This window comes from Quercus lobata, chromosome 1 (assembly GCF_001633185.2).
Source record: "Quercus lobata isolate SW786 chromosome 1, ValleyOak3.0 Primary Assembly, whole genome shotgun sequence".
Classification (NCBI taxonomy): domain Eukaryota; kingdom Viridiplantae; phylum Streptophyta; class Magnoliopsida; order Fagales; family Fagaceae; genus Quercus; species Quercus lobata.
The window spans coordinates 30,714,323-30,786,411 of NC_044904.1; the positions used below are offsets into that span (position 1 = coordinate 30,714,323).

Consider the following 72,089-nt stretch of genomic DNA (forward strand, 5'->3'; position numbering starts at 1 on the left):
AGGATAGCCTTTTACACCCCTCTATGTGTTTGGTAAAAACAGGAAATTGGGTTAAACGGAAATCACTTTCCGCGTTGATTGTAAAATACCTATGTTGGCCCGTAAAACCATTTCAGGTTTTATTTTACCTTCAAATCATTTACACCTCTCACACACTCTCTCAAGCTTCTCACATGAACACTCCAAGCTCAGTGAAGACTGAGCTCCATAGAGCAAGACACACCAACGCAGGTCACCGTCCGACGACCTAGTTCGTGCTCCTCCTCCAGTCTGTGCTCCTCACGCCAGTTTGTGCTCCTCCGCCGACCCACAGTCCACCGATCCACCCTCTATTTCACTCCGACAACCTCACCTCACCTCCGATCCACCCTCTACTTAGTCCGATCTAGTCACCTCACCTTTGACCCATCCTCTACAAAAACTGATCCACCCACAGTCTTTCCCTCAATCTCTCAATCTTTCTTTGATCTCTGATTTTTTTGTTGTTGTTGTTGTTGTGGTGGTGTGGGTGGTGGTGTTTTGGTGATTTTTTTGTTGTGTGGTGGTGGGTTTTGTGTGGATAGTGGTGAATTTTTTGTGGGTGCTGGTGTGTGGTGGTGGTGGATTTTTTATGGGTGCTGATGTGTGGGTGGTGGTGGATTTTGTGATATAAAATTTGTTTGGAAGCTGAGAAAATGGTTGAGAAAATGTGAAAAATTTGTAGAAAAATAGCATTTTCAAAATGTTACCAAACACTGAAAATTGTTTTCTAATATAATTTTTAAATGCATCTAATAATTAGAAAATATTTTTCTTTTCCGAAAATATTTTCACCTAAAAATATTTTACATTCGGAAAATATTTTACACTGAAACAAACACAGCCTTAGTTCTACTTCAAATGGTAGTAGTAAGTTGGAGGGTTACATTACAAATTCAAAACCGACTGATTGCGTAATACCAATTGGCAATAACCATATGTATATACAAAGTCTTTTGGGCTTGTCTCAAGGAAACGGATTCTAAAAAATTTTATCAGAAATTTGACGTCTATTAAATGGCAATAACGACCCCTTGGATGCTTGAATAGACCATAGTTTGAAAAAGCCACTTAGAGCATCCACAGCAGTGGAGTTAAAAATTTAGCTTTTTAGCTCCACCAAAAGTTACTTTATCTATTTTACCTACATACATGCTGCAGCAGTGGATCTATTTTAGCTTTTAACACAATAAAATAATATAAACATCACAATAAAATAATATATCCATTACAATAAAATAATATATCCACTACAATAAAATAAAATATCTTATACAATAAACAACAACCACAACTACCTTCAACCGCCACCGCCACCATCGCCGCTGCAGCCATCGCCATCGCCGCCGACTTTTTTTCCACCGCCGTCGTCGCCGCCGCCACCGCCACCGACGACTCTTTTTCCGCCGTCGCCGCCGCGTGATAGCAAATAATCGTCTAGTGTTATATTTTTTTTTTACCCCAAATTATACTCATACATTTTTTTTTTTAGTAAAACAATTTTTCAATTATCATGATAACGTATTATCGTCTCAATTATCCGGAAGCAACCTTGAAATAATGTGAACTATGAAATGAAGGAACTTTATAATGTAGTCCGTAGATTTATAAGAAAACATAGAAAATAGAATACATATTATAGCAAGAACAATGTAGTCCATAGATTTGCTCACATACATAATTCAAACCAAATTACAATAAAACTCACACTCGCACAAGTTCTTATGACTCATACTAAACCCACATACAAAAAAGAAAGTTCCTACGACTCGCCTTGCAATTGCCATAAATGTTCAATAAGGTCCGACTGGAGTTGAAAATGGATTTCTCGGTCTCTAATGCGTCCATGCCTCTCAATGTATGACAAAAATTCATCACTTTGTTCACGTAACATTTGCGGAGGAGGATTATCCACTCCATCATTTTGTTCATAATCCAAATCTACCACTTCATTATCATCCCGCTCATCTTATCGCTCATCTTCAACAATCATATTATGGAGAATTATGCACGCTTTCATGATCTTTTTGAGTGTTTCAAGATGAAAAAACCGTGCAGGTCCATGGACAATTGCGAAACGTGCTTGAAGCACTCCAAATGCACGCTCAACATCCTTCCTATACGCCTCTTGGGCTGCTGCAAATAATTTATACTTATGTCCTTGTGGAGCTGGGATTGTTTTCACAAATGTTGCCCACTTTGGATATATACCATCAGCAAGGTAGTATCCCATAGTGTAGTCATGACCATTAATTGAGTACTGTATTGTAGGAGCACGTCCTTCAGCCAATTCATTAAATACATGAGATCGCTCTAACACATTAATATCATTATTTGACCCAGGTGATCCAAAAAATGCATGCCATATCCAAAGATCATATGATGCTACTGCCTCCAAAATAATAGTAGGCTCACGAATATGACCACAATATTGACCTTTCCATGCAGATGGACAATTTTTCCACTTCCAATGCATGCAATCAATTGAACCTAACATACCTGGAAAACCTCGACGTTCGCCGTGAGCTAACAGTCTAGCAATGTCTTCATTGTTTGGCTTTCTCAAGTATTCTTCAGAGAAAACATCAATTACCGCAGTAACAAATTTTTTCAAACTTTCTAATGCAGTAGTTTCTCCAATCCGCACATATTCATCTATCAAATCACCCGATACTCCATACGCAAGCATTCTAAGTGCAGCAGTTATCTTTTGCAATGAAGATAAACCAAGTTTGTTAGCACTATTTCTTTTTTGGACAAAATAAGAGTCATGAGCTTCAACTTGAGATTGAATACGAAGAAAAAGAGAACGCTTCATTCGAAATCTCCTATGAAATAAAGTAGGTGGATATATTGGTGTGGAAGCAAAATAATCAAGAAAAAGCCTCTCATGGCCTACCAAATGATTACGTTGGATAGAACGACGACGACGCTTAGGTTGTGATGCTTCCATAACAAGTTCTTCGATTATCTCATTTTCATCTGAGTCATCAAGAAGGAACTTGCGAATCACAAAGTGATTCATGGATGCAACCTTCAAGACAATTGAAAATCAATTATTACTATAGATGCAAGATTAAAATTAAGTGACATAAACCACATTAAAATAAATATAACTAATTCACGCACAAATCACAACACAAACACATACATCTAAAAATAAAAAACTTGGAAATACTATGGATGCTCATTGTTCATAGATTTATTCTAAGACCTGTCATCTCAAAACCAAGCATATGATACTAGGCACTCCATAGTGGCTGTAATACTCATAGTTGATCAAATAATAATTTCATTGAATTAAAGAATCATATCAATGCCTATCACAAGATCAAATAGAACTTAACAAAAGATAAAAAAGATTGCACTTCAAAGTCTTTACTAGATTGCACTTCAAGTCATAACACAAATACATACATATAGTTTAAGATAATTCATCAAGTGACATAAGCCACTATAAAATACATAAACCACTACAAAATACATAAAAGTCTAAATTACATCCAAAATACAATTAAACTCATTAATTACATGATCTTCGTTTTGCCATGATTTTTTCTTGGAGTTGTTCATAAAAAGCTTTTTGTGCTCCGGTTAAGCCACTTGTATCTATCATCATGATTCTCTCTTCCTCTAACCTTTCTTCTTGCTCACATTTTTTCTTCTCAATAATCATTCTTTCCCTCTCAATCTTAAGTTTTTCTTCCCTACTTGCCTTTTCAATTGCAAGTTTTTCCCTCTCAAAAGACATTTTTTCCTCTTCCAACCGAGTTACATCCTCAATCAATTTCAATTTTTTGTTCAAATATTCCCCTACATCTTTTCCGGCGGCTTTGTTCTTTCGGATGGCCTTTTCGACCTTCCTACCAATAGGTCTCTCCAAGTTTGAAGTGTCACCAAGTCCGGACCCACAATCCCCTTCACTAATAGATATTGCCTCTGAAGTTGGAGGCACATATGATCTCGATCTAGCATTATTAGGATCGGCAAACTTTGGTTGGTCCTTTAACATGAGCCAACAATGATCAAGAAGAAAGGGTTTCTTGTACTTCTCTAAATACAAAGCCTTCGCATTGATAATCTAAAAAAAAATTTAAAACAAATATAACATAATTAATATTTTCATACTATTGGTGAATGAACATTTTAACACTATTGTAATATAATTTATACCTTATCTTCTTCGGTTATACCACTTTGATGAAGTGCGTTAATTTGAGCCATACACCCAGCAAACTTATTTGTCTTTTCACTAATCGTACTCCAACTTAGTAAGGAGATAACAGTGCGTGTGGTACCGAATGTATTGTACTGCATAAAATATTCCCAAACTTTTTGACGAAAGGTATTTTGTGTTTGTTCATTACTGCTTATGGCATCAACACTAGTATTGAGCCATGCTGCCACTAAAAGTTTATCTTCCTCTACAGTAAAATTAGAGCCCCGTTTTCCTTTTGTAGAAGAGGTATTTTCAACTTGTGGTGGTGGTGGAGGTGGAGAATCAGAAACTGACGTAGGAGTATTTTGAGACGTTCCCAAAAATTGAGAGTCAATTTCTATATCCCCGTTCATGATACCCGTGATAAATGTTAGGTCTCTACGTAACTCTGTGTCCCTACGTGACTCCATAAAATTAGAAAAAATATATATAAACTCCCTGCACACAGAAAATTTCCAAACTAACATTTATATCGACACAACAAATTACATAGATAAATAACACAATATTACAGAGACATTTTTTTTTTTGATAGGTTATATTACAGAGACATTTATATGAGCCATGAGTCAATTTTGGTTTTATGCAACACAGGAACGTGGTTTTGTGCACACAATTTACACTAACAACAAAACATAGCTTTCCCGCACAAATTCACACAACCAATTCCAAGGGCACAGAGACCACAAATTCACACTAAGAGACCACATAATCCACACAATCAATTCCTGCAAACAGAAAATTCCCAATACAGAGTGCACAGAATCCACTCAACAAAATAACACAAAATTTCCAAACACAAAATTTCCAATACAGAGACACATAATCCACACAACCAATTCCTGCACACAGAAAAATCCCAATACAGAGAGCACAGAATCCACACAACAATTCATCTATCAAATTGCCAATACAGAGACCACAAAATCACACTAAACCCAGAACAGAAAAAACAGAAAAAATTCATGTGCACAGAGACCAAATAACAGAAAAAATTCACTACAAAATAAAAGAGAGAGCACTGACCTGAAGTGGATCGGCTGGGACGGCGACGGCGTGGGCTGGGCTGGGACGGCGACGGCGTGGAGAGCTTGATGAGTGAGATGAGAGCTTGCGACGGCGACGGTGATGAGTGAGGGAGATGAGCTGGAGTGCGATGAGCGAGGGAGATGAGTGAGGGAGATGCGGCGACGGACGGCGTGGGCAAGGCTGGTCTGGGACGGCAACGGCGTGGGCTGGACGGCAACGGATGGCGTTGGCGTGGGCTGGTTTGGGCTGGACGGCGACGGGTGAGAGAGATGACTGCAATGGGTGAGAGAGAGGAGTGAGGGAGATGCGGTTGGGACGGTGTGGGCTGGGCTGGGCTGGGACGGCGAGGGACGGCGTGGGCTGGGCTGGTCTGTGGCGGCGACGGTGATGAGTGAGGCAGGAGTGGCAGGAGTGATTTGGGAGATGAGAGTGAGGGAGAAGGAGAATGAGGAGTGACGGTGAAGGAGAATGAAAATAAAAGAATGAAAAAAAAAGGAGAAGGAGGGATTATTTTAATCGGGAAGGACAGATGAGTGCTGCTTAAAAAATTATTTTTTTTTTTAGATGAGTGCTACAGTGCACATCTATATATAGATGTGCACTGTAGCAAATCAGCCAAATATTTTGGCTTTGGCTCCACTGCTGTGAGCTTGTTTTGCAATATTGGTGGAGCTAAAATAGCATTATAGCTTTTTAGCTCCACTGCTGCAAATGCTCTTACATGCCTTTCAGCTCTTCACTGCATGAAAAGCCAGTCTCGTATTGGATATGTTAAAATAACAAAATTCAAAAGGAGCTATTTAGTAGTACTTTCTGCAATCCAAATGAGGTCTTTAAGATTTAAGACAATGGAATTTATAATTCATCCAAATTGAATCGTCTGGGGCCCTTCTCTGAGTTTCATTTTTCCACCTTGACTTCTTACCTGATCAAAATACCAAATCTAAAAAAATGTCAACCACGGGCGTGTGTGGCCACACTTTCCACTTTCCACGGGCTTGGATTTAAAAATTGTGTAATTGGTCTTACATTGAAGTAAATAGGCTAAACATCTGATCTGAAACAAATTGGCAATTCTAAAAACACTTATAATGTAAAGAAATTCACTCAAATTATCTTAAATGGAGATTCTTGAGCTACAACCTTGTAATGAAAAGAAATGCAAATATGTGACCTGTGAACCAATTTCGCCGACAGTAAACCTTAGTTTTCCCTACCTAGAAACTATTAGAACTCAAACCATATATTGTTTATTCAAAAAGGTAAAAATAAAGTCTGCCTCTTCTAAGGTTAATCATCTTCTTCTTTCTCAACCAGTATCCTCTTGCATGCCTCATAGCACATGAAAGATATCCCAGCAGCAGGGGCCAATTTCACACAACTTGGTCCCAAGCCTCTATACAGATGAGCACCCAATACTACTCATGAATAGTCTATAGATATTGTATGTGAACTCAACAAAAAGTGACACTGTATTGCATTAGAAACTAAATCAGGGGGGAACATTTTCCTGATGGAAAGATTACCATATTTTCAAAGCATTCTTCTGCAGATCGATGCTCAGTAAATACACACTTAAATATATCAGAAATATCACTTAAATGTAATCTATAAGCCTTTATCTCATAACATACACAGTAGGTGATTGCCAAAAGAAAATTGATGAAAAGCTATGAGATTTAGATATCCACACAACCCCATACAATGTTCATGACTAGCCTAGCTACTATGATGCCCAAAATGCAACTACAAAAAACCTCCTACAAGAAACCCCATATAATTCCATTCCAATAGAAGCCTGAACCAATATTCACAAACTCGCGAATTGAAAGACCACCCAAGCTTGAAATTCAATCAAAACTCCTAAGCAATTAATTCCCGACAGAAGAAAAAAATGCAAGCAAATTGTAGAGAAAATTTTATTTAAAAACCTCAAAATATCAAATGGAACATTTTATCATGAAAGAAAATTATTCATGAGACTTCAATTTTAGGTAAAAATTTCCACGGAAACAATCAGAAGACAACAATTAAATTTCATTAAATATTGATAAGAATCAAGCTGACTATAACTAAAAATTGATAAGCTAAAACCAAAAGATTAGGATTCTTATTTTCTTCTTCAGCAAAATCAGTAGCTGAATTTAGCTAAGAACCCAAATAGGATTCATGGGTTTGTCCCTAAACCAATAAAAACTGTGATTAGAGCAGTTAAGCTCCTTAGTTTACTGAGGGTTTTATTAAGAAGTTAAGCTCATAAAGCCCTATCGCACTAACAGCTTAAACTGCCCATAGGTCGAAGAAGCATAATTGCGTAAGTGACTATTGAGCCTTCAAGTGACTCTTTTGAGGTAGAAACTCAAGGGGGGCAGGTTAGTACAGGAATCTTAATCACAGTAAGTGGTTATCTCCTATGTACCGCACTTTGAAGACAAGACGGCAATAGTTGTTCCCAAGAAGCTAAAGGAATTCGGCGGTCCGACGTAGTGCGTGATAGGGGAGTGACAGCGATGGATGCTCTCTGTTTTCAAATGCTGACATGGGGCGTAATTGGAGCTTAAGACGAGGAGTGGTGACCTCTAGACAAGCTTAAGTGCCAGTTACAGCTGTTATACGCGACGATGGCTCCAAACGGTCTAGATTTAGGTTTCGGGGACTCAAAATTGTGCTTAACTCCTTAATAAAACCCCAGGTAAACTAAGGAGCTTAACTACTCTAAATCCCCCTGAGGGGGACTTTAGGGGGGTAACAGTCCATAAATGAGCTATGAGTTCTGAGCTATGAGTTAATAGAGTCCTAGTAGGAATACCAATGAGCTAACACCTTAAAACAGCTCTCTCTTAGCCCTTTCCTCTATCGATAATAGGGCTTTTCTTGAGCTCTTCTTAAGGAATACAACTCCTATGGAGCTAACTGTTTAACTATCTCCTTACGGGAGGGTAAACCATACCCTCCCCCTCCTAGAGCGAGGGCTGTTGCCGCTCTAGTTCACCACCGATCTAGGCAATAGGGAGCCTTGAAAGAGCCTGTGTTAAGCAAAGTGCTGTCTCACAAGTTCTTTCAAGGCAGTTAAACAAGCGAAGTGATAAGAGCCTGAGTATTCGTGTTTGTAGGGGGTTTGGGGGAGCATCCCCCATAGCACGAAGTGCAAAACTAAATGAGCTAATGAGCTAACTCATTAGAGCTGCTTCTTGTATGCGAGAGACCCCCAAAGAGTAATACGCACTTTCTAAGCTCTCAGCCCGCTATTCCTGACGAGAGGAAGGAATAGAATAAAGGGCTGCCCATATCAAAAGCGCGTTTTATCTTCCGTTTTCTCTTCTCTTGTTTTCCTACTTTTAATCCCTAAAACCTAAATCTAGACCGTTTGGAGCCACCGTCACGTATACCAGCGTGTGCATGGCGAAAGGCTTTGTAGGGGTCACCACTCCTCGTCCTAAGCGCCAAAACACGCTCGATGTCAGCAGTAAAGAAACAGACAGGTTCATCCTGTCCCCTCCCATCGATGGGGCCTTCGTGAATCTTTCCGCTTAGTCGAGCAACCATTGCCTTCTTGTCTTACAGCGTTATCGGATACCGCCAAGGAAGATCGATGAGCTATCCTCGGCACTGTTCCTGCGCTAGCAGGGGAATGAGGGCGCTGTAAGGTTCAATCCTTCGTTTTCTTAGCAACCAAACATAGGCCAACCTCTAATTATTAAACCCCCCCCCCCCCCCCGGGGCCCCTAAAAAAAAAGAAAAAAGAAAAAACTAATCAAAGCCAGAAATTTTGATCTCAACGAATCCCCCAAAAGTAATCAATCTCCAATTCAAACCAAAACAAAATTTTCAACAAAAAAACACACACACACACAAATCAATAATCCAAAATCAAAAAAGCTAAATTTAACAAATAAGAGAGAGAGAGAGAGGACGAACTAGAGGGTTGTTGATTAGAGGCCGAGAAAATGAGGGAAAATGAAATCCCTCGTGAAACCCTTAAACGTCTGAGGGCTGGGTATTTTTTTATTTTTTTTTGGAAGGCTGGGTTGAATTTGAGTATATTGTTTTTGGGTTAAATGAGTTTCAATGGGTTTTTAGTTAAAACCCAATAATTACTGGGTCTGATACCCATTTAACCCAACTAATAATTGGGTGAGTTTGAGTTTAATTAGAGTGGGTGGGTTTGGGTGGGCAAATGGGTTTGAGCTTATTTTGCCACCCTTACATGCTACCTATTGGCTGCAGTTGATACCTTTAGTTGTTTTTAGGTAAAAATTCAAAACTGACCCTCTAACTTTTAGCATTTTTTATTTCAGTCTTCTAACTTTTAGTTTTGTTTTTTCAGTTCTCTAACTTTCAATTTTTGTTAATGTAGTATTCCGTTAGACCTCAGTTAGTTGTTGACGTTAAAGGCGTTGAAATGACGCCGTTTTGACTATTTTTTTTAATTATAAATTTTGGAATTAAAAGAAAATAAGAAAAATAAAATATTTAAGGGCGTTCCCCTTCCCCTAAAATCCACTAGAAATCAGTCAAGAAATCCATCACCTTCTTGGTTACAAATCTCAATACCATTGAAGTAATTAAACAAAAGATTATTTTTTAAGAAAAAAAAAAAATAGAAATAAAAGCTACGTTATGTTATCCAGTTTGGCCATAAAAGGCTTGGGAAGACCATCTTTCTGTTTGTGTTTGTAGTTGAGAGAGAGAGAGAGAGAGATGGGTTCCATTCTAGATAGGGTAGTTGAGAGAGAGAGAGAGAGAGAGAGAGAGATGGTAATAGGGCGGGACAGGGCCAAATGATGGGGTCTTTGTTCTCGCCCCGCATGGTTTTGTCTTGCTCCATTCCCGTCACGCCCCGCCTCACATGACAGGGAAAAATTTCTCACCCCATCCCTGCCCCATGGGGCCCCACGAAGCCCCGCCTCACCTTGTTTCGTAAAACTTTACTTTTTGTTAATTTGCCATACAATTAGTACAATTTTTTTTTTAATGAAACCTATTTCATTGATAAAAATATACTTGAAATTACAACTAAATTTATCCCATCAAATCAAATCAATTTTTAGAAAAAATTGAATAATATATCCAAGTGTTTAACAAGACAATCATAAAAAAAAAGAAAAAGATATCTCATAGTATAACACATAACAAAATAAAGGCAGAGAACCACATTAGGTAGAATAAAAAAAACTAATATTGATATGTTTATTTGAATAGTAGGGTTTTAGGGTATAAAAAATTTACAATTATGACCCTTAGCAATGTAGGGCAGGAATGGGGAAGGGTAGGGCGGGGTGGGTCTAAAAAGTCTAAGCCCATCCCCGCCCTGCCCCATGGTGCGGGGCTAAAATCTTGCCCCATCCCCGTCCCACCACTTTTGTGGGGCGGAAAAAACCTGCACAGGGCGAAACGGGAGGGACGGGTTAAGCGGGACGGGGGAAAATTGCCATACCTAATTCTAGAAGCTATTAGACCTCATGTTGTTTGCATCCCATACCCACTTCAAGGTCACATAAACCCAATGCTTAAGTTAGCCAAACTCCTTCACCATTGGATGCAGATGTTAGCCAAGACATCCACTTAAATGTTTGAAATCAGTTTTTATTTCCATCGCGATCTTTGTTTTGATTTCAGGGGAAGGGGAACGACCCCTTAAATGTTTTTTTTTTTATTTTATTTTATTTATTTATTTACAAATTTTTCTTATGTTCTTTTAATTTTGAAATTTATAAATAGCCAAAATGGCATTGTTTCAGCATCCTTAACGGCAGCAACTAACTGAGTTCTAACGGAATACAACATTGACAAAAATTGAAAGTTAAAGGACTAAAATGACAAAACTGAAAATTAAAGGACTGAAATAAAAAAAAAGGCTGAAAGTTAGAGGATCAGTTTTGGATTTTTGCCTTGTTTTTATTTGTCTTTAATAATTTTTTAATATTAAATACTAATTATCTTTCAAAGAAATCAAACTTATTACTGTATGGACTGCAAAGAATCTTTATCCATCAAAAAGTGAAACAGAACGGACTATAAATAATCATCAATACCCAATAGCAAATCCGTTTGTCAAACTCATTAGTATCTATCTTGGAGAACATTTATCAGAAGCAACCTCCCAAGTTATCAATTATTTAGTTATCAAATATATATTCTCAGGAATTAAATAAAGGGTCTTGTTAACCGATACTTTTAGGGCATTTGTTAAAGAACTATTTTTAAAAAGTTTTAGAAAAGTTTTGATATTATTTTTATAAGAAATATAAAAAGCTACCAAAAAAATCAATTGATTTCTTTTTACTAGGCATCTAAAATTAAATATTCTTAGGGCGCCTATTAATATTTCCTTTAAATAAAATACACATTGAGGGGGCCTCATGTACGGCCTTCATATATCAACCACCCCCCCCCCCCCTCTCTTCAAGAGCTAGCTTACAGTTATACCTTAATAAAGAAGGTGATGATTTTTTTTAAAAAAACTCTATTTTAAAATGAAAATAAGTTGAACCAAAGAGGGGTTATGAGTTGTGGTCAGTAGCTATTTCCATCTAATTTCATCATTGTTGACATCATTAGTTTTCCTGATAAGGATAAATGACATCCTTACTATTAATTCTTATTCCATCATTTATATATTTTTATTCACTATGTCTTGCATCTATACTAGTCTCAATCTTTGTTTGGTCAGAATGTCTTTTACATGTTAATCACAATCACCCCAGTAAAAGATTCCATGTCTACATTTTTGGGCTGATATATACCCGAAAAAAGAAAAAAGAGTTTGTCAAGGAGGGTACCATGTGGTTGCATTCATCAATTTAGTACAAATAGTCTATATTTCCCTAAACATAATTAAATTAAAGCATGACTTATTTATTAATGTAACTATATTTTTAAATTTAATTGGAAACCCTAAGAATTTATAACTAAGTTTTATCCATTTAAGAATGAAGTCACGTAACTTTTTATTTTATTTTATATGCAATCATGTATACTTTATATTAAACAAGTAATATTTGGATTTTGAACCTTGGAGTCGAGCCTGGACACTTGGGTTGGCAAGTATCACAAGCATCTAAGCAAACTTAGCCCAAGACAAGCATTGCCACCGTTGATTATAATTTAAAATTTCCAAGTTTATTGGTTGGACAGTCGATTAACACTCAAAGAGTGTGTAGTACAATCCTACAATCTTTCACAAAGTCAAAAGTGTACTACAAAGAGAAAAAAACTAGGAGAGGCATATATCCAGGTAGTATTATTTTCATAGCCCTTGTTATATACAGTAGTAACTGACATTAACCTAACCCAAAAAATATTAAGAAAGTTTTTTGATCCATGGCTTCCATTTCTTCCTCGAAAACCCTGAAGACAACCACTCTGTTTTTCTGTCTCTTAGTCCTCCAATTATCCCTCATCAAAGGTCAAGGACCTCAAGGTGGAAATGATCAGAGCAGCAGCGATAAGGTAAATTTGCACTCAAAGCAGTTGATTCTTGTTAAAGTATGGTGCTTGATAATCCTACTAGTAAGCACTTTTGCATTTGGGATCTCTCCCTACTTTTTTCTATGGAATGAAAGCTTTCTTCTCTTGTGAACGCAATTTGCTGGTGGGGTTTTTCTGGCAACCTCTCTGATCCATTTCTTGAGTGATTCAGCTGGGACCTTTGCAGACCTCACAACCAAAACATACCCTTTTGCATTCATGTTAGCATCGGCAGGTTATGTTTTGACATTGCTTGCTGATTGCATAGTGGCTCATGTTACAAGTGTTGTCAAAAGAGATGCCAGAGTCCTGGTAGTGGAAGAAGGAAGGACACCTGAGGAGCAACCTAAAGAGGCGCATGTTGATGTCAACCCAGAGTTTTTGAGGACAACCTCTTTTGGAGACGCCTTACTACTCATCCTCGCCTTGTGCTTTCATTCTGTATTTGAGGGTATTGCTGTGGGAGTTTCAGGTAAATGATACATTCATACATATTGTGTATACATATATTCCTTGGTACGTTTCCTTTTTTTTTTCCTTGTCCATCGAATTTCATCATCTTGCTTTACTTTGTGTTGTTAAGTCATTGTGATGGTAGAGGGTGGTTGCCGATTAGGTTTGTGTATTGAATGCAATATAGTGTTTCTTCTTTATAAGTTTGACCGTTTGAGTGTCCCTTTCTTTGTGTAATTAATATAGAGACTGCTTCTTATATATCTAGCCATATCACACTTGAGTCTGTAAATAAGTTTGGAAGAACCTAGCTACTATCTTTGTAACAGATTGTAAGCAAGTACATTTGCAGTGTTTAATTTAGGCAAGCATATCCTGATCAAATCTTTCCTGTTTTACCAAGTCTTTTATATTCATGATTTGTTATTATTGTATGTTGTTTCATTTTTAGCTGTTGTAAAACCCATATATACCTTGATTTCCTTTAAAACCCATAACTCTCATATGCTAGTTTAATTTAATGAGTTGTGTTTACGTTTAACAAACTTAACTACAATCTCTCCCAATTAAATTTCAGCTACGGAGGGTGAAGCATGGAGGAATCTTTGGACAATATCCTTGCACAAAATGTTTGCAGCCATTTCAATGGGAATAGCATTGCCCAAGATGCTACCAAAGAGGCCATTTCTTTCAACTGCGGCTTATTCATTTGCTTTTGCTATATCTAGCCCTGTTGGAGTTGGAATTGGCATTGCTATTGATGCCACAACTCAAGGACAAACAGCTAATTGGATCTATGCTATCTCAATGGGCATTGCTTGTGGGGTTTTCGTCTATGTTGCCATCAACCATCTTATGGCAAAAGGCTACACACCCCAATCTGAATGTTATTTTGACACTCCATTCTACAAATTTCTGGCTGTCCTACTTGGAGTGACCGTTCTAGCGATTGTGATGATCTGGGATACATAAAACGTCTTTTATATTGGGTTTCCTTGTTTGACAGTGTGAATGTTTGATAATATATAATTTATGTAATTTCTTTGGCTTATTGGCTATACCAAATTACCTGTGTGTGCACTCAGTCTTAAATTCTGAGAAAGTATCATTTCCTTAATTTTGGTTACTCTCCTGTATTTTCTACATGTATGTCTTCTATTTTTTTGTTGCTAATATGTATGTCTTCTAATGCATTGTTAATAAGAAGTTAATTTTTTTGCTACTTCCTCAAATTACCTCCTTAAGTACCTTTAAATAGCTTAACAAATTAGCCGTGGCCATGTTTGAAGCCAGAATGGATTTGATTTCATGATTCACAAGCTGATTAAAAAGGGGAATTATTGAGTACTTTTGGAGTACTATAAATGTGTATTCTCCCCTCTCACATAATTTTGGGTCCCATAAATTAAATTCATAATAGGATCCATAATTCATATGAGAGGGGGGAGTACGCATTCATGGTATTCTCGGAGTATTTAATAATTTTTCGATTGACAAATATGAGTGCCATAAGCACAGCTACTAGAATGGAAAGACAACTAAGTAATTAATTCTGTATGTTTTTAGACCCTTTAAAACACAAACTCTCCTATTTGTGACTCCAAGACCACCCTTGAAGGTTTAGATCATCAGCACATTTGATGACTAGAGAAGACAGTAACTTCTACAAAACCGGATTTTGAGATTCTTCAAGTAATAACACCGGTAGAAGATATGAGAGTGCTTTTTAGGAATAAAACCCTAAATACAAAAGAGGCACTCTCTTCTCTCTCTGAAAAGCCTATAAAAAACGTGTTTAGAGTTTCCTTTATATACTAGGAGAAGTAGATTAGAAACCCTAATTCTTAATCGGCTTGAATTGCTGTTTAGGTTTAATTAAAATTCTGCAGATACGACTTTTGATCGATCAAACCTATCTTTCGAACGATCGAACTAGACAGATTATGAAATCTTCTTCTTGCAGTTTGTATGTTCTTGAATCTTGACTTGAATCACCTTGAGCATTGTCTAATAATACCTATAGACTCTAAGATCTATATCAAGACAAGTTTGTGTTCACAATTTGCCAATTGTTCTAAACTTTTAGAACCTAACAAATTCAAATTAAACTAAAGGGTATGTTTGGAATAGAAGAATGTGTGGAGGAGGAGAGGAATAGAGTGGCCAGAATTTACATATATCTCCCATTCAATTATAAGGTAAATATCATTAGGAAAAAAGAAAGAAAGTATAAGGTAAATATCAACCATTACCACCGTTGATTATGATTTTAAGGCAAAAATATAATTTACACTCTTTAACTTTGCCCAAAAGCCCATTAAGTTTGAAATTGGTCATTTTAGCCTGATAATTTTACCAAAAATCATTTGTCCTTTAAGAACTCATTTAGTTTGGTAACCTTGCCTAAAATTCACTAAAAATAATAAATTTAAAGCACTAAAATGATTTTTAGGTAAATTTACTGTACTAAAATAATTGACTAACATGATTTTTGAGTAAAGTTATTGGATTAAAATAACAGACTTCAAAATTAAAAGACTAAGTGAACGTTTGGATAGAGCTGAAATGATTTTTCAGCTGTATCCAACATTTTTTATGGGTCTCGTGCATTGTTTATAGGACTCGCAAGTACTTTTTTAAACAAAAACAACTTTAAAACTGCATTCTATGGTATTATTCATACATTTAAAAATTATTTTTATTACAGTGTGTTCAACTTTTAGCAATAAGCGATATTGAAACAGACCCTAAAATAATTTTTGGGCAAGAAAGTAAATTACATTTGCTTGGATCAAGTTAATATGGGGGAGCTAGTTCGTAGCTTGCCATGTTTGCATCAGTTTCTTCTACTGTCCATATTGAATCTGGTCCACTTTATTAGCTAATGAGTCGCACACATTTCCAAAATCTAAGAATAAAGGCAATATATATATATATATATATTTTTTTTTTGTGGGGTAAAAGAGGATATATACCTCATAAAGCTAAACAGAAAAAATAGGTTCAAGGCATAGCCTGTTAGGGTACAAATGACGGCAATTAGCTTCATAAACAGAGATTAAGTACTCAGGCGGACTGGAATACAACACAAAATCCACATCTAGAGAAAATCCTAATCTAGCTAGGCACTCAGCTCTCTTATTTGCTTCTCTGTATACATGGCTAAAATGCAACTGTGGAATCCGGATAATCAATTGCCTGCAATCATCCATAAGAGAGGAGACAACAGTGTTAGAGTTTGCATGGTTAGCAAAAGCATCAACGATACCTTTCTTACTTCTTAGATTTTCATTAATTATACACAAAGAATATACAAAGAGTCATTGAGATACTCATACCTCAAATTAATTATTAATTCATATTTTTACAATGATCTCCTGATTTAGGAATTATGCTCGCATATACTAAATATTGCAACCTGAATCTTGATGTTTAGCATTTCTAATTTCACCATACTTTTTCCCCTCATATTTCAAGATCTTGAATTATTATGCAGGGGCGGAGCCACATAGTGGCTTGGGGGGGCCGTGGCCCCAGCAAAAAAAAAAATTTTCCCATTAGACTATGAAGAAAAAATAATTAGGCCCCCCCAACCTTAGGCAGCCGGCCCCCCCTCCCAATTTCTCACCCATTCTCCCAAGCCTCAATCAAAAATTAGTAACATCCTCAGATTAAAAAAAAAAAAAAAATTATCTGTTCTACTTTCAAGCCAAAAAAAAAAAAAAAAAGCCCAAAAAAAAAATTGAACTAAAATCTGAAAAAAAAAAAAAAAAATTCACAGAGAAGCCCACGGCAAGCTAAGCCCACGGTGAGCCCAGTAGCTCGCTCACGGCAAGCCCACGCATTCTCAACCGAAAAAAAAAAAAAAAATTACAGAGAATCAGAAAATCCAACCATCACGTCGCTGGCAGAGAAATCAAATCGGTGGCAGATACCACAATGCCCGATACTGCCTATACAGAGCAAATCAAGCTCAACAGCAAACCAAACTCAACACTCAACAGCAAACCAAACACAGAGAGAAACACAAAGAACACAGAGAGACAGAGGTTTTTATCTAAAAAAAAAAAAAAATCCCCAATACACAAATAAAAACCAAACCCCAGCAAACCCACGGTCATGTCGCCGCGACGCCGCAGCTCGCTCGTCGTCGCTCGCCCCTCATGCAGATCGGAGATCGACCTCTGCTCCGGTGACCCCTCCAGCCCTCCCTCAAGGCATTTCTCTCTTTTTCTCTCACTGTCACTAAAATGAAAAATGGAACGAAATCTTTGCAGATCGTCGATGCCAGACGGTAGATCGGTCATCACTCATCGGAGATCTGCCATTGACTAGTTGCTTCCTCCGCTCCGGCTCTGGCTCCAACAGTCCCTCAAGGTTTTTCTCTCTGACTCTCTCTCTCTCTCTATCTCACCGAATGGTTTAGACTGTTTAGTAGAAATGAATTCTGTTCTGCCTGAGCCCTTTTATTCTTTTAACTTTAATATCATCTCACATTCTCACTCATTCTTTTTTTTTTTTTTTTGGCTGAATACATCTCAATCATTCATTGGTTGATTTTTACCTTCCTTTTTTTTTTTTTTTTTTATTTTTTTATTTTTTATCTATTTGTCTTTATCTTATCCGGTTATTCCTCATTGTTGGTCAATGTGTTGGTTTTTAGTGTAAACCAACATTATTAAATAATAATTAATATTTATTCAAAAGTTAATAATTAAATTATTAGCTATTATTTATTGCAATTTTTTAAGAATTGTTTAATTATTTATTGCTATATTTTAGGAATTGTAACAAAGGATATGTTATGCTAAAATTAATGACAAATAAATTAAAACTATATTGCGTAATTACCAACTAGGATTAAAGCATTATAATTAATGACAAATAAATTAAAACAATATAGTTTATTGTTATGCTAAACAACAATAATTAAAGTTATATAATTAAATTAACCAATGCATTATAAAAGATAAATTAATTAAATTATTTGAGGGGTTATTATTAATTAAAGTTGTATTAAAAATGGGCTGACTGTTTAAATTATAGTGAAAATTTTGTTTTTTCCTTGAGTATGAATAATATTCATATAACTAAGCAAAAATTTCTAATTAAAATTTTATTTTTTAAAATTCTTTTCAGGTTAATTGAGTCATATTCTTAAAGTTAAAAGAATTATGAGCAAACAAAAAACAATTGATGCATTCTTTAAGAAAAAAGATGTTAGCAATTCAGAAATTAGGACACCTGTGGCTGTAGAAACAAATGTTAATACTTCAATGTCTGATGAACACACCTCCAAATGTCCAAAACTTCAATCTAAAGAGATAGATTGTGATCCAGGAACACGTAAACAAATATGTGAATTTCCTATCAACAAATAAGATGAAATTCGACGAACTTATCTCATAAATGGTCCATACCAACTTGAAGATATAGTCTGTCCATACAATAATGATACTCATCGTCGTCGATTTCAACCTTCATGGTTTGTTTCACATAAGGATTGGTTGGAATACTCACCTACAACGGATGCATTATATTGTCTACCTTGCTACCTTTTTAGTAAGAAACCAATAGGTCGTCCCGGATCAGATGTATTTATTTCAACAGGTTTTAATAATTGGAAAAAGGTGAAAGATGGAATGAATTGTCCTTTAATTCGTCATGAAGGGAAAGGACCAAACTCTCTACATAAAAATGCTGTGAAATGTTGTGATGATTTACAGAATCATTCACGACATATTGACAAGCTAATTGAGAAACAAACGTCAAAAGAATTAGAGAATAATCAGTTGCGGCTCAAAACCTCAATAGAGTGTGCTCGATGGCTAGCATTCCAAGCTTGTGTTTTTAGAGGTCATGATGAAAGCCTTGATTCAAAAAATAGAGGCAATTTTATTGAATTGATAAAATTGACATCAACTTTCAATGACAAAGTAGCTAGTGTTGTCTTGGAAAATGCTCCTGGAAATGCCAAATATACATCACCCACAAATTGCCGAATCACGTAAATACTGTCTTGTGCGTGTGATTGTTTTACTTTTGGCGTTTTGTTTTCTCTATTTTTTTGTTTCTCACAGGTTTGAAATTTCGGTTGAATTCCCAACATTTTCAAGTATATAATAATATATGAAAGTTGATAATTTTGTATCCAATAGACTTAAAAATTATATTTGGTATATCTCTGTTACAACCCGGCCCCCCCAAGCATGTATTCCTAGCTACGCCCCTGTTATTATGGATGCTATGCTGCTGCATAAACAACAGATTCTGAAATCCACAAAACAGTTCTGATATAGCATATCTAGTTGATTTGTATGATATTCATTATTTTTCGATCGTGTTTCTTATTTGGCAGTTTCATGCCAATTGCATTGATCTATGGCTGCGGCAGCAAGGCACATGCCCAGTTTGTAAATTTAATGTGGGATCGGGATGGCCGGATAGAAGGGAGAGTGAATCAGATGGTTCAGAAATGGTTTAATGACTCAGTCAAGTGTATATATATATATATATATATATATATATATAGCTTACCATATTGCCTTTTCCATAAAAATAATATACTTTTAAATTAAATAAAGGGTATTATTAACAGATGCTCTTAGGGCACTTAGTAAAGAACAATTTTAAAAAAGTTTTAATACTACTTTCATAAAAAATATAAAAAGCTTTGAAAAAAGTTTATTGGTTTTTTTTTTTTTTAAGGGTACGTTTGGTACACTGAATGAGGATTACGATAGGAATTGTAATCTTTATTACTAGGAATAAAATGTGTTGTAATGTAATAACTAAACCTATTCATTAGTTTGGTTGTAAGTTATAACATTAGAATGAAACTTAACATTTATTTTAGGAAATTTCTTACTCATACAATTATATCTCCTTAAAAATTGTTATTTTTAAATTTAAGAGAGATATGTGTTATTTTTTATGATTTTTTATTTTTATAATTGTTAGATGTATATGAAAATTTTGTTTATTTGGAAATATATTAAGTTTTGAAAATATTGTACATACTAAGGAATGACTGATACAATCTTTTAAAGAGGAATAATTATTCCTCATTGTGAAGAATAGTTATTTAAAAGGAATGATTATTCATTGTAATAAAAACATAACCAAACTAAAGAATAATTAAATTATAGGAATAACTATTACATTACAGCACTTATTACAGTCTACCAAACATGCCCTAAGTTTCTAAAAATAGTTAATTAATAAATATTCTTAGGGCCTTAAAACGAAAAGAAGGCGATGATTTAAAAAAAAAAAAAAAACTCTTTAAAAATGAAAATAAGCTGAACCAATTAAAGAGGGGTTAAGAGTTGTGGTCATTAGCTATTTCCATCTAATCTCATCATTGTTGACATCTTAGTTTTCCATGTAAGGATAAATGATTACGACATCCTTAATATTAATTCTTATTCCATCATTTATATATTTTTATTCACCATGTCTTGCATCTATAGTCTCAATCTTTGTTTGGTCTATTGCAAAAAAAAATCTTTGTTTGGTCAGAATGCCTTTTACATGTTAATCACAATCACCCCAGTAATAGATTCCATTGGTTTACGTTTTTTGTCTTATATATACACAGGGAAAAAAAAAAGGAGCTTGTCTTAGGGGGATATCGTGTAGTTGCATTCATCATGAAGTACAAATATTGTTATATTTCCTTAATTAGATTCAAGCATATGACTTATTTATTAATTTAACTATATTGTTAAGGAGAAATTATAGTAAACTCACATGTGGTTTGGCCCGTTTTCACTTTGCCTATTTGTGGTTTAAAATTTAGCACTTTGCTTACCTGAACTTTAATCTGTTTGCTCTCCGTTACTCACTTCACCCTCAGATGTTAGGAAAACACATTTTTAATACAAATCAGAACATAACACGGATAAAAAATATGAACCATTGAAACTTTTCCTCATGAGTCCTAGAAATTCTGAGACAACCCCAATATCACAATTGGTTCAAAGTAATTATAATCATTTTCATATGCAAATATTCTAATGTTCCACCAATCAAACTACCATAAATGCTATTATTTTTTTGAATAATTAAGCTTAAGAAAAACATCTGGATATTTTGAATTAAACGAACCAACATAACTCTTCCTTGATTCGACCATACAGAGCTTCCCAGAAGATTCTGACCAATACCCATTAATCGAAAACACTTAATCGTCTTTCCGATAACTAATACTTCCCAAATGTTGTCGACCGAAAATAGAGTACTTCCATGGGTCTTGAATGTATAGGGTGGCTTTGACCTTGTGAACACCATGGGAGGTGGTGTTTTTGATATATGAGGGGTTGAAAGGAGATAGATATCTCGGACTCAGTGGTTCGGTTGAAGATTTCGATGCTACCAAAGAAAAATGTGAATTGGAAGTTGAGGAAATTGTTGGAGTGAGAGACAAGGACATTGCTGAATGATAAAGGGGGCTCGGGAACAACGTCATTGTAGTGCTGGAAGTACAAGATTTCAGGATTCCAAAATGGGTTTTGGAAAAAAGGCTGGCTGTGGGGAAGTTGAGGAATAAGAATAAGATGCAAAGTAGGGGACTAAGTGTGAATTTCAATTTCTTAGGATTTGGAGAAGGAGAAGGGGGTTTTTTGAGTTTCTAGTGTGGAAAAGTTTCAATAATTCGTGTTTTTATTTTATTTTATTTTATTTTTTTTATCCGTATTATGTTCTAATTTGTATTAAAAATGTGTTTTTCTAACCTCTGAAGGTGAGGTGAGTAACAGAGAGCAAACAAATTGAAGTTTCGGTGGACAAAATATAAAGTTTTAAACCACAGGTAGACAAAGTGAAAACGGGTCAAATCACATGTGGGTTTATTGTAATTTCCCCTATTGTTAAATTTAATTGGAAACCTTTTTTTTTTTTTTTTTTGTGTGTTGAGAAGAATCTATAACCGAGTTTAATCCATTTAAGAATATGCTTGATCAATAATTAAATTGTTAATGACACGTAACTTTTTATTTTATTTTATTCGGCAATCTTGTATACTTAATATTAAACAACTAATATATGGTTTTAGTACCCTTGGCGAGTCGAGCCCTGGACAATTGGGTTGGCAAAGTATCACAAGCATCCAAGCAAACTTAGCCCAATTCAAATTAATCTAAAGGGTATGTTCGGAATAGATAAAGATGTGGAAGCTAGAGGAGAGAAAAAGAGTGGCCAGAATTTACATATCTCCCATTCAAATATAAGGTAAATATCAATCATTGCCATTGTTGATTATAATTTTAAGGCAAAAATATAATTTACACCCACTAATTTTGTCCAAAATTTTTTAAGTTTGAAATTGGTCACTTTTGTCCGATAACTTTGCTAAAAATCATTACTCACTTAATTGGGTAAGTTTTCCCAAAAATGACTAAAAATAACCAATTTAAAAAACTAAATGGTTATTAGAGAAAATTCTTGTACTAAAATAACCAATTAAAATAACTTCGAGATAAAATTACTGGATTTAAACAACTAATTTGAAACTTAAAAGATTAAAATATTTTTTCGGCAAAATCAACAAAAGTTAATTGCATTTTTGTCTAATTTCAAAATCTACGTTTATTGGCTGGACCGTCTATTAACCCTCAAGTGTGTGTCGTACAATCCTACAATCTTTCACAAAGTCAAAACTGTACTACAAAGACAAAAACTCGGTGGCATAGATCCAAGTAGTATTATTTTCAAAGACATTGTTATATAACTGACATACCTAACCAAAACAATATCAAGAAAGTTTTTTAAGCCCCATCCATGGCTTCCATTTCTTCCTTGAAAACCCTGAAGTCAACCACTTTGCTTTTCTGTCTCCTAGTCATCCAATTATCCCTTATCAAAGGTCACGATGGCAATGATCAGAGCAGCAGCGATCAAGTAAATTTGCACTCAAAGCACTTGATTCTTGTTAAAGTATGGTGCTTGATAATCCTACTAGTAAGCACTTTTGCATTTGGGGTCTCTCCCTACTTTTTCCGATGGAACGAAAGCTTTCTTCTCTTGGGAACGCAATTTGCTGGTGGGCTTTTCCTGGCAACCTCTCTGATCCATTTCTTGAGTGATTCAGCTGGGACCTTTGCAAGCCTCACGACCAAAACATACCCTTTTGCATTCATGTTAGCATCGGCAGGTTATGTTCTCACCATGCTTGCTGATTTCATAGTGGCTCATGTTACAAGTGGTGGCACAAGAGATGCTAGAGTTCGAGTTTTGGAAGAAGGAAGGACACCTGAGGAGCAACCTAGAGAGGTGCATGTTGATGTCAACCCAGAGTTCTTGAAGACAACCTCTTTTGGAGATGCCTTACTACTCATCCTCGCCTTGTGTTTTCATTCAGTATTTGAGGGTATTGCTGTGGGTGTTTCAGGTAAATGATACATTCATACATATTGTGTATACATATATATATATATTTTTTTTCCTTGTCCATCAAATTTCATCTTGCTTTAGTTTTTGGTGTTAAGTTATTGTGATGGGAAAAATAGAGGGTGGCTGGCGATTTGGTTTGAAGAAATCATCGAATATAACATAGCTTTTCTTCTTTATAAATATGAGTGTCCTTTTCTTTTTGTAATTGGTATAATAACCTATATATAGAGACTGCTTCTTTCTTATATATCTAGCCATATCACATTTGATTCTATAAATAATTTTAGAAGCACATAGCTACCATCTTTGTAAGAGATTGTAAACAAGTACATTTGTACTGTGTATTTTAGGCAAGCATATCTAGATCCATCTTTTTTCTGTTTTACTGTCTTATTTCATGATTTTTTATTATTGTATGTTGTTTTTAGCTCCTGTAAAACCCATATACCTGAATTTGCTTCAAAAGAATCAAAACCCATATCTCCGGTCTGCTAGTTTGAATGAGTAGTGTTTTCGTTTAGCTAATTTAACTACAACTCCTCCCAACTAAATTTCAGCTACTGAGGCTGATGCATGGAAGAATCTGTGGACAATATCCTTGCACAAAGTCTTTGCAGCCATTTCAATGGGGATAGCATTGCTCAGGATGCTACCAAAGAGGCCATTTCTGTCAACTGCGGCTTATTCGTTTGCTTTTGCTATATCTAGCCCTGTTGGAGTTGGGATTGGCATTGCTATTGATGCCACAACTCAAGGACAAACAGCTAATTGGATCTATGCTATCTCAACGGGCCTTGCTTGTGGGGTTTTCGTCTATGTTGCCATTAACCATCTTATGGCAAAGGGCTACACACCCCAATCTGAATGTTATTTTGACACCCCATTCTACAAATTTCTTGCTGTGCTTCTTGGAGTGACCGTTCTAGCCATTGTGATGATCTGGGATTCATAAAACATCTACTATATTGGGTTTCCTTAAGTGTGTGATAATAATTTATGTAATTTCTTTGGCTTTATTGGCTATACCAATTACCTGTGTATGCACTCAGTCTAAAGTCTAAAAAAGTATCACTTCCTTTTGGTTATTCTCCTCTATTTTATAAATGTACATGTGTTTTAATGCATTGTTGATAATAAGCTGATTTTTGCTACTTCCTCAAATAATCTCCTTATTCCTAAAGTAACTTTAAACAGCTTAACAAATTAGCCTTGGCCTGTCGAACCCAGAATGGATTAACAGATGAGTGGCATAAGAACAACAACAATAATGGAAAGACAACCAGGCAATTAATTCAAATTAATCTTAAGGGTTTGTTTGGAGCAGACGAAGATGTGGAAGGGGAGAGGAAATGGGTGGTCAGAATTTACATCTCCCATTCAAATATAAGGTAAATATCAAACCCAAAAGTATTTTTAGAGTTTAGACATAAATTTTGCGTTAAAATTCATGCTAAGGTGACGATGATCATAACATGATTGCATTGTACAGTTCTCCTATAGAAGAGAACTTGGGTTCAAATTCCTCAGTCACCCTCCTCTTGTAAGCAAAAAGATAGAAAACTAGGACCAGTAATGATTAAGCTGGAGAGCAATCTAGTACTATATGCGATGGCAAATTGTAGCCAAAAAAAGAAAGAAAAAGTGATGGCATAGGGCTTGAGCCAGTCAATGGGCCATAGAATGAAGGATATTCTACGTAGTTCATAATAGTATTTGGCAACAATAAGTCAAATTGAAGTTTACAGCTTTCCATTTGGGTACTGAGTTAATTTTGACTGGATCAAGATGTTGGGTTAGTGATGGTTTTTGAGTCAGATACTAGTATGATACTTTCATCCTCCATAGTCCAGAAGAAGAAGAAGTGCAGCATCCTTTTTTAAAGTAGGAAGAGAAGACTGTGAGCAGGTTTTTATTGAATAAAAAAAAAAAAAAAAAAAAAAAAAAAACAAAAAACAAACAGAGAATAAGATATTATAATGGATGGAACATAAAGTAAAAGACAAAGTATGAGTAATGGAATACTCTTGATGATGCATTGCAATTGATAGTTGGTATGAACTCGTACACACACCTGCAAAGGATTGGAAAAGAAACCAAGGGTTTGCCGGGCAATGTGTAAATTGGGACTCTCTTATGCTTAAATTAGAAATGGTCTTTTACAAATGAAAGGTTTTCTATGGAGAATTTTTTAGTTAAGTGTTCACAATTTCCCTAACGACCTTGCTCCCCTTTTATGCACCTTAGGAGGGTGGAGTTTTTTATTTTTTATTTTTAAAATTTTTAATTAATTAATTTATTTTTAAAATTTTCATTGTAGCTTGGGTTCCAAATTTGAACAGTGATGCCTCCCCTTATTTGGGGGAATATCCCTTGATGCTAGGAATAGTGTTTAGTGCCTCCCCTTATTTTAGGGTATATCCCTTGATGCTAGGAATAGTGTTTAGAGTTTTCAGCGGTGATAAATTGAATTTTAATATGTTCCCATATAAGTGATGATCAGTAGATTTTTGTCAATTTTTTTTTTTTTTTTTGTTAGGGAGAACTTACTCAGTTATGACGAGTTTCTCAAGATTTGACCAAGCTACTTTGCATGCCCTCATATCTTACCGAGATAACTCATCGTTACTTTTTCAACAACTCTTAATGGGACAAATGATTTTTATTCAATAGGATGACATATTGAGAAATGAGTGGCAACAATAACACACATATGGATAGAATGAAGAATACAAAGGTGGAAAGTGAAGAGTGAAAATAAAAACACCTCTATCCTAGATATTGTCAGAATTTATTTATTTAAATATGAATTTACTGAATGTTGGCTCAAAGGTAAGGAAGAAGGGAAAATTCAAACAAGTGTCATTCGCTCTCGAAATGTTTTTCAAAACAAATCAATGTCTTAAGTGTGTTTTTCCTCCTAAAAGTCATATACTTATATATATAAAAATAAAAATCAAGGTAGTTTCATTTGAATGAGAAGTTGTTTAAGAACAATACCTTTTGGCTTGGGTTTTTTATTTTTATTTTTATTATTTATTTATTTTTTTTTTTTATACATGGTATCACTAAAATGATGCTTTTCTGGTTGGTTAAAATCATGTCTCTTGGCTAAAATATGTGTGTTCAAAATGCTTGACGAACTTACCTTTAAAAGTTCATGTTTGTTCATGTGTGAAAGATATACTTACATTGATGGCAGATAGAATTGACCTAATAAAGCTATCTATTCAACAATATATTTGTCTTGTCCCCAACCCAATGAATAAGGAATGTTTAAGATAACGGTGACTTATAAAACCTTTAACTTAGAAATATGTAAGTTCTTCTTACAAATTTGTAATTATCCTCAATTAAAAAAGACATCAAATAAAATCCAAAACTAAATCAACAAAAAATCTATAAAGTATCCGTGGAAATTAAAACCCAAAAACTAGAGTGAATACAATACTAAACAACAAAAACCCTAAATCTGAAGGGGAAGGAGGGGGTGAATTTGACAACTCAGTAAGTAACCAAATTCCAACTAACTAAATCAAACACATATATATACAAGTAAAATTAATAAAATCCAAAAATCATATATCATAAAATCACAATTCAAACATATATTTTAGTCAAATTCTTGGTTCATTTCCAAAATTTACACAAACTTCATCTAGTAATTGATAAAAAAAATGAAAATTTTCTAGATAACCAATTAAAAAAAAATACACATTTGTAATATTTCAATAAAGAAGAAATTCAAAATCTTTTTTTTAAATTGATTTTGGAAAAATAAATAAAAATTTGTAAGAAAGACAAAGAAATAATTAATAATTATAACATTTTAATTTAAGTAAAATATAACTAGTTAAGGAAAATATTACTATATCCTTCGTTGTCTACTAAAAAACCTCTCGCAACTCCTCCAGAACAATCTAACAAAACCTAAATTTTATCGTAATTAATTCAATTTACAAAAAAATGGTGTGTCAAAAAATTACTAAGAATAATTTAGTCTAGGGGCTAACTATTTTTAAATCACAAGATCAATGCTAAAAGGGATTTCTAAGGTGTTTACCTCAATAATCTAAAAAATATTAAGCTTCTCTTCTTGGAATCCTTAGGTAATCTTCTAGCTAAAGTTATTCACTCAAAATAGTCACATTAGTCTCCTTAAATATTTAGCTAAACTAATCCAAAAAACTCTACTTTTGTTAGTTTATTTATCTATTATTTTCATACACATACATTAGCCTCAATATTTTATCAACATTGAAATTTAATGTAGTGAGGATAGAAGCTCACTACATGAAGAGATGAGACTATCATCTTTAAAAACTTTAATTAATTTAGTGCGGTTGATGCACACTTGTTTTGGTTGAGTTTAGATTAATTTTTTCTGAAATATTAAATTGGTAAAATTAATGTGAATGCTTTCGGAAGCAATCAATAGCTCTAAGGGAGGCTAGGGTTTTTGATATATATATATATACACACTAATTAATATCAATGTACCTTTTTGGGGTTACATGTGTGTGTATTTATGAATGTATATATTAATTTAAGAGTAATTCTAGAGTCACAAATTATTTTACAATATTTTTACAAAATATTGATGTGACCAATCTCTTATTGGTTTTCATCTAAACCCATAATTAATATGACTTTTTTATTTACCAATAATCACTCACTACATCAACAGTTTGTAAATTTTTTTGTAAAATAGTTTGTATCTCTAGTATTATTCGTTAATTTATGGGTGTTTGAGTTTATCACATTGTGTGCTTCATAAGGAATGTACATGTGATTAAGGCAATATTAAATACAGATTTGAAGCTGTAGGTTTTTCATCTTTATTCAGCTCTTTCGTGTAACTCAACTTATTGCATTGTGAACCTGCCATGTCCTCCCATAAGCCTGCAAGTATTCCAAGCTTATTTGCATGGCTCATGGAGCCCAAGGTAGGCTATATATTGAAATTCTTCCAAAGCACAATTCACGTTAAGTGTCTTTCCCAATGACACTTGGGCTTGATACATTTCCTTTGGGCTTCGTTTATTTATTTAACAAGTCAGTGACCATGGAAAAAATTAGACTCAGCAAAAATTCATAGCAATTTCATAATAACATCTAGTTTTTTTTATCATAATCTGCTATTAAAATTTTTAAATGACCTTGCAGCTCTCTAAAATATATTCCAAATCTTTTTCAAGCATATACTTTCCTAATTGAATCGTGCACGCAATATCACTGCATTAGTTTTGATATCTGATTGTCACTTTATAACCTACTAAAAATCTGAATACCAATTAAAAAGACTCAGTTAGCCTGAGTATGGTCTCTCTTTTCAACATTATCATTATTTTAATTAATCTACAGCTAAACCTTTGGGCCACTTGTTAAGACCACTTAAGTTACGATCTTATAAATTTTGACTATCAAAAAAACATTTAATTTCTTAAAAATTAAAATCCAAAAAGCAAAATTTTTCATTCTTTTCTAGTTTAAAAAAAAGGCTTCCCGGCAAAAGAGTTACAAGTCTTGATACTAATATTATATTTTGATGAAGAATTTAAAAGTTCTTATAATTTTTAAACGTGATGGAAAAATCAATTCCATCAATTTAAGATTTTATTGTTTGAATAATTATATCTAACATGTTTGGTATGCAGTAATAGATCTTGTAAGTTATTTATATTTGTAGGGTCACAATTTGAGGCCCAAGCCCAAAATGTATGCAGCCTTGGTCCAATGAGCCCAATACAATGAATTTGTAGAGAATGAGTCAAAGAACTAGGTCCTAACGAGTTGGACAATGGATAATATTGAATTGCATGGCGATCAAACACAAATAAAGGATGCTGATATTAATTAATTTTCAGTCCAAGGAAGTTAAATCTGCATATTATGATCACTTTAGACTATCAAAATGATTCAGATTGCTATATTATTTTCTCTCATTCCCTTTGGATCCCTCTCTCATGGAGGGTCTCTCACATTATATAGCCCCTTTTGGGCCATCTTGATCCTACACTTGTTGATAGTCCATACTTGAGTGCCTGTTCTATCAGACACCCCCTTTTAGCCTTCTGTGAGTTGTGGTAGCCAAGACAACACTGTTTAGAGGTCTCTTTCACATAAATGTGACCAGAAAAGTAGCTGTAATGCATTAAATGCGGTGGTTGCAGTTTTTCTTTAGATATTTTGTGTTTCATTCTTCCCCGTATGTTTATGAGGCACATTCTTATTGCTAGAGCTTTTTGGAGGGTTCCTTTAATTGCTAGAGTACACACTTGAGCTACATTCATCGCATCCGAGAAGGTATTCCTCCTCAGATCATCTTCCATTTATTCCCTGCTTATGAGACTTTAGCTGGGGATCTCTTAACAACCATTTGCCTCTCCTTGGACCTGTCAATTGTCCCGGGTGAAGCCCAAAGCTCAATATATGATTTTGGGCCTTTACCCCTACAATAGCCCCTCAAAATTTTGGTTTTTCCCTCTTATCTGAGGAGGAAAAGTGGGTTTTGATATTTAAGGGATAAGACCCACTAATCCTTTGATTTACACGTGTGGGAACGCGGTTTTACGCGCCTTATAATTGTTACTGACGCTTCGTAGCCCACGAGGTGTCATTAATTACTTTAGGCGGCTTTATGTCCCCCGCATCCAACGGTTGACATTTTTCCTAGAATTTTGAGCAGGAGTATTCCCACTTATTCTTTCCCCCTATATAAAACCTTGAGGGAAATCATTCTCCTCTTTTCTTTAAAAAAAAAAAAAAAAAACCTTCAAGTGCTCCAGAGAACTTTAGTGCCTCGTCTCACAAAACACTCTAAATTCCTGAGTCTCCATAGCTGTTTCTTGTAAGAAGTCTTTGCGACTCTTTCTGAAAGTTTCAGAGATTTAGCATACATGTTCCCAAAAGTCTTTCATTTCTTTATATTCTTCTTTTTTCTCCTCGGCCTTCTTCTTTTAGAAGCCTTTCTTTGTGTCATTTCTGGTCACTTAGATGGGTAGGTTCAAGCACCTAGTAGATTCGCCAGTCGGTATGGAAGGTTTTAAGGCCAAATACCATATCCCATAAGGAGTGGGTTTAGAATATTGTCCTACGGACCAAATACTCACTATCAGAGAGACGGGTCAAGTCTTCATTCCTATGATTGCTTTCATAGAGGGAGGAATGATGCTTCCCATGAGTAGGATAACCAGGGGTTGCTTGCTTAACCATAGGCTAACCCCCTACTAGTGCGCTGCCAATATGTTTCGAGTCTTAGGGTGCGTAGATGCTCTAAACGACAAGATGAACCTCGGCCTCACATGGCACGACGTTGCTCACTTGTAGCCACTCCCTTTTTGGGGGATATTACCTCAAATCTTGGTCCGACGAGGTGAGGTTGATATCTTGCCTTCCTAAGTCCAACAAAGGCTTGAAGGACGATTATCTGGTCGTTTCCGGGGAATGACATGACGGTCTTCACTACTCAGTTAGGGCAGGAACACCAGGTGGGGTACTCTAAGATCAGGTCCTTTAGTTGGGATCTTAGTCTTCTGAGCTTTCACTTTACTTGTTTTGGTTATTTGTTTTCTTGGACTAATCACAACTTCCCTTTTGGATGTTTTGCAGACAAAGAATATGTCGCCTCGAAGATCAGTCTGGTCAACGTTCAAGCTCTCAATTACCTCCTAAGGTCAGAGATTTTTGTGAGTGAAGACGGACAATTACAGACCGCTCATCTCATTTTGGACTACGAGTCGCTGTCCTGTATCTTCCAGGACGTAGGCCAGGTAATAAGGGTCGGGAGTTCTAGATTGGTTCGGATTGACGTCTCCAAGCCGGGATTCTTAGCTCGGAGAGACCTTTCACCCGTTCAGCCGCCCCCTCAGCGTGTTCTCCAAGGGGTAGCCGTTCCAAGAGAGGAGATTGATTCTACTCACTCATCCCTTGAAGCTGAGATTGATCAATTTTGCTTTAACGAGGAGGGTGAAGTGCCGATAAGGCCAGTAGAGCTCTCAGACTCTGACGCAGATTTTGACCGATTCTCTACGGCACATTCTCTGAGGTTGATAGTTGCCTGGATTGATACCAGCCAAGAAATTGAAGAGGAAGACTTGGATCTGAAGCAAAAGTCCGACTTAAAGGGCCTAATGGCCAATAGGAACAAGGGACAATCCTTTAGAGATGTCCCTAAGACACAAGTTCCTGCTAGCCTCCCTCATTCTCCCTCTTCTCCCACTAACCTCGGGTTGCAGGCCAATCTGAATTTGAGGAGAAAAAGGCTTGTTGATGATCTAGAGGAGGGTGAGGTCGGACTTTAGAAGGCCAAATAGCAGAAGAAGGCCAAAGAGCCTAAAGATAAGAGGACCAAGTCGGTGGACAGCCGAGATGAGGCTACAGTGCGAAGGGGGTAGCGCACTTGGTCCACTTGGCTTGAGCTAGATGGCGCTCCCATTTCTTGGGACACTACACTTTGGGAGTCCTAGAGGGGACATGCCACATACCTCGCCGAGGCCTTGCAGCAGCCCTTTCTCCTCCCCCGGGATATAGACGGGCTCAGGAATACCAGGTAGCACTTCTTCATGTCGTTGAAAAGGGACCTTGAAATGGTAAACCAAAAATCCTTCATCGTATAAATTTTGAACTCTATGTTCATTTACGTGTTGCCCATGTTTTAATGATCCTTTCACTACCTTTATGCAGGTTACCCAGCAAATCTATGTGGTCAAGGAATGGGTTAAGAACGCCCGAGAGGAGGTGAAGGCTGAGGTCCAGTCCCGCCCTGCGGTTGAAAAGGTTGTTGGAGCCCTTAGGCAGGAGAAGGAGGGCCTGTCCGAGAAGGTTAAAGAGGCTATCCAAGCTTGTGACAGCGCTGTGGTGGGCTTGAAGACCACAGAAAGGCAGGCTGAGGATATGCGCCAGAAGTTGCATGTAACAGAAATAAACCTGGCCACCGAGAAGCAAGCAGTCGTAGACTTTAAGGCACAACTACAGCAAGTCAAGGAGGCGGCTCGGGTGGCCAGGGAAGCAGCTGAGGCCGTGGTGAAGGCCTCTTATGAGCGTGGGGTGCTGGACATAGAGACCAGGCTGATTGAGGAAATGGCTGTGGTTTGCAAGGACTACTGCACCGAGTCTTGGGGAGTGGCAATAGATTGGGCAGGAGTCCTTACAGGCTCTATGCTTAAGAGGGTGGAGAATATCTTCTTCCCAGAGGATATTCGAGAGATTCTTGAGTCGGACCCTCCTTTCGAGAAGCTCCTTCCTGCCCAGGTTGCCCTTCCTGACATCGACATTCTTGGGGGGGCAGGAATGGACAAAGAAGCTCGGCCACCAATAAAGGATAAGCCATTCGAGGACTCCCTCAGAATCAGAGATGTAGTCTCGCAGGCCAAGGACACTAAATCTAAATCCAAAACTGAAGGTGCTCATTTTGAGGCTGTTGATCCCAGGAAAGATCCCTTTAAGGACAAGGCCTAGAATTCTAGATGTAGGATTTTCTTCTGTTACTTTGTTTTTGTTTTCCATTCTTGTGGCTTTTGCCACTGCTTGTAATATAAATTTTCTTTAAGTTAATGAATGAACTTCTTTTCTATTTTTTGGGTTTTTATTTTCATTGCTTTTAATTTTATTATCATTATATATGAGCCTAGACAGTTGTTGCTCCATTTCCAACAGTAATTCATTATTCGTATTTCAAGAAATCTAACTAAGTGTCAATAAGATAGAGATATTTTACATTCGTGATACGAATTAACTCTTACATAGTGAATGTTGGATCTGAGGGGCATAAGAAATATACCTTGTAACTTATGTTCTGTCTAACACTTATAAAGGTGTTTTTTGAGTGTTAGAAGTAGTTAATTTCCCCTTAACCTATGGTCTGAAGATCCATGCAGGGTTTAGGTTCTGTTTAATACTTGAAAGGATGGCAAAAGTAACTAATTTCCCCTAAGCATGTGGTCCGAGGAGCCATGCAGGACTTATGTTCTGTTTAATACTTGAGTAAATGTCTAAAATAATTAATTTCTCCTAAGTTTGTGGTTCGAGGAGCCATGCAGGACTTAGGTTCTGTTTAATACTTGAGTAAATGTCAAAAGTTATTAATTTCCCCTAAGCCTATGGTCCAAGGAGCCATGCAGGGTTTAGGTTCTGTTTAATACTTGAGTAAATGTCTAAAGTAATTAATTTACCCTAAGCCTATGGTCCGAGGAGCCATGCAGGACTTAGGTTTTGTTTAATACTTGAGTAAATGTCAAAAGTTATTAATTTCCCCTAAGCCGTGATTCGAGGAGCCATGCATGGCTTATGTTCTATTTAATACTTGAGTAAATGTCTAGCCCGAGGAGCCATACAGGGCTTAGGTTCTGTTTAATACTTGAGTAAATGTTTAAAGTAATTAATTTCCCTAAGCCTATGGTTCAAGGAGTTATGCAGGGCTTAGGTTCTGTTTAATACTTGAGTAAATTGAGAGATAAGAAGCATGAGGACTTTATACAACAAAAGAACTTATCGAGAAAGGAAACTTTCATTAATAATAGTACCTATTCAAGTTGTTTACATTTTAAGGGCGTAGTATTATATGCTCATCTAAATCTTCTAGAAAATATGCCTCAATACCAGCTACTGAGGTGATATGATATGGTCCTTCCTAATTTGGTCCAAGCTTTCTCTATGCTGGATTTTTTGCAGTCCCCAGAACTTTCCTCAACACTAAGTCTTCAGGCACTAGTGGCCTCAGCTTTACTTTGGCATCATAATCTTGCTTAAGTTTGTGTTGGTAGTACGCCAGTTGGACTATTGCCCTTTCCCTTCTTTCTTCAATAAGGTCTAAGCTTTTCTCTAGCAGCTTATTGTTGTTGCTTGGACAGAATAAGCTGGTTCTTAGCATTGGAAAACTCGTTTCTAGAGGAATAACAGCCTCGACCCCATAAGTCATTGAAAAGGGGGTCTCTTTTATTGACCTGCGAGGTGTGATTCGATATGTCCACAGGACATGTGGTAGTTCTTCCACCTATCTTCCTTTCACGTCATCTAACGTCCGTTCATTATGACCTTATTAACTGCCTCGGCTTGCCCATTCCCCTAGGGGCAGACTGGGGTAGAATATTTGTTTATAATTCACAATTCGCAATAGTACCTCCTGAAGGCCTTATTATCGAACTAAAGACCATTGTCCGAGATGAGGGAGTGAGGGACCCCAAACCGGGTAATAATGTTTTTCTAGACGAAATTTTTGACGTGTACATCTCTAATATTTGCTAAAGGTTCAGTTTCAACCCATTTAGTAAAGTAATTAGTGTGAACGAGCAGATACTTGTTGTTCCTTGCTGCCTTGGGAAAAGACCCGACAATATCCAAGCCCCACTAAGCGAATGGCCAAGGGCTGGACAGTGGATTGAGGATCCCTCCTAGTTGATGTATGTTTGGCATAAATCTCTGACACTGGTCACACTTCTTCACGTATTCGTGTGCTTCTTTCTACATGTTTAGCCACCAATAGCCTTGGGTGATGGCCCTCTGAGACAAGGACTTGCCTCTTGTGTGGCTTCCACAAATCCCTTCGTGTAATTCCTCCAGGATTAGTTCTGAGGCCTCAGGGTGTACACAGAGCAAGTATGGCCCAGAAAAGGAACGTTTATACAACTTTTGGTCCTCAGATAACCAGAACCGAGAAGCATTTCTTTGTATCTTGTCAGCCTTGGTATTCTATTTGGGCAAGATGTCTTCCTTCAGAAATAGTACTAGAGGGTCCATCCAACTAGGTCCCATTCTGACATGGTGGACATGGATTACTTCTCTCTTCATCACTGAGGGTTTGTATAAATCTTCCACAAGGATGACCCGGGGCAAACTTTGAGCCAAGTAGGTAGCAAGCGTGGCCAAGGAGTCGGCATGTGTGTTTCCACTTCTAGGGATGTGTAGTAAGCTAAAAGAATCGAAATGTGATTGTAGGTGTTTAGCTTGGTCTAAGTATTCTTGCATTCTTTCATCTCTTGCTTCTGACTCCCCATTTACTTGGTCAACGACCAGTCTTGAGTTTGAGAACATGTTTACTGCTTTTCTACCCAGTTTCTAAACCATGGACATCCCTTCCAGTAGGGCTTCATACTCAGCCTCATTATTCGTGGCCAAGAAGCCTAGTCTTAGTGATTTTTCGATGGTAATCCTTTTAGGGGAAATTAGGACTAACCTCACTTCAGAGCCCTTTTGGTTCGTCACGCTATCAACATATACTTTTCAGCATGTGGGCCCTTGCGGAGAGATTGTGCCAACTAATTTTTCATCCATGTCTTGCATCCTTGCTTCTTCTTCTAACGAAGGCTCCACGAATTTAGCCACCAAATCCGCGAGGACTTGGCCCTTGACAGAGGTACGAGGCATGTACTTGAGGTCAAAAGCCCCTAAAATCGTGCCCCACTTAGCAATTCTTCCTATATAATCAGCACCCCGAAGTATGGATTTGAGTGGAAGCTAGGTTAGAATGATAATTGTGTGTGCCTGGAAGCAATGGGGAAGCTTTCGTGTAGCTTGAACCACCGCTAGGATGGCCTTTTCTAGTGGAAGGTAGTGGGTCTCAGCTTCATGCAGTGATTTGCTCACGTAATAGACTGGTCGTTGTACGCCATTGTCCGTTTGTATTAGCACTAGGCTTACTGCATGAGGGGCCACAGTGATGTAGGCGAACAAGACTTTATCGGCCTCGGGACTGGAAATGATTGGTGGTCGAGATAGATATTCTTTAAGCTGTTAGAAAGCCAAATCACATTCTTCGGTCCACTCAAATCCCTTCCATTTATTCATCAAGAGGAAGAAGGGTCTGCACTTATTTGCTGACCGAGAAATAAAATGGTTTAAGGCAATAATCATGCCGGTAAGCTTTTGGACCTCCTTGGGATTCTGAGGTGGCTATAAGCTATTGACAGCCTTGATTTGATCGGGACTGACCTCGATCCCCCTGTGGGTCACCATATAGCCCAAGAATTTTCTTGATCCTACCCCAAATGAACATTTGGATGCATTGAGACGCAGCTTGTGTCTCTTCAGAATTTCAAAAATGTCCCCAAGGTCTTTCACGTGCTCGGACACTACCTTACTCTTTACCACCATGTCGTCTATATAGACTTCAATGTTCTTACCCAGCTGCGACTCGAACATTCTGGTCATCATTCTCTGGTATGTGGACCTTGCGTTTTTCAAGCCAAAAGACATCATTTTGTAATGGTAGTTTCCAATGGGAGTGACAAAAGCTGTCTCTTCTTGGTCATCTGCGGTCAGTGGTATTTGATGATATCTTTGAAAGGCATCTAAGAAGCTCATCCGAGGATGGCCCGTGGTCGCATCTACCAACTGATCTATCCAAGGCATAGGGAACGGATCTTTTGGGTAGACTTTATTTAGATATGTGAAGTCTACACAAACTTGCTATTTTTCACTCTTCTTCTTTACTACTACAGTATTGGCTAACCATTCGGGGTAAAAAACTTCCTTGAAAGCCCTTGCATTTTTAAGCTTCATCACCTTGTCCCTAACAGCGTTAGCATGCTCCTTCGACGGGCGCCGAGGTGGTTGCTTCTTGGGAGTGATGGATGGATCAATGTTTAGGTAGTGGTAGATGAAGCTCGAATCAACCCCTGGGGCCTTGTAGGAGTCCCACGCAAACACGTCCATGTTTTCTCTAAGAAACCCAATTAGCTCTTTTTTCTCTTGGGGAGGTAGTTCTGAGCTGACTTGAAAGAACTTTTCTGGATCAACACCAATAGCTACCTTTTCTAGGTCTTCGCATTTTGCTCCTTGGTTGATTCATTACCGAGTAATGCCAAGGTGGCTGATTGCTATAAGCCCCTTCTAATAGAGGATGAAGGCTTAGCATTGGGTTGGCATGAGATAGCGACCACCATGCAATGTCTGGCCATGGTCTGATTCCCCACAATCTCTTTAACTTGGCCCTTCGACGGGTACTTCACCTTCTAGTGCAGGGTAGAAGAGACAGCCCCTAGGGCATGAAGCCAAGGTCTAGCCACAATAGCTGTGTAGGGTGAATAAGCGTCAACTACGATGAAATCCACCTCCATCACATCCGAACCGGTTTGTATGGGCAGTTTGATCTGGCCCCTTGGAGTAACAGTCTTTCCCTCGAAGCTTACCAGAGGGGAATCCTACGCTGTTAGGTCCTCGGGTTTTAAGTTTAGGCCCTTGTACAGGTTGAGGTACATTACTTCCACAGCGTTGCCCTAATCTACCAGCACTCTCTTCATATCATATCCTCCAATCCTGAGTGTGACTACCAGAGCATTGTCATGGGGTTGGATGGTTTCGATCTTATCTTCGTTCGAGAAGCCTAGCATTGGTGAGGCTTCTTTTTTAGCCTTTTTAAACTCCCGATCGTCATCCTCGGTGGAAAGTCGAGCCACAGACATTACTTTGGAAGGACAAGAGCCAGTCCTTCTCGGAGCTGCAAGAATGACATTTATCGTGCCTATAGGTGGTCTTAAGGTGTTGTTTATCTAGGACTCAGGATTCGCTTGTCCTTGTTGACCACTGGAATGATGTAGGAGGTGCCTTAACTTTCCCTCTTGGACCAGCTGGTCCAAGTGGTTCCTCAAGTTCCTACAGTCCTCGGTGGTGTGCCCTAGTTCTTGGTGGTATTGGCAATACACGTTTTGGTTGCGCTTCATGGGGTCTCTTGCCATCTTATTTGGCCATTTGAAGAATGACTCGTTCTTGATCTTCTCCAGAACCTGATGTACTGGATCTCGGAACACAACATTAATTTCGATAGATCCGGGTTGTCCTGCAAAGTCTCTCCTCAGTCGATTGTTGTTGTTAAATCGGTCTGACTTGAAGTCCCTCATCTCTTGGGGGAAAACCTTCGCTTTACCTTTTCCCAACTGCTGGTCTTCTTTATCCCTTTTATACTTGTCGATCCGGTCTATGAGTTGGTGCAGGCTAGTGACAGGCTTTCCTGTTAAGGACTTTCTTAAACCATGCCTAGTTGGGAGGCCGCTCTTGAAAGTGCTGATGGTGACGTCGCCATAGTTACCCTCTATTTCATTGTACATCTCCTAGTACTTGTTCGAGTAGGCTTTTAGGGTCTTCCCTTCTCGCATGGACAAAGACAATAGAGAATCCAAAGGCCGAGGAACCTTGCTACTCATGATGAAGCGAGAGCCAAAGGCCTGGGTCAGCTGCTTAAAGAAACCTACCAAATTAGGCCTGAGGCCATCAAACCATCTCATCGCCACTGGTCCCAAGTTGGACAGAAACACTTTGCACATCAAAAGCTCGTCTTTGGAATGGACGGCCATCCTCTAGTTATACTGGCTTACATGCTCTATGGAGTTCATTCGACTATTGTAAATAGTGAAAGTAGGTTGGTGGAATTGCCGAGGGTGCTTAGCCCCTTTTATCTTGCGTGTAAAGGGTGACTTAGAGATTCGATCCAAGGCCTTGCTCATGGCATTGTTCCTTTACGGGACGGACTTTTATGTTTGCGTTTATGGTGGTGCTCTTCCTCATAAGAGAAGGTCTCACTTGGTGGAATTCTTGACCTTTGCCTATAATTGTCATCCCCTTCATCACTAGTATTCGAACTGGAAGGGGAATGCTTTTATTGCACACGATGTAGTTTCTTTTTTAAGTCGTCAATCTCCTGCTGTAGGGCTTTGTTATTGTCTTACTTTTGGGATACATGACTTCTTACCCTAGAATGGCTTCTGCTTGTATGTGTAGTACATATACTACCCTTACGATGTTCGTTCCTATCTCTTTCCCGTTCAAGGTTAAGAAAGTTTTCCTACCATTGAGAACCTGCAGGCTTTGTTTGGTGTGGACCTGCTCTGTGTGGACCTAATCCCACCATGTTTGACCGTTGCACTCGCTCAGGCACAAGTTCTTCCCACAAACGACGCCAATTGTAAGGTCACAATTTGAGGCCCAAGCCCAAAATGTATGCAGCCTTGGTCTAATGAGCCCAATACAATGAATTTGTAGAGAATGGGTCAAAGAACTAGGTCCTAACAAGTTGGACAACGGATAATATTGAATTGCATGGCAATCAAACACAAATAAAGGATGTTAATATTAATTAATTTTCAGTCCGAGGAGGTTAAATTTGCATATTATGATCACTCTAGACTATCAGAATGATTCAGATTGCTATATTATTTTCTCTCACTCCCTCCGGATCCCTCTCTCATGGAGGGTCTCTCACATTATATATCCCTTTTTTGGCCATCTTGATCCTACACTTATTGATCATCTGAGTCCCTACTTGAGTGCCCGTCCCATCAAACACCCCCTTTCTGCCTTTTGTGAGTTATGGTAGCCAAGACAGCATTGTTCAGAGGTATCCTCCACATAAATGTGGCCAGAAAAGTAGCTGCAATGCATTTAATGCGGTGGTGGCAGCTTTTCCTTAGATATTTTGTGCTTTCTTCTTCCCTGTATGTTTATGAGGCACATTCCTATTGCTAGAGCCTTTTGGAGGCCCCTCTAATTGCTAGAGTACACACTTGAGCTACATTCATCGCATCTGAGGAGGTATTCCTCATTGGATCATCTTCCATTTATTCCCTGCTTATGAGATTTTAGCTAGGGATCCCTTAACAACCATTTGCCTCTCCTCGGACTTGTCAATTGTCCCGGGTGAAGCCTAAAGTCCAATATATGATTTTGGGCCCTTACCCCTACAATATTAATTTTTCGATTATTGTTGTATGTATTTTCTTTTTTGGTTGAATCTTCACTGCAGAAAATATGAATCCTTAAATATTTCTATATAAATATATATATATATATATATATCTATATATATATTTCTCCTATCTTTTGCAAACATTTTATATGCAACAATTAATTTTACAACCAAATTTATGAGTAGGAATAATTATTTTATTACATTTTTTTTTTGGCAATAAAAATTACTATTCATATGATAATCTTCATTCGTGTACCAAATGTACCATAGAGTATTATACCATTTTTTAGAGATAATTACAACATGTTGCTAAGTTCTAATCCCGCAGCTCAAACTCTTTCCCCATTAAACCCTTAAGCGCTTTGGGTATGAAGATGTGTCAATTCAGCTACAAGACCTTTAATAAGTACTAGTTTGTAATCCCATGCATATGCATGGATACACTTAAAGATATACAATAAGATCTATAATATAATTTCTATATATATAATTCAAAATACTATTGATAGGAATTTTTATATTTTGTTAACTCTTTAAAAATTTTTGTAAGGATATTATTAGGTATAAAATGTAAATTGTCCTTTTTATTTTTATTTTTTATAATTATTCTGAAACACTTTATTTTTTATTTTTTTATGATTCATTTATTCAAGATTCTTTGGTTTTTGTACTTCATAACTCATTTGGTTGAATATTTATGATGTGGTCCCACGTTTGATTCTAAATTTAAGAAATAAAACTCTTTAAGAATAAATAATTTAGAATGTTAATAATTTGCAAGGAAATGGAGACTAATAGCATAAATCTAATACTATATATAAAAGTATAAGTCTTTTCCTGCAATTAAGGAGGTGCTCCTATGTAGGAAAAATGCCCATTTAAAATTCTGTCCCGTATAAGTTAAAAAACGATAAATTATATTATTTCACCATCTTAACACCGTTTGATCTTAAAATTGTTTTTCTCAGTATATAAAAAAATAAACTGTTAAAATACTATTATGCTTGTGATATAGAGATAGAGGAGGGAAAAAAAAACCTTGCGATACAGAGATAAGAAGGAGACAGAGTTTGAACGACTAGCCATCACCATCATTTTCCCGCCACCGTTCATTCCCTTGCCAAACTTATACCAATAGAACCGGCACTAGTAATGCACGCAGGAATTGAGATACGGACATAGAGAGAACTACCACAGGTAATTTTTATTTTTAATTTATTATTATTATTATTATTTCATTCTTTCTTCGATCTAGGTATGAAATATGAATTAGTTTTGAGAAATTTAGTTGGGTTGATTTTTATTTAGGTATATGGGTGACATTAGGTTTTGATTTGATTTTTTGAAATTTGGGGTTATATATGATTTAGGTTTGGGGAAGGCAAAGACAGAGAAATCTGACATCTTCCGGTCAAAACTCCAAAAACCTTTATTAGTAATTTTTTTTTTTTAAATATTGCTTTAAACGTTTGATTGATACAGTCTTAGGTTTGGGTATTTAATTGAATTGATTTTGATACAAGATCTGTCTTCCTTTTTTACTTTTTTCCCTCTAAATTACACTTTAAAATACCATTTAGAGGACAGAAAAACATCCTTCTCATTCCATTAGAGAGTGAGAGGGAGATTGAAGAAGTTTGATTTTTTTTTTTTTTAATTTGATTTTGATTGTCAATTTGTGTTAGGGACATATTTATGTAATTGTCTAATCTTTTGACAAAACGCTCTTTACTTGTAATTGGGAAGATCTAAGATGAGTTTAGTACTTCAAGAAACAAGTGTTCAAGTTTAGTATTATAGTCATACAAATCTGACCAAGAAACAAGTGAAGAATGTGCTACTCATTAAAGCTCGATAGAAGTCTTGACAGAATCCTTTCTATTGAGATTTAATGTTGAAACTTGATAGAAACTCAACACAAGCTGTATTTGTTGAGAATTACGAAATCAGGTTTTCTAGATCTGATTACACGCATATCCTTGAGTATTTGTGTAAGGTTTCTTTTCTCACAACCCTAGACATATATAAGGATTATTTTAAGTGCCATAAAAAAGGATGCAAGGCGTTGCAAAAGAATAATCCATGCATATTGTGACTGGAGACAGAATTTGCTCTAGTTCATCATATTCTCTCTAAAAGCTACTGCGTCTTTACGCCAAGGGGTTTGTGACCAAATAGGTTCCTAATCTTCATTGTAGATAAACTAAAGAACTTTACAGCCAACATCTTCCTCAAGTTGGTGTGTTAGTCACGTAGTGGGATTCGTGCATTGAAAGGAGAGATTGCCGCTATAATATATGTCCAATTGGATATTGGGTAAGGGTTCAGCTGTAAGTTGGTATTGGGTACTGGGATTCCTTTTACTTGTAACAGCTTGTTTTAATAATAGTGAATTCTCGGGAGTGATGACCTTAAATTCACCTGGTGGGGTTTTGCCTTGGTGGTTTTCCCCATTTGTAAACAAATCACTTGCGTCAAACTTATTTTCCGCTGCATTTAACTTAGTTGGTGATTTGTTTGTGCTATCAAGCTATTGCATGTTAAATTGACTTAGTTAATTAACTTGGATAATTAACTTGCCAAAGGGGTCAATACATTTTTGGCCTATCAATTTGTCATATACTTACTGCTACAATTATTCTTTCTTCATGTCTTATTCTTATTTCCTTTTATGCATGTTTTGATTTCATGTTGGGTTAAAATTATAGGAAAAAAATAATTGTGTTAAGTTCTTAAAATTTTCTATTGCATATGACTAATTGTTAACAATGTTCTATTCAATTTTTGTCTATTTTAGATTAGTTCTATGACAGATTTTGTTTGATCCACTTCAATCTCTGTTTCCAAAGATTCCGATCAAGAAAAAAGGGAATTGTCTCCTAGTTCTTCTCAAAAAATCTTTGTTTCTAGTTACGCAAAACCAACCTTTTTGATTTTTGATTTTTCCAGGCAAAGAAGTAGAAGGAGTATGAAGCCGACTAAAAAGAGTTCCCTCTGAATTTTTATGGGTTACTATTCTTTCTCTGACTTTTCCCCCCCAAATGTAAAGTTAAATTAGTTCCATTATATGTTTTCAACTTTAACAATTGCAATTGGATTTTGGTTCCAGCAATTATGGTTAAGAAAATCAGAATTATGATATGTGACTATTTTTTTAAAATTATTTTGGTAATCGGTTTGTTTGAATTCTTCCCTTTTAGATTTAAATCATTCAAATTCTTTTTCTATAAAAATGAAGTGGAATGTTTCTACAATCTAGAATCTCTAATCTAACCAAAGCAAAGGTACTAATTTCTTTTCCTAATATTCTTTTCCATTATGGTTTGCTGTCAATTTAGGAATTTGGATTCATAACCCCTTTTGTTTGTTTAAATCAAGGAAAGCCCTTAAAAATATGAAAATCTTGCCTCAGTTTTAATGGCCTCTCACCTTTTTTAGTTTTTATTTATTTTTTTTAAGGGTGAGTGAAATTGTGGGATTTTGAAATCTAATAGTATAACTTTCTTTTATACTAAGTTTATTACTTTGTAGATTTTAGTTGGTATTTATTTTTAAAAAGACTTTTAAGTCTTGATTTTGTTGTTTTCGATGTTTGGTTTTAATGGGTTTAAATTGTGAAATCTGAAGTATAATGTTCTTTGTACAAAATTGATTACTTTCTAGGTTGTGGCAAAGATTAATTTTCTAAGAGATTCCTAAGCTTTGGTTTTGGTGTTTACAATGTTTTGTTTTTGTTAAGGACATATTTTATGTAATTAGCTAATCCTTTGACAAAATGCACTTTACTTGTAATTGGGTAGATCTAAGATGGGTTTAGTACTTCAAGAAACATGTTGCTCAAGCCAAGCATTAAAGCCATGAAGATTGGACCAAGAAATAAGTGAAGAAAAGCTGTTCATTAAAGCCTGACAGATACCTCGACAGAAACAGTATCTATCAAGACTTAAGAATGAAGCTCGACAGAAGCTCGACAAAAGCTAAATCTGTCGAGATCTACAAAATTAGAATTTCCAGATCTAATTTTTGGCTCATGCTAACATGTATGTGTAGGGTTTTTTTTTTCCCTCACAACCTTAGACATATATAAGGATTATTTTAAAGGCTGTTACATATGGAGAACACATGCAGAAAGTGACCTAATGCCTTATTCTCTCTGCAAGAAGTTACTATGTCTTTGCGCCTTAGGGTTTTGTAACGAAGTTCTTCTTGATCTTCATTGTTGATGAAGAGAAGAACTTTGCAGCCAACAACATCTTCTTTAAGTTGCTGGGAATTAGTCACGTACTGGGATCCGTGCATCATTGGTGGCGTTCATATACTAGAGAGTTCAGAGGTTTTGAAGCGGTAGAAGGTTTTTGTTGTAAGTTCATCTATTGGGATTGTAGAGTCTAGGGACAAAGGCTTTATATTAGATCTAAAACTTCTCTTTATTATAGTGGATTTCTTTTTGGGAAGGTTTCCCTCCAGGTTTTTTACTGTGAAACTAGCTTATTTTTTTGGTTTTCCTAGGTCATCATATCTTGTCTTATTTACTATTCCGCTGTGCATGATATTGATGTTTGTTTGTTTTAAAAAGGTTTATTCACAATAAATCTAATTAACAACTTGGGTTTAAAACTTGTTAATTCTATCAACCGGGGTCTAAATTTCCCAACAAATTTTTTTTTTTTTGTTTTTTGGTTTTTGGTTTTGCATGTAGTATTACATTCTTGAAAGTTAATTAGAAATCTGTTTGGTAATGAGAAAAAAAAAAAAAAATTAAACAATAGTAAAAGGAATTGCAACCAGTTCTAAAGTTTTGTTTTTTTGTTTGTTTCAAATTTCAATTACGTTTGTTAATTTACTTTGCTAAATGTGGATTCCTTTTGATATTTAAATACCATGAAATTTTAGACTTTCAATAGGTTGAGGTGTAAGTAGAGAATTTGTCATGTAGTCACATGAGAAAATTCAGTAATTTAAGGCTTTTATATGGTACTTAACTCAATTGAGATTTTTTTCTTCTAAATTTGTGAATGATAGAAGTATATGATTTACCTAAATTATAGTGTAATATATGAAGTTACTTCTATTAGTTTTCTTAATCCCCTTATACTTTTAAGGTCTATTTTGGAAGAGATTAATGATGGGTGGTACTGTAGCAAAAGTTTAGAAATAAGGGGGGTTCAAAAACTGAAGAAGCCACAATATTGGGTAATATGTCTTTATTAAACTTTGGTGCTTGGTCTCACTACAATTTGACAATGTACTACAATTTGACAGTGGGCATGATATTCCATTTTTGTTTTATACTTCCAGTTGTGCTATATTGATCCTGAGGTTTCTAGTGGAGAGGAGATGAAACTACTGAAAAGAATAGATAGCACACAATTATAAAGTACTTTATTCTTCTTTAATGCTTCTTTTAGGTACTATTTATCTATTTCATTATGTTGTTTACCTCATTCAAAGGCTTATTACAGTTGTATAGTTATTTATAATTTTGTTTAGCAAGTCAATGTAGTTAAGTTTTGAGATAGGTGAAATGCAAGATTAGAAATTCATAATCCTATTAGGTAATTCACAACTTAAATCACAAAAGATATCCATCCATGACTAGAGAATAACCACCAAGAGCACAATTGCAATTTGATTATGCACACCAACTTAGTCTCCCCCAAGTGTAATGAAAGCAATGACCTTGCCCTTAGACAACACTCTTCGACTTCTTTGAATTCCAGTCCAAATTCATTAATTATTTGAAGTGATAAATACAAAGAAGCTTTAAAAGATTTTAGTATTTGGTCTTTTAGCCTTCAATCCAGCCACTTTCCCTTATCCTTTTAGCCAATTATATATCACACTCAAGCATTTTTACTCCTTCAATGCCATTCTGCTTGAAGCGTTTTATTTCCTTCTCAAAGCTATTTTCCCTGACTCAATTGGAGCATGTTTTGGTCACGTTGATTTCACCTTCTAATTCAAGGTTTGAATATTTTCTATTCTGTAAAGTTTAATTTGTTTGTCTCTCTCTACCAATCACCCCATTTTCTCAAAAAAATTTGCTGTTGCTGAGGTGGACTTAACTAACAAACTTTTTATTACATGCATGGAAATTTTTTGATAAAATACCTGAATTTTTTCTTCTTCTTGTAGAATCTAACTTTGTAAAATTTTCATTTTGCAAGTCTATTACGTGGACATGTTTATTTCTTCCTACAGTATATACAAGAGGTAAGGCCCAATAATTTAGCTCCGGGTTTTCTTCCTTTTTCAATTTTGTATCAACTTATTTTCATCTTATTTTTATGCAATGTACTTTTATGAGAAAAAGTAGGAGCAAGCAGTACACACACCAATTCATGTTCCCTGTTTTAGAGATAACCAATATGAAAATTGATTTGCAATATTCTATCAACCCATTTTATGTGTAGTGTTAGGTGAAAGCTATTTTATTCTTGGTCTCAAGTTTTTAAATAGTTCTTTGAATTTTCTATATAAAATATTTTTGTCAAAATGCTCTCTAATTTTATAAAGAACATTCTGGTTTGCTTGATCAGAGTTGAGATATATGTAATTTGATTTAAATCTAACAAGCATATGTTAGAGGTTTGTGATGATGTCTTAGTTCTTAGTGTCCATCTTTTATTTTCTTTGGAAAGTAGAGGAGACACCTAGGCTACAGGGATTAGTCTTTTGCGACAAGGACCAATTATAAGGCACCTAAATGAATTTATGTGCTTCAAGTTGAAGCCACTACAAAGTTGAAGACCAAAATCAATTTGGTGAATGTTGCGAAATAGTTGTGGCCTTATAAGTTGTAAGTTAACAAATTTTATCCCAGAGTGATGACGCCTTCATTGTTCTCTATGTGTGTTTAATTTTGTTGGGAAATTTAGACCCCGATTTTTAGAATTAACAAGGTTTTAACCCAAGTTGTTAATTAGATTTATTATGTATAAACCTTGTTAAAACAAACAAACATAAATATCATGTCAATATCATACACAGCGGAAAAGTAAATAAGACAAGATATGATGACCTAGGAAAACCAATGAAACAAACTAGTTTCACAGTAAAAAACCTGGGGGGAAACCTTCCCGAAAAGCAATCCACTATAATAAAGAGAAGTTTCAGATTTAGTACAAAACCTTTTTCCCTAGACTCTACAATCCCCATAGATGAACTTACAGTTGAAACCTTCTACCGCTTTAGAACCTTTGAACTCTTCAATATATGAACACCACCCTTTTTGCACGGATCCCAGTACGTGACTAACTCCTTTGCATGAATCTCAGTACGTGACTAACACACCAACTTGAGGAAGATTATTGGCTGCAAAGTTCTTCACTTCATCAACAATGAAGATCAAGAAATACTTGGTTACAAAACCCTAAGGCGCAAAAGTCGCAGTAACTTATTTCAAAGAAAATAAGGCATTCGGTCACATTTTGCATGTGTTCTCCATGTATTCTCTTTTGTGACGGCCTTTAAAATAAGCCTTATATATGTCTAGGGTTGTGAGAAAAGAAACCCTACACATACATGTCAGCATAGGCCGAAAATCAGATCTGAAAATTCTGATTTCGTAGATCTCGATAGATACAGCTGTCGAGCTTCTGTCGAGATTCATTAAACCTCGATAGATTTATCTGTCGAGCTTTAATGAACAACACTTCTTCACTTGTTTCTTGGACAGATTTGCATGGCTTTAATACTAAACTTGAACTTTTGTTCCTTGAAGTATTAAACACATCCTAGATCTACCAAATTACAAGTAAAGTGTGTTTTGTCAAAGGATTAGCCAGTTCTAAATGACATATGTTCAAAACATGTTCCACATATGTCCTAACAAATTTGATATCCTTATTGTGAACATTATTACTAGAGGCATAAGCACAAGTCTGATGATGGTTTCCTAATCACTGACATAGCTTTTGTATAGCTTTAAAGTAGTTTTCTTTTTTCTTAATATGCATGTATTTGAATGTGTTTCTACTTTTAGGTTCCTGCTTTGTATTTGACTTTGAGAGGCACTAAGTAGAGTTCAATATTGCAATTGCTTTGAATTTAGTGATGGTATTAACTTGACATGTGATTACTTTTGTCCAACATTTAGTTGATCTATTCTAATATTATTATTCACCTTTGTCTTTGGATATTAGAGCACATTGAAGATGCTACTCTTTACCTTGATGCTGCATCTACACAAAGTTTCCAATTTGTTGGGGCATTTCACATGTTGCTGGACTTGGGAGTTCATGTTGTTTGCAGTTTGGAGAGCATGTGTTTTGTTGATGCAGTAAGCTAATAGTGTCATGTATATCTTGAAATATCTTTTATTGCTTCTTTCAATCTTCTATGGGTAAGATTAAATGACTTCACATGCATTTGTATCAATATGTGTGTATGGCGTACATGCTTGCAGGTGTCCCAACTTTTGTAGCTAACTTATTCAACCCATGTCAAGCATGTTGAATTTACTAACTTGAATTTTCTTTGAATCCTAGCTGGTAGCTTAGAACTAAAAATTTGATGCTGGAAGGAAAATACTGGTCATCATCTTAGCATATGTTTGTTAAGCAAGATTTGTAGCTAAGTACTACCTGATATCTCATCAGTCATCCCTCTACCACTTGAGCCAAGGCCCAAATGCAACATCTTACCTAATATTTTTATTATTATTGTTATTTTTGGTGAAGTGTAGTTACTTTTTTTCCCCTTTGGATAAATTAGTCTATTGCAAGTATTACATAACTATATTTCAATATATAAGAAAATCTATTGTTGTCATTGTTGAACGCATTACTAGGACTTTGCTCTAAATATAACTTTGTGTTCCTAGATACTTAATTTCTAAAATGTTGCAAAATTAAGGAATTGTTACATGTGTTTTACATGCAAGCCTCCTAGAGCTTATTATTGTTTGGCCTACATAAGGTGTGTTTTGATGATAGTAGGTAGGTTATATTAAAAACTAAAGAAAAAAATATTGAGGATTAATATAACTAACTAGATAAGGCCTTCGGGAGAGATATAGAGACAAAAAATGTTGTGGATTGTTAAATGAAATGAACTGTTTCTTTATTACTAAAATAAAAGATCTGAGATTGACAAAACATTTGTAAGAGAAGGAAAGAGAAAAATCTAAGAGGCTACTACCATTGTTATGTAGGTGTTTGGAATGTGTATTTTGTTTAAGAATTAAGGAGAAAGAGAAATACACATTCTATATGAAATTTTATTCTATAATATTCCTCTAAAGTTTTTTTTTTTTTTTTTTTTTTTTTTTTTTTCAATAGAATAATTATAATGGATATGTGTGTGCAATTTATAAATGTTACTTTTTATGATGAACTCATTACTAATAAAGTTCTATAAAAATTATACTAATATATATATTCAACATTTTCCAAAAACATTTTATATAAAATATTACAACATTATTTGTGTATCGCATGAGTAAATTACTATCTATCTATAATAATAATAATGGGTGAAGCTGAGAGAATTTCAAATTAGAATTCCAAATTAGAGTTCCAATTTTGTGTCATATGTCCTAAATTATTTATTCTTAAAGAGTTTTATTTCTTAATTTTAGAATTAAATGTTGGATCACATTATAAAAATTCATCTAAGTGAATTATTAAGTACAAAACCCAAAGAGTTTAGAATAAATGAGTCGTAAAAAAAAAAAAAGTGCTTCACAATAATTAAAAAAAAAATGGACAATTTACATTTTATACCTAATAATATTTTTACAAAATTTTTTAAAGAGTTAACTAAATATAAAAATGACTATCAATAGTATTTAAATTATATATATAGGGATTTACTAACATGTGCCCTTAGAGCATATATTAGTAATTTATTTTAGGAAACTTTTTTATGAAAAAACGAAAAAGTAATTCACTGTTTTAACAACTTTTTCAATTTCTCATAAAAACTTTCTCAAAATGGTTGGTTAATGTGTGCCCTTAGGACACATATTAACCGGACCCATATATATATATAGGAATTATATTATGCATCTTATTGTATATCTTTAAGTGTATCCATGCATATGCGTGGGGGTACAAGCTAGCATATATTAATAGATAAAGAAGAGAGAAAATCTAATTAGATTTTAATTGGATTTTCAATTTTGCACCACGTGTCCTATTTAATTTTTAATTTTGTGCTAAGTGAATTGTTGAGTGTAAAAATCAAATAGTCCAAATCCAATTAAATTTTGAATTAGATCTCAATTGGAATCCAATTTTTGCCATGTGTCCATCTAAGTTTTTTATTTTTGTCGTAAGTGAATTATTGAATACAAAAACTAAAGAGTTTAAAGCCAATTAAATTCTAAATCATATATATATATATATATATATATATCTAATGAGAAACCATTATATATTTTAGAAATGTAGGTTTAAAAAAAGTGTAAACTAATATTATGTATAATTTGAACTTCTTTTAAAATTTTTAATTGTACTTGTGCATATGCATGGAGTTACACATTAGTAGTAATAATAGTGATAGGTAGGCCAAAATGGGCATTTGCCCCTTTTGCCAAAACTTTCCAGCAAAATGTCCCTGTTCTGAAATTATCTAACAAAATGCCTCTGTTTTAAACTCGATTTTCTAAAAATCGAGTTTCAATGAAAAAATCGATTTTTAGAAAATCGAGTTATGTGAAATCAAACTTTAAAAAAAGAAAAAATACGTGGAACTCTAGTTCCATGAACTCGAGTTCCATGTAAGATTTCTCATATTACTCGATTTTCATTAAATCAAGTTTTTCATTGAAACTTGATTTTCTAAAATGAAATCGAGTTTCAGAATAGAGGCATTTTGCTAGATAGTTTCAGAATATGGGCATTTTACTACATCTTTTGGGCGAAAGGGGCAAATGCCCGCTTTGGCCGTGAAAGGTATGACAATTAAATGTTTGTTCTAGAATTTATAAATACTAACACTTTTTTCTTCCCCTGACTTTAGAGGTGAGATTTTAATGTGTTTGAAATAGCTTGAAATACATAATTATCACTCCAAGAAATTTAACATACGTCCTCAGCTCCACCCCAAACGATAAAGTCAATGTTAGTTTGGTGATCTTGGAGCTATCACACCTCCCATGGTTGAAAGTTGAAACCCAAACCCTTTGACCATCTGAACCAATATTTTTGGGCTCAACAATCTAAGCCATAGATGAAGAACCTCTTCTTCTATACCCAATTACCCATTGTGAAATGGATTCTTAATTGTATGTGAAGAGGATAAAATGAACGTGGATGGTTTCATTCTACTGGATCAAACATGAGTGACGGTACCTTTTTGGTTGAAATCAAGATGGAAGAGGATGGATTTTTTTTGAAGGACGGGCAAGAAGATGGACGGGTACAATTCAGATAGTGATAGGGTCACGTAACATCCACATGATGTAAGATTGTCCTCAAGGTGACAGATGCAATGTGGACGGTGATAAGGTCACATGACCTCCACACAGTTTAAGTAATCCTCAGGAAACTTAAAAGGGAAATATCTTGCACTTCATGACTAACCCTAATAAACAAAATCGCTATATGGAAAGGATCTCGTAAAATATGTACTTTTATGAGGATCTTCCCCATAAGGAAAGACCCTCCTCCCCAAGAAATGAATGATAACTCTACACTACTATAAAAACTCCAAAGCCTTCACAAACCAAGGTACGCATAATTTACCCCAACTTTAGCACTCTAGAATTATGAAGAGTTCTCTAACTTAACCTTCGGAGGGTTTTTGGTCTGTACCACATCGGTACTCTCCTAAGGTCTTCTTGTTTTGTATTGTGCAAGTGTTGTCTTGAGCATGTGAAGACCGTGTAACTAACTAGTGATTTTCGGTATCATTAGTTGGTGCTGTTTGTGGGAAACAGTTTAAGATAAGCCATACTTACCGTTTCCCGCACAAAAAGTTGCATGGAACTTACTCATTCGATGGCAACAAACACTAACAATCAGGGTGACGAACTGTGCACCACTGCTTTAGAGAGACAAGTTCAAACCCTCGCAGTGGCAGTGCAATGCCTCACCAAGCAGAATCATGACTTAAAGGAGTAACTATGCTAGAAGAACGCAGAATGTAACACCCAGGAGGAGGACCAGGAAGGAACCAGTGCTGAAAAAAGGAGTCAAGAGGGGTCGGAAGGCAGCAACGCCCCCAGCAGACAAGAGCGACAGGATACCAACCATCCATCCGCCATAGATACGGCTCCCCCCCACATAGTCACGAAGATGCAGATGATGAAGGAACGGATGAACTTCATGATGAATGCCCTTAGAGGACGGGTATCTAGTGACCTCGATAACCTAGTCCATTGAACTAACTCACCATTTACCCACATTTGTCACATCGTTCGTCCAACCACTAAAGTTCCACATGCCTCAGGTGGAAAGCTACGACGGATTTAAGGACCCTCTAGATCACCTAGAGTCTTTCAATACTTTGATGCACCTGCAAGGAGTGGTGGGCGAGATTATGTGCAGGACTTTCCCTACTATGCTGAAGGGCCTCGCAAGGATTTGGTTTAGTAGATTGATGCCCAATTCCATTGATACCTTTAAGGAGTTGAGCGCACGGTTTGCCTCACACTTTATCGAGGGGCACAGTTATAAGAAATCCATTAAATGCCTAATGAGCATTAAGCAAAAGGAGGATGAGATGCTGATGTCCTACATAGCTTGCTTTAACAAGGAGGCACTCTTAATCGATGAAGTTGACGACAAGATACTTGTTGCCGCATTCACGAACGAGGTACAGACAGGTAAGTTTCTATTTTCCTTATATAAGAATAACCTGAAAACCATGTCGGATGTGCTCTACAAGGCTACTAAATACATGAACGCGGAAGACACACTATTGGCTTGCGAAGAGAAGCCCAAGAAGAGAGAAACACAGGAAGAGTCATGATAGGATAGGGGGTGAAAGTGGCTAGGACAGGAGATAGAAGGGAAGACAGACGCTCCAAGCCTCCAACTAGAAGGTTGACAAGCTTCACCCCTCTAAACATCCTAATTGATCAAGTCCTGATGTAGATCAAAGATGAAGGGGCCCTGACATTCCCAAGCAAGCTAAAGGGAGACCCCAACAAACGGTCTAGAGACAAGTACTTCCAATTCCACTGTGATCACGGCTGCGACACGTCCAAATGCTACGATTTAAAGTAGCAGATAGAAGCTCTCATAAGGCAAGGAAGTTGCAAAGGTTCATTGGTAAGGAAGGGACGAAATAGCCTCAAGGATAGCCTACTTGAAGAGAAAATGAGTGCCCTAAGCCACCTTTGGGAGACATAAGGATGATTATAGGGGGCAGTACAGCTTCCAGTTCTTCCAAGAAGGCCCGAAATACCTACCTACGAATGGTTTAGAATGTCCAGTTGATGGGGTATGTTCCAAAAATGGCGCAAATTGACAACCCCATAATTGGATTCATGGAGAAAGACGCCCGACACCTCCATCACCCACACAACGATGCACTTGTAATCAGCATACACATAGGGGATTACAACACACACCGGGTCCTTGTAGGCAACGGGAGCTCTGCCAATATCTTATACTACTTGGCATTCCAGCAGATGAGGATAAGGAAAGAACGGTTAATTCCAACCAACGCACCACTAGTAGGTTTCGGAGAAACAAGGGTACATCCCCTAGGAGCAATCACCTTGCCAGTAACGGTCGGAGACTAACCTCAGCAGATCACTAGGGATGTCACATTCTTGGTTGTTAATTGTTCATCCGTGTACAACGCCATATTGGGTCATCTTACTTTGAATTCATGGAAGGTTGTAACCTCAACCTACCATTTGATGATCAAGTTTCCCACTGAGAATAGAGTAGGAGAAGTAAGAAGGGATCAAGTAACGGCACGCGAATGCTACATTGCCATGCTGGAGATGGACGGTCATTTGCAGACTATGTGTATAGAAGAAAAATAGATAGTAGTAGAACCGGTGGAAGGGTTGGATGAAATAATCCTTGATGATTCTAGGCCTAAACGAACAACGAGGATAGGTACTTTGGCCAGCCAGCTAGTCTGTCAAGCACTCACAACGTTCCTAAGAGAGAATCAGGACGTGTTCGCCTATAGACATAAGGACATGCCAGGAATTGATTCGTCAATCATAGTCCACAAGTTGAATGTATCACCCTTATTTTCTCCCGTTTGGCAGAAAAAATGAGTGTTCGCATAGGAGCAAGATAGAGCCATAGCTGAGGAGGTTCAAAAACTATAGGAAGTAGACTTCATACAAGAAGTGTACTACCCTGACTAGCTGGCGAACATGGTGATGGTCAAGAAAGCTAACGGAAAGTGGAGAACGTGCGTAGATTTCACTGACCTAAACAGGGCCTGCCCCAAGGACAGCTATCCTCTCCCACGGATTGACACCTTGGTAGACTCAACTACAAGACACCAACTGTTGAGCTTCATGGATGCATTTTTTGGTTACAAACAGATCAAATTGAATGAGGTGGATCAAGAGAAGACTTCATTTGTAATCAGTCAGGGTTTCTTTTGTTACAAAGTGATGCCATTTGGACTCAAGAACGCGGGCGCCACGTACCAAAGGTTGATGAATAGAATGTTCGTGCATCAGATTGGAAAGAATGTGCAATTTTACATAGACAACATGTTGGTGAAAAGCATACGGGAGGAGAACCACTTGAACGACCTCTAAGAGACCTTTGACACCCTTTGGTCGTATAACATGAAACTGAATCTGAACAAGTGTGTGTTCAGGGGACAGCAGGGAAATTACTAGGATTCATGGTATCTCAAAGTGGTATTGAGGTCAATCCAGAAAAGATACAAGCCATAATGGAGTTAGCTCCACCAAAGACGGTCAAGGTAGTGTAGAGCTTAAACGGAAAGATAGCTGCATTAAACAGGTTCGTCTCAAGAGCAATAGATAAGTGCCTACCTTTCTTTTGCACATTAAGGAAGTCGTTTGAATGGACGACCAAATGCCAGCAAGCCTTTGAAGAATTGAAGACATATCTTTCTTCTCCACCATTGCTATGCCCATCTAAGCTCGGATAAGATTTGAACGCGTGCTATCCGGTTGAAATATTTCGGAAATTTTATTGTTTGGCAAATTTTTCCTGATAATCAGCTATAGAACTTTATTATTATAAAGCTAAGGATCCAAATAAACTCCCATGCTCTATCACATGGAAAGTAGTCAAACACGGGTTCCCATTATTTGCAAAGGGTATCTGTTGGAATGTAGGCAAGAACTCAAAGCTTAATTTTTGGATAGACTCTTGGGTTAAAGGAGCCACGATGAGGGGACTTATTGAAGGTCTGTTGCAATGTAATGACGAAAAGCTCACCATTGAGGAAATGTCCAAAGATGGTTGCTGGAATTGGAAAAAGTTGTCCTTTATGTTTCTAAGCACCATTAAGGAAAAAAATTAATGCAATCCCCATCCCTCTATTTGGAGAAAGTAAGGACTTTATTAGATGGAAATATGCCCCAAATGGAGAGTTCAGCATGGCTTCAGCCTATAAATTAGCAAAGCTTGAAGAAGGTCAAATTCCAGAGTTCTCGGGTAAATGGATTTGGAAGCTTGATACTGTACCTAAAATAGTCCCCTTTCTATGGTTATGCCATCATAAAAGTGTGCCAGTGAGGGAGACCATTGTTGCTAGAGGAATGGAATGTGATATAATCTGTTCGGTTAGTAAACATGCAGTAGAGACTCTTAGCCATGCCTTGAGAGAAAGTCCATTTGCTTTGGATTTCTGGAGGAAAATCAAAACACCAGTTACTCTTCAAGCTTCCTTTCAATTGGAGCTGCTAGATTGGCTAAAAATTTACTGTCTTTTTGATCCCAATATTATGGTGAATGGATGCCCATGGAGAATCCAATTTCCATTTGCAATTTGGCACTTATGGAAGCACAGAAATAGGGTGGTTTTTGAAAATACTACCTTGAATATGAGCCTCCATACCTATTGCATTAATCAGTCTGTTGAATACTTTTTCTACGTTGGGGAAGCCTAAAAAAAAAAAAAAATTACACAGCAGTTCAAATCAGGTGGAAAAAGCCAAGGGAGGGTTGGGCAAAACTCAATATCGATGGTGCCTCTTTAGGCAACCCAGGGAGAGCAGGTAGTGGAGGAATCCTCAGGGATCACAAATGGATGTGGATCAAAGGATTTGCTTGAAGAATATGCTATGTTACCAGTTTATTAGCTAAATTTTGGGCCTTGAGAGATGGGTTGCAAATTGCTATACAGTTGGGAATTAACTGCTTAGAAGTAGAATTGGATGCCAAAGCTATTGTTCAGCTTTTACTTTCTAATTCGAACCACATTGCTGCATATTCACACCTCTTAAATGACTACAGGTACCTTCTACGCAAGTTTCGGCAAGTCACAGTTAGCCATGTTTTTAGAGAAGTGAATAGATGTGCAGATTGGTTCACGAAGAGGGGATGCACGATGCCAATGGATTTTGAAAACTATAATGTACCCCCCACCCTAGAAATTGTAGCTTCTGTGAACAATGATGTGAATGGTCTGTATTTAAGGCGATGCGCCAATACTCTGCCTATTTTGGCTAGGTTTTTTTTTTTTTTTTTTTTTTTTTTTTTTTTTTTTTTTTTTTTTTTTTTTTTTTTTTGAGAACCTCCTATTTTGTATAGTTAGTTCTTAATGAATGACCTCTTAACCAAAAAAAAAAAAAAAAAAAATTATAATAATAAAAAGAATAAAAAAAGAAAAGAAAAGCAAAAACAGTATAATTTGTGGTGGAGGCCATCAAGTCTCAAAAGCTACTATTCAAAAAACATCAACTCAAGAGTTCAAAAACACCTCCTATACCCAGTTCTGTATCAGTGCATGTGTGATTATTTTTTCTTCTTTTTCATTTCTCTCTCTCTCTCTCTCTCTCTCTCTCTCTCTCGTGTAAGTCCGGTTGCTGGATTTGTTCCCCATCTCATGGCATCTAGATTGGACTGATTTGAGTGACAACAGTGGGTCAGTGAGCTTTGGGTGACTTGGCTCTGCGATTGTGGTGGCTTGGCATGGAGGAGATGGAGATTTGACCAGTGGCATTCAGCATAATATTAATTAAAGCATTCAATTTCTACCTAATATTTTGGGATTTAACGTACGTGGTCCTATCTCCTTTGTAAAAATATCTTATTCAATAAAAAAAAAATTGATAACTATACACTCCCTCTACATGTATAAGTTTTTGTGGGTTTGGAGACAAAAGTTGAAGTTCAAGTCTCTAGAAGAATGTTCTTAAAAAAAAAAAAAAAAAAAATCTCTAGAAGAAAGATTTATATACATACATTTAAATTAGACTAAAATAAAATTTCTATCTCAGAGAAAGAAAACAAATGGCTCTATCGATATGAGAAAATCCAAAAAAAAAAAAAAAAATCAAGAAAAATATATTAGAACAAGAACAGTAGAAAGAAAGAGGGAAAGGAGGGTATATCCTGGTGTGAGAAAACTATCCTCGAGGGGACTTAAGAAAAACTATCAATACTAATTGTTTTTCACTTCCATTCATTCCCTTCTGATTCGAATCTTCAGACTTGAGCCCGACTTGTTTTTCCCCACTCTCTTAATAAATTTTATTTGTTTGGGCCTAATTGGGTGGTACAGGCCTCACTATTTTATATGGGTTTGGGCCCCAAACATTCGTGTCCTTACAATATTAAAGTAACTTGCATCCAGTGGTATAATGATAATGAGTTAACATATACTTAATAATGTAATTTCAAAGATAGAGAAAACATTGACTTATCTTTTATGTTTCTAACTCCAGCTGTATAGCATCACTTCATTCTTTATATGATTTGTGGCTCCAACCGTATAGCGTTATTGAGCTGATAACATTCTAGTGGCATAATAATATGAGTACAGTAGTACAATGATAATGAATTAAAATATACTCAATAGTATAATTTTGGAGATAAAAATATAATGACTTATCTTTATAGTTTGTGGCTCTAGCCGTATAACATCAATGAACTTATAACATTTCAACAGCATGATAAAATGAGTCTAGCGGTACAATATGATATTATGAGTCTTTTCATGGTAACTTTATGATTTAAGGAGAAATATGAGTGTAGCTAGAGGGAGAGAGAATATGTCCACTTGTGTGCATAGGTTGGTTAAGTTTATCCCCTTTATCATGCACTTAAATGATTTTCCCCATGTAATGCTCTTTTAGTTTTTAATCAAATATGAGTAATATTGCTTTCCATAAGAAGGGCTTTTAATATTATAAGTTTGTGCTTTTCATAAGGAGTTTTTAGCATTATAATTATATGCCTTCCATGAGAAGGGCTTTTGTAACATGTTCTTGGAAGAGTGTTTGATATCTTTTAAGATGTATGGAGACGGTAGAAAAAAAAATGTTTTGTGGGATATGGTTAGGTTCTAAGGATTTAGGATCTAAATGTTTTAGAACTTCAATATGTAATGTTGGCAAACCATAATCAAAACTTAGAGTCTAGATTTATGCTGCTCAAAGTATGTCGATTGTAAAGTTGGAATCAAGTAATTGCAAAAAGTTACTGTTCACTTTCTGTAAGTCTTGATCGATCAAAAATTAGACTTAATCGATTGAAGCTCATGCAGAATGTTTTTCTGCAGATTTTTCCAACTCAAGCCCAAGCCCATATGACGAGTAGGGTTTTATGTTTTGCCTTAAGTATAAAAGGAAAAACCCTAGTCACGTTTTGAGGTTGTTGTTTATGCTGTGTGTGTGAATCTCTTGTGAGACCTAGAAGTGTTTGCCTTCATACATACTTAGGGTTATCAAGATCAAGATTGATGTCGAGAGCTTGATGATCGTTTTTGTCATGCCCCAAACCCAAAAGGGTCCAAAGCATGAAACACCAAGCCTTCAAGAGGTATTGTAGTGATTTTTTTTTTCCATTTTGATAAAATAAATAAATATATTGATCTCTCCACAATACAAGTCAGAGCTCTATGACACATTTACAAGCAATACAAACTATAAATCATGTGTCTCCAAATACACTTAACAATCCAACGTTCCAAATAAAATAAACACAAAGCCATGATCCTCTCTAAGGTATGCAACCTCAACAGAAAATCTAGGCCTACCACACCCAAGGCTAACAGACCTCAAGTATCCAACCTCCAATATAATTTATTATGATCTCGTTGAACTTTGCAAGATTGAGTCATCAACTATTAATGGCCCAAGTCTCCCAATTTAATATAGCACTCCAATCACCACCAATAAATTAAGCTCCATGCCCGACGTGTAGCTAATTTATCTGAAAAACTGTTGGAGATTGGGATGAGCTAAAGCCCAGTAAGTAGCATAATTAATGGGGTGGGGGGAAATACAAGTTTCATGATAATAAACATTTTACAAAACATGTTATAATTTGGGAATTTCCATGAAAATCCAGCAAATCCATTTTTCTTAATAAAATGACAAGAATGATTAAAAGAATGTAGCACTAAGCTTTTTCAAAGTATTCCAACATGTAACTACGTACTATTTACTGTGAGATATCAAAACACCCTTTTTAAAACCTGAAATCCAACCCAAGGCCACATGATAAGCTACGATAAAGACATTAGGTATGCCACAAAGACATCAAGTTATGCCACAAAGACATCAGTTACACCACGAAGACATCAATTATGCCACGAAGACATCAATTATACCACAAAGACATCAATCCGCCACAAAGACGGGGTGCCAAGATACCAATGTCACAAAGACTACGACATCTGGCTGGGTAATCACTGGATAGTCACATATCACAACCCAAGGGTAAAAGCATAAAGATCTCACAGTTTACATGAAATCAAAACATTGTTCAATTTCAAATAGTTTCACAAAAACCCTTGAAATACCCAATATATTCACAAGGTTCTCAAATTTTCCAAAATCATTTCTTGTCAATAACATTTTCTATCAATTTCCCAAATATTACAAGTCAAGATAAAACATCTTTAGAATTTGCAAATAATGCAACAAATCCATAAAAGCCATTCCCAAGAATTATATCAAAGATGTTTATCTCTTCCATACTAACAAATCATACATTTCCCCATATGAAATATTAAACATGATGCGCTTTTCATATATATAATCATATATAATAGGGTCACAACACAATACTTTTTAAGAAAAACATAGTTCGACAAATAATTTTCCAAAATGTGTTTGACCCAAACAAAGTTTATGCAACATGATTATTTTCCAAAAATCCCATTAAAAAGCTATTTACCTCAGCAGTCCATTCCAAATTTACCTCAATCGGGCACCGCATTCAACCAATCAAGTTACTAGTTCCATCACCAAGTACTTTAGAACCTAGAAACACAAGTATCAAGCCTATTAAAACAAGGCCTACAACAAAATTACACTATCAAATTTGTCTCTATAAGTCCGAGAAGGTTCCCTCAAAAATCAAACCTAAGGCCCTAAAGTCTAGTTTGACCACCAAGACAAGTACCCCTACCCAAACAGGAACCAAACAAGCATCCAAGAAACTCATAGTGTTGACACAACCAAAACATTTTAAATTCATTGCCACAATAATGTGCATCATAAGATAATATAGCATACTCATGAATCTCTTCAGGTAAAAATAATATATATAAGCTAAAGATAAGATCAACCAAGGTTTGGGATTAATTCCACAATTTCTCAATGTTTTAGTCTTACCTTCAGATTCAGTACATAGCAGGGCAGCCATTTTGTAAAAATTGTTTGGTCAATGAAAAGTTATCCGATTACTTCAAAACTTTAAGGGAACATTCCCCTATATGTATACAATGTACCACAGAAAATTCAGCCCAAAATGAGTTTTCTGCAATTTATTAAAAATCATGCATTGCGGCTGACTCAAATCTATCATGACAGCTTTAGAAAATTGCTAAAGTTGTAAGACTAGTCCAAATTATTTGAGAATTCACTCACATTAAAACCACCAGATTTAAAGCATATTAAAAACAAGGAATCAAACCCAAAAATCTCATATAAACAACTTATCAAACCCTTGGTATGCAAAGGCACATGCTCACACTTGCATAAATTCGTAGTTATCACCCCACTCACACCCACATTTGCCAAAGTCATTTAAAATGCAAAGAATACACTTCCAAAAATCACCCAAACTTCCACAAAATCAATCCACACGATGGCTCAAGGAACCCAAATTTTAACCATGGAGAAACCCCAAATGATCACCATTTGTAAAAACCCTTAACCATTTAACAATTAAGCCCACCAAATCAAAAACCCATATACATAATTACAAGAACATCACCCAAGAAGCTCATAAATCTCATGAACATCATTATCAAAGCTTAGATTAAAATAACCTTAGGCAAAAGTATAAAACCCACTAAAAGATTAGATATTTTTACCTTAAATCAAAAGAGATGAATATGCCTTAGAGGTTCCTAGAGAGCTTTGCGGTGATCATGCCAGAAAAGATGGTGGAGATGGTGGGGAAGGAAGCACATAGTGGGAGAGAGTGAGGGAGGAGGGCTTGTTATGTTTGTGAGGAAAAATGAACAAAAGAAAAGTGTAGAGGGACACTTACTTTGACCGGCCAAAGAGGGAGAGAGGGAGATATTTTGAGAGAATGTGTGGTGGTAAGTGGGGTCACACGTGTGGCTCCTTAAAAATCTGATTCCCTTTTTTTTTTTTTTTTTTTTTTTTTTTTTAGGCTGGGCTAGGCTGTTACAATTTCAATTGCTGCATAAAGAGCTTAAAGAAAAATACAAGTGGGAGTACTTGTGGTTTTTGTGAATTCAAGAAAGAAGTAGTCCGTGGACTCAGAGTTGTCACGTGGTTCTGGTAGTAAATTTTCTACTTGAGGTAGTAATAGGATGTTAGTGGTTTAAGTCGCTATTGTAAAACTTTAATTCTTTCATAGTGGATCTATTTTACCTTGAAGATAGTTAGGTTAAATCCTCCTTAGGTTTTTTACCAGTTTGATTTTCCTGGGTTATCATATCATTGTGTTCTTTATTTTCCACATTGTTTAATTGATATGATTTACATGTGTTAACCTAGATTTGAATAATTTTCTTAAGTTAATCACTTGGCTAAATAACTAGGTTAATCTGTTTGTGTTTAAGGGGTCTAAAAACGTACAGATATGGTGTTTATAACATGTACATGTATTTTGTAAGGAATATGTTTGTAAAACATATGGAAGTATGAGAGATATGGAGGTTAAATGTAGTGAATACATGAGCTTATAGTTGCTACTAGAGGTTTTTGTGTGTGTGTGTGTGTGTGTGTGTGTGTGTGTGTGTGTGTGTGTTATATCATGAGTTATGTTGCTTTCTAAGAGATGGAGATGTGTTTATGGGCAGTAGAATGATGAAGTTTCAAATATTAGAGTGAGAGAGGGATGGATAGTGGTGTTATGTAATAGGTGTGTTGTAATGGTGTTATCTAAGAAGAAAGATTTTGTAAGAGAGATGGAGAAGTATGGAAATGTGTTAGGTTTTAAAAGTTTAGAACAATTGGCAAATCGTGAACACACAAGAACATACAAGCTGCAAAAAGAAGATTTCAGAATTTGCCTAATCTGATCGATTGAAGAACAGGCTCGACCGATCAAAAGTTGTATCTGCAGAATTTTAGTTAAGCCCAAACAGTAGTTCAAGCCCATTAAGGATTAGGGTTTCAGATCTACTTCTCACAGTATATAAAAGAAACCCTAAGCACGTTTTTATAAGACTTTTTAGAGAGAGAAGAGTATGCCTCTTTTGTATTTAGGGTTTTGTTCCTAAAAAGCTCTCTCATATCTTCTATTGGTGTTATTACTTGAAAAATCTCAAGATCTAGTGTTGTAGAAGTTATTGCCTTCTTTAGTCATCAAAGGTACTAATGATCTAAACCTTCAAAGGTGGTCTTGGAGTCATAAATAGGAGAGTTTGTGTTGCTAAACCTTTGAGTGTGACCTCAAAGTCATAAACGTGGGTGTTTGTGTTTTTGTAAAGGTTAAAAAAGAAGTAGTCCGTGGACTTGGAGCTATCATGGGGTCATGGTAGTAAGTTTTTTACTCGAGGTAGCAATAAGATATTAGTGGTCTAAGTCGCTATTGTATAAACTTCAATTCTTTCTAGTGGATTTGCTTTTTACCTTGAGGATAGCTAGGTTAAATCCTCTCCAGGTTTTTTACCAGTTTGGTTTTTCTAGGTTATCATATCGTTATGTTCTTTATTTTCTGCACTTTACAATGATATGATATATGTGTGTTAACCTAGATCTGAAATTTGGACTAAGTAATCACTTGGCTAATTAACTAGGTTAATCCAATTGTGTTTTAAGGGGTCTAAAAACAAACAAGTGGTATCAGAGCGGGTAGCTCTTTTGTGTTAGATCTTTTGATCTAAGAGTTGATCCTTGACCCTTATTGTCATAGATAATTTGAAGTGTCTTTTTGATTATGTTTTTGCTCATATTTTTGTTGATCTTATTGATGCCTGTGAAACTCTCTGTGAGGAATTATTGAAATCTATGAAAATTGCTAGGAAATTCAAGGAAGAGTTAAAATTGGCTAATCTAGAAAAAGAGGAATTGGTTGTTAGATTAGATGAATCTAATAAAAAGAATGAATTTTTGAGAAATCAAATTTCCTCTCAAGATGAGAAGATGAAAAACTTGGAACTAGAGTTAGTTGAATCTAAAGCTAAAATTGAAATTTTGTCTAGTAACAAACTTGTTGTTGATAACAGAAGTTTTTTTGTTTCTTTTAAGCCTAAAAATGAGAAAGTTTATATCCCTCCTTTCAAGAGGAATAATAAAGAAAAAGTTTATTTTGCTAGGTTAGACAAAGGTAAAAGTTCCGATGTAGACGCTGATGTTTCTAAACCTATGTCTAAACCTACTGTTAGAGAGCATAATAAATCTGTTTTTGTGCCTACTTGTCACCTTTGTGGTGCTATTGGTCATATTAGACCAAATTGTTCTTTGTTGAGGTAAAAACCAAAATCTGAGACTAGATTTGTTGTTAGGAATACTGATGTTCCTAAATTTGTTCCTGTTTGTCACATTTGTGGTGTCTTTGGTCATATTCGTCCTAATTGTTATAATTGAAATTTAAGCATTCTGTGTTTCAGTCTAGGATTTGTGATGATATTTCTCCTGCCATAAGTCCATATAAATTGTTTCATATTTTTTTGGAAAATTTGAGCTCGTTGGCTTGTGAAAGGAATTTGCAGGATTTTAGTCTTTCTCAGAAGATTGGTGTAATCCCTTAAATACACTCTGCTTCTCATGGATTTTCACCAACAAAGCCGAAGACTTGTGCTATATGGGTGAGAAAAAAATTCTCTAAAGTGAGTGTTGCTGATTTGTCCCTGATTTAATTCTTTCAATTGTTTGTGGACATGTCTTGTTTTCGTTTTTGCTTGTTTTGTTTTTTATTAAAAAAAATCCAAAAACATTGAAAATTTTCAAAAAGACAAAAATATTTTATTTTGTGTCTAGATTTATTTTTCTTGAGGATTACATGAGTTATGATATCTCTTTCTTGATTTAGAACATGCTTGACATTGTGGAGAAACTTGAATAGTATGTGTTCTATAAATGCTAAGCTATTTTTGATTTTATGTGAGTATGTACTAGTTTGTACATGTACTTAATGGTTAATTAAGAAATTGATATTTCTTGTTTATGTACCCTTTATAGCTTAGTTAAGCACTGTCATGCATTGCATTTGCATTGTTCATTTAGCATAATGTGTGTTTTTTGTTTTTGGTCATAAATTTTTTTTAAAAACCAAAAAGATTTTTGTGTTTTGTATTTCACATCTTGGATTTATAATCAAGGATTGGCCATATTATCTTTACATAACAAGTTTATGTACCTTGGTTAGCTTGGATGAGCTTATTTTATTGCACTTTACTAGTTTGAGCTTTGTAGTGCATGTTGTGTGGGAGGATGTTTATAGTTTTTGATCACATGATCTTGATCTTGATCTTGAAGTCACATGCCTTTGATTGTTGGACTTGAACTTATTGAGAAAGGTATAAATAACCATCTCACCATTATTTACTAGCCAATCATGAACACCTTAGTGCATATTGTAAGATTTTGTGCTCGAGAAAGTGTAGTTCATGCACAAAAAGAACATAAGGTGTAGCCTCGGTTTAAATTCTAAAATTGGTGTGTACATTATTGGGCTTTAATAACTTCACAATCAAATAAAATTGGTATGTATATTATGAGGCAAATTAAGAGACTTACATGATTGCAAGCTTGTTTTCTAGGAGATGTGGGAGTTATATGATGTAACTCTTTAGGTGATAGTCTCTTTCAATTCTATGTGATGAATTTTGTAGAAATTGTGGTTGATTTCTATTTACATATCACCTTACATGTATCTCAAGTTTTTACTAGTTGTACACACTACACAAGTTACTCTTTGCTAAACTTGGTACATTATATTGTGTGTGATCTTGTTGTGGCCATCCAAGATTAAAGTTCCTTGATTTTAATGCAAAATGTGTTTAAAGTTTGAGACTTGAGGTCAAATTGATTGAAAAATTTGTTTTTGGAAGATCTGGGTTGAATTCAAGTGTTTTTGAAAAACCTTTAATCTCATATTCATGCATTTCATTCATAAAACTATGTGCTTTGAGAAGTTTCTGCATTAAAATGCTCTGTTTTTCAAAAATCTAATTTTTCCAGATTTTCGATCGATTGAATCTGTCTCTTGACCAATCGAAATTGCGATAAAATTTTTGGTTTGAATTTGCCTAGCTTGATTGGTATTCGATAGATGCTCGACCGATCGAAACTGAAAAATTTTCAGTTTTTAAGTATTTGACCAATCTATTTTTTCATGCATCATTTATGTTTAGGATTCACATGCATTGCATTGTTTTCTGTATCCATCTTGCAGTTTTGCAGTCATATATCTCATTGTTTCACACATAACATGCATATACTTTGCTAAATTGGGTACTAAACTTGATTTAAAAATTGATTGATTAATTTTTTGAGCTATGTACTTTTTAGTATATGCTATTTTTTATGTGTGACCTACATAAAATATTTTTAAGAGATATGATGGATAATCAATGTGCAAATATTTTCTCTACTCATGCAATTGTTTATGGATCACATAGTGTCATGTATGCATTTATTGAAAGAGAGAATATTTTTTCTTCATGTGTATCCTAAACTTAGTTTTTAAATTTGGTTTGTGTGTGTGTGTGTGTTCTTTTTTTTTTTTTTTTCCACCTCCTAAAGTTTCCCAAAAACTGTTTTTTCCCAAAATTTGTTGTGTTTTTCCTATTTTATTTGGGGGGGGGGGGGGGGAAGCTTGTTTTTAACCTTTGCTCTTCATAGGGGGAGTTGTCTCTATTTTCTATAGAGTTGAATTATTTTGTATTCCCTTAATTCTCTATTTTCTCTTGACTTTTGTTGCGTATGTTGTCTGTTTACTCTTTGTATGAGTTGTCTTTGTCAATACATGACAAAAAAGGGGAGAAATAGTTGAAATGTGGGAATCCTGTTTACTTTGTTTAGGAGGAGTTGAAATTTTTTTTGAAAGGAGGAGAATATAAAAACTTTTTGATGTATCTAACTTAGGGGGAGAGTTAGAATTTACTTTTGTTTTTTATATTCTGTTTCATATTATTGTTTATATGTCTTTCTTTCCACACATGCGGTGATGTGTTTGTTGAGTGTTTCAGGAAAGACAGGTACATTTGATCAAGACCTTCTACCTCTTCTTGCAACTTCTAAATTAGGAGTCTTAGATTGGGATTTGTGATGTAATTGGGCATTTTATTGTATTGGATTGTTCTTGTATTTGAGCATTTCATTTTTTATGAAACTTTTGTCACGAATTGCCAAAGGGGGAGATTGTTAAGTTTTAAAAGTTTAGATCAATTGGCAAATTGTGAACACACAAGAACATATAAGCTGTAGAAAGAAGATTTCAGAATTTGCCTGGTTTGATCGATCGAAGAGCAGGCTCAACTGATCGAAAGTTGTATTTGAAGAATTTTAATTAAGCCCAAATAGCAGTTCAAGCCCATTAAGGATTAGAGTTTCATATCTACTTCTCCTAGTATATAAAGGAAATCCTAAGCACATTTTTATAAGGCTTTTTAGAGAGAGAAGAGTGTGCCTCTTTTGTATTTAGGATTTTGTTCCTAAAAAGCTCTCTCATATCTTCTACCGGTGTTATTACTTGAAGAATCTCAAGATTTGGTATTGTAGAAGTTGTTGCCTTCTCTAGTCATCAAAGGTGCTGATAATCTAAACCTTCAAGGGTGGTCTTGGAGTCACAAACAGGAGAGTTTGTGTTGCTAACCCTTTGAGTGTGATCTCAAAGTCGCAAACGTGGGTATTTGTCTTTTTGCAAAGGCTAAGAAAGAAGTAGTCCGTGGACTCGGAGCTATCATGGGATTGTAGTAGTAAGTTTCATACTCGAGGTAGCAATAGAATGTTAGTGGTCTAAGTAGTTATTGTGTAAACTTCAATTCTTTCTAGTGGATTTGCTTTTTACCTTGAGGATAGCTAGGTTAAATCCTTCTCAGGTTTTTTACCAATTTGGTTTTCTTGGGTTATCATATCGTTGTGTTCTTTATTTTTTGCACTTTACAATGATATGATATATGTGTGTTAAACTATATCTGAAATTTGAACTAAATAATCACTTGGCTAATTAACTAGGTTAATCCAATTGTGTTTTAAGGGGTCTAAAAACAAACAAAATGTTTAGAGAAATGGGCAGCAAAGTGAATGAAGTTTCAGAATAAGAGAATGAGAGATGGATGTATAATGGGTAATGGTGTGTTGTAATAGTGTTATCTAAGAACAGAGATTTTGTAAGAGAGATGGAGAAGTATGGAAATGTTTAGAGATATGGGCAGCAAAGTGAATGAAGTTTCAAAATAAGAGTGTGAGAGAGGGATGGATAGTGCATAATGGTGTGGTGTAATAGTCTTATCTAAGAAGAGAGATTTTATAAGAGAGATGGAGAAGTATGAAAATGTTTAGAGACATGGGCAGCAAAGTGAATGAAGATTCAAAATAAGAGCGTGAGAGAGGGATGGATAGTGGGTAATGGTGTGGTGAGTTGTGTGTTGTTTGGTCCTCTTTATATAGAGTCAAGTATGTAACTAAGTTTGAATTAGTTGAAGGGAAAATTAGCAAATAAGGAAAGGTTTTTGGCAAAAAAGTGATTTCCTTAGTTGATTTTTTTTTTTTAGTTAAAAGAAGAAATTCTAAGACTGTAATGCTACTAAAGCTGCTATTACAACTGTTAGTCACAACTGTCAGCTTTACAGTAGTAGCTGCTGCAGTAGTTGATACTGTTGGATGATGTCACCTGAAAGATAGCTTTTGTTGGAGGAAAGATTCAGTATTAAATTCATGGGTTTGACTGAAAATGGTAAGATAACATTTATGGGATCCTTTTATTTTTGGTATTGCAGCTTGGGGCTAAGAATCTTAGTTTAAAATGGTATGATTTCTTTTATAGGACCCTTGCTTCTTTGGGTATGGCAGCAAGCTACTGGGATTGGGCATTAATGGGTTGATGATGTCACTTTTGGACATGTGTTAGTTACCTAAGTTGCTGTTGGAGCTATTGCAGTTGCTGCTGGAGCTACTACAACTTCTGCTGGAGCTGTTACTGTTTCTGTTGGAGCTATTGCAGCTTCTTCTGGAGTTAAGGCAGTTTCTGTTGGAACTATTGCTGATATTTTTGGCTAAGTTGCATCTTTTGGAAAATTATATGTTTAGTCTATGGTTTTATTACAATATAATTTTGGTAAGTAACAGACTAGTTGGTTGCTATTTGATGAAGTTTTAGAGATGTAATTATGGTTTCTTTGTGTTTTGACCAAATCTTGGAAAGCAAGGAGAGTATTTAATGCTAGATATGAGATATTAATATAGATTTAGCCATGTGCTTAGGATTGATTTAAATGAAAATAATAATATAATTTATATGAAATAATATAATTACATTTTCAAACTTATATTATATGATGAACATTAATTTTTATGTAAAGAGTATGGGGAGTTTTATCATTTTAAGTGTTATGTGATATGAGAGGCTTACCAGATGCTACCTATTACATACTAACCCGTCAGAGTTCAGGGAATTGGGGAAGATATGCCAAGCAACATGTTTTCCTTTATCAACTTTGAATTGCTAGAGTTATACTAAACATACTTCTTGGCCCTCCAAACTACGACTCCTAAAATTCCCTCGATGAGACTCATGAGCTTAAACTATAGGCTTTAATGAGATAATATCACCGTGGGTTTTGGACCGTGGGCTTTGGCGTCATTTTGTGAATATGGGCTCTTTTGGGTTTTAATAGAGGTTTTTCTAGAATCCATAATTTGTTGATGTGGTGCGAGTTGCCAATGAAATAAATTCTATGTGGTGTGAAAAATTTGTCCTCGACACTCATATCAAATAAAATCTAAACAATTATTTATACACAAGAAAAACCAAGCCCCTTCTTCATATATTAAAAGTTTTAAGGATTTAAAATTAAAATCAAAGAAAACACGTAAAACACAACTCACCCTTGTTCTGCTGCAGCCTTGGAATCACAAACCTCTGCTTGATGACTGTCAGTGTGAACAAAAACAAAAACCTATAAATCTAAAATCCTCAAAAGCCTATAACTATAACATTCAACAGAACCATGAAAAATATAAAGAATAGGTCACAAATTTTTTTTACCTTGTGCCATCTCAAGGACCTCAGTGGACTGTTAGCCAAAACCACAACTCACCGAGGCTTAGGGTAAACCACAAGGCCCCTTCAAATAAGAGATAGAGCCTATAATCTCTTTAACTCCATCAACCAAAAAGGCATTCTACTAAAGATTATAGACTAAAGTGATTCATCTATGAAAAACCAATCCTACTCTACAGAAAGAATGTCTGCATACACAAAATTCATAGGATATTAGTAAAAAATAAAAATAACCCCAAACTTTCATTCATATACATACATACACAATTAAATACATGATATGACAAAAGAACACCTAATAGAAAATATTAACATACAAATATTATCTAATCTGAGTAAAAAATATCCAAACTTTCAATCTCACGTGTAGAGATAATTGCAAAGAAGAACACCTACAAATAGCAAATACAACACAAATTCAACTTGAGTAAATATCCAAAATTTCATTCATATAATCTAAATATAACACTAAATATTCTGACTCATCTGAGTAAAAAACCAAACTTTCACACAAATATACGTACAAAAACTCAAATCTCAGTATTTTGGGAGAAATGAGCACCGAATTTTCGATTCTGAAAGCGAACACCAAAAATCCTCAATTTCCTTCCATTTCTTTACATTTGTCCCCAATTTTCATAGCAACCATGATTTTGTAGTACCAAAAACCAAAAATAAGTAAATAAAATAGAGTTTCAAACCTACAACTATCTAACTCTCACACATCCACCAACCAACAGAGATCACAAACAGCGTTTGAGGCTTTTTTTTTTTTTTTTGGCTCTTCTCAAATGTTCTTGGGTTCCAAATTTTTTCTTGATCTAGATTAGTAGAGAGACAGAGATTGGGTTGTGAAGGAGTTGAAATCATAGTACAGATTGGTGGTTTGGGAGGAAAAGAAAGAAGAAAAAAATTTGTGTAGAGAGAAGAAGAAGATAAGAGGCTGTAAACAGTGAGTCACTAACTTGTTTGAGTTTACAAGAAAGGTGGAGCCAAAATGACAAAACTACCCATGCTTTTTCACTCTTCTGATTTAAAGATTTTAAAGATAGAAACGTAAATATTCCTGTACACAACAAACAAGCATAAAAGAAAACCTCTACTTCTGCGTTTTAGAGTCCGTTTGCATACAACTTATTTTGCTGAAAACTGAAAACTGAAAATACTAAAGCAAAATAATTTTTAAATGTGTGAATAGTGCTATAGGATCCATTTTTAATATTTTTTTTTTTCTGAATAACGTGGTTGTGGTTCCCATGAATAGTGCGTGAACAATGCTGCTACAGTGCGTGAACAGTGATAATTGTCCTTTAAAGCAAAACGCATGAAAAAAAAGGAAAAAAGAAGAAGCAGAAAACGCAAAACGAAAACGCAAGATAATCTGAATCCAAATGCCACCTTAGTCTTTTTTTTTTTTTTTTTTTTTTTTTTTTTTTTTTTTTTTTTTTTTCGAGAATCTGCGTTTTAGTCTTTACCATGCCATTTTGTTAAAACACAAGTTACTCAACGGTCCTTTTTTATTTAGAGTATTGATTTTGACATTGTGTGTAAAACTCTGGTAATGGATTGGAAGACATCTTGTGATCCTGTCACACTTGTGACATGTATGCCTGACTTTTTATTTATTTGTATTTGAGATGAAAGTATGGGTGGCTCTTATTGAAGCTCCGAATCGGTCACATGCTACCTATTGGCTGCAGTTGAGACCTTTAGTTGTTTTTATTTGTCTTTAATTTTTTTTTAATATTAAATACTATTTATTTTCAAAGAATCAAACTTATTACAGCATGGACTGCAAAGAATCTTTATCCATCAAAAAGTGGAACAGAACAGACTATAAATAATCATCAATATCCATTGGCAAATCCGTTTGTCAAACTCATTAGTATCTATGTTGGAGAATGCTTTTCAAAAGCAACCTCCCAAGTTTATCAATTATATATTCTCATGACTTAAATAAAGGGTCTTGTTAATAGATGTTTGGAGAGCATTTGTTAAAGAATTATTTTTAAAAAGTTTTGATACTACTTTTATAGAAATATAAAAAGCTATAAAAAAAAAGTCAATTCTTAGAACATCCATTAACATTACCTTAAAATAAAAT

The 72,089-nt window shown here is 35.6% G+C and overlaps 3 protein-coding genes, 1 long non-coding RNA gene and 1 pseudogene across 4 annotated transcripts; 2 read left to right on the forward strand and 3 right to left on the reverse strand.

Moving 5' to 3' along the window:
- Positions 1-1,987: 1,987 nt before the first annotated feature.
- LOC115952396 lies at positions 1,988-3,769 on the reverse strand. Its single transcript, XM_031069568.1, has 4 exons — positions 3,550-3,769; positions 3,436-3,491; positions 2,518-3,052; positions 1,988-2,331 (listed from the first exon to the last, which is right to left on the reverse strand). Exons 1-4 carry the CDS (start codon positions 3,767-3,769, stop codon positions 1,988-1,990), a joined length of 1,155 nt encoding a protein of 384 aa, XP_030925428.1.
- An 8,747-nt stretch (positions 3,770-12,516) lies between these two features.
- Positions 12,517-14,336, forward strand: LOC115986557 (annotated as a pseudogene).
- An 8,633-nt stretch (positions 14,337-22,969) lies between these two features.
- LOC115994713 (zinc transporter 2-like) lies at positions 22,970-24,606 on the forward strand. Its single transcript, XM_031118973.1, has 2 exons — positions 22,970-23,579; positions 24,139-24,606. The coding sequence occupies exons 1-2, from the start codon at positions 22,970-22,972 to the stop codon at positions 24,531-24,533; spliced, it is 1,005 nt and encodes a 334-aa protein (XP_030974833.1). The 3' UTR covers positions 24,534-24,606.
- Positions 24,607-38,064: 13,458 nt separating this feature from the next.
- On the reverse strand, positions 38,065-38,619 carry LOC115952403. The gene has a single exon (XM_031069579.1). The coding sequence runs from the start codon at positions 38,617-38,619 to the stop codon at positions 38,065-38,067; it is 555 nt and encodes a 184-aa protein (XP_030925439.1).
- Positions 38,620-59,206: 20,587 nt separating this feature from the next.
- LOC115994789 lies at positions 59,207-61,920 on the reverse strand. The gene is made up of 3 exons (XR_004093271.1): positions 61,653-61,920; positions 60,509-60,594; positions 59,207-59,547 (listed from the first exon to the last, which is right to left on the reverse strand). It is a non-coding gene; the product is annotated as an uncharacterized LOC115994789 (long non-coding RNA).
- Between the last annotated feature and the right edge of the window lie 10,169 nt (positions 61,921-72,089).

Bases quoted from the DNA above. Each gene is read 5' to 3' on its own strand.
- LOC115952396 (XM_031069568.1), bottom strand. From the start codon at position 3,769: ATGTCTTTTGAGAGGGAAAAACTTGCAATTGAAAAGGCAAGTAGGGAA. The intron at 3,492-3,549 runs GTAATTAATGAG...TGTATTTTGTAG, and splicing joins CATGGCAAAACGAAGATCAT to TGGTTTATGTATTTTATAGT. The intron at 2,332-2,517 runs GTATGTTAGGTT...TTAATGTGTTAG, and splicing joins CGAACGTCGAGGTTTTCCAG to AGCGATCTCATGTATTTAAT.
- LOC115994713 (XM_031118973.1), top strand. From the start codon at position 22,970: ATGGCTTCCATTTCTTCCTTGAAAACCCTGAAGTCAACCACTTTGCTT. The intron at 23,580-24,138 runs GTAAATGATACA...ACTAAATTTCAG, and splicing joins TATTGCTGTGGGTGTTTCAG to CTACTGAGGCTGATGCATGG.
- LOC115952403 (XM_031069579.1), bottom strand. From the start codon at position 38,619: ATGTACAATGAAATAGAGGGTAACTATGGCGACGTCACCATCAGCACT.